The sequence below is a fragment of the Rutidosis leptorrhynchoides genome, chromosome 3 (genome assembly GCF_046630445.1).
Source record: "Rutidosis leptorrhynchoides isolate AG116_Rl617_1_P2 chromosome 3, CSIRO_AGI_Rlap_v1, whole genome shotgun sequence".
In the NCBI taxonomy this organism is placed as follows: Eukaryota; Viridiplantae; Streptophyta; class Magnoliopsida; order Asterales; family Asteraceae; genus Rutidosis; species Rutidosis leptorrhynchoides.
The window spans coordinates 242,062,487-242,134,575 of NC_092335.1; the positions used below are offsets into that span (position 1 = coordinate 242,062,487).

At 32.4% G+C, this 72,089-nt stretch overlaps 1 protein-coding gene across 1 annotated transcript; it reads right to left on the reverse strand.

Moving 5' to 3' along the window:
* Positions 1 to 50,746: 50,746 nt before the first annotated feature.
* Positions 50,747 to 54,450, reverse strand: LOC139897313 (S-adenosyl-L-methionine-dependent uroporphyrinogen III methyltransferase, chloroplastic-like). Its single transcript, XM_071880007.1, has 5 exons — positions 53,700 to 54,450; positions 52,903 to 52,980; positions 52,742 to 52,811; positions 52,380 to 52,657; positions 50,747 to 51,236 (listed from the first exon to the last, which is right to left on the reverse strand). The coding sequence occupies exons 1-5, from the start codon at positions 54,249 to 54,251 to the stop codon at positions 51,081 to 51,083; spliced, it is 1,134 nt and encodes a 377-aa protein (XP_071736108.1). The 5' UTR covers positions 54,252 to 54,450; the 3' UTR covers positions 50,747 to 51,080.
* Positions 54,451 to 72,089: the final 17,639 nt, after the last annotated feature.

Consider the following 72,089-nt stretch of genomic DNA (forward strand, 5'->3'; position numbering starts at 1 on the left):
TATTAAAAATAAATACAAGACTTAAATTAAAGCATAAAGTAAATAACGATAATGAAATTGCGAATAATAAAAGTGCGATAAAATAAACTTGCGATAATTAAAAAGTACGATAATTAAAAGTGCAATTAAATATAAAATAAAGGAAATTAAATATGAAATAAAAGAATTATGCTTATTTAAACTTCCGTAATCATGATGTTTGACGTGTTGATTTTTGTTTTATGCCCATGGGTTAATTGTCCTTTGTCCTGGATTATTTAATATGTCCGTCTGGTTTTTGTCCATAACAGTCCATCAGTCATAAATATAAAGTGCGAGTGTCCTCGTCAAATTATCCTTATACCCGAAGTTAAATATTCCAACTAATTGGGGATTTAAACTGTAACAAGATTTTAATACTTTGTTTAATAATTACACCAGGATGTCGACTGAGTGTAACCCAAGGTTTTAATATTTTGTTATCAATTATACCAAGTGTCCTTGTACATAATTTCACCCCTGTTTTAATTATTCTAGTGGTTATTAATCCATTCCCGTGTCCGGTTAAATGAACGATTATTCGTACATATAAATACCCCGCCCATCGTATCCGATTGAGTGTATATGGTAATTTATAGGGATGCCCAATTGTAAATCTTTATATTAACATTAACAAACTATCATTTAGTTAAACAAATATAAAGCCCATTAATAGCCCATAGTCTAATTTCCACAAGTGTCGTTCTTTTGTCCAAACCCCAATTATGGTACAAAGCCCAATTACCCAATTTTAGTAATTAGCCCAACATCATGATTACTTCGTTTTAAATAAGCATAATAATAACTTAGCTACGAGACATTAATGTAAAAAGGTTGAACATAACTTACAATGATTAAAAATAGCGTAGCGTTACACGGACAGAATTTCGACTTACACCCTTACAACATACCCTTATTATTAGAATTATAATTAAAATTAAAATTAAAATATAAATTATAAATATAAATATATCGTATGAATGAGGAGAAAAAAGATGATATTTTACGATCAGAATGCGCGAGCTTTATAGGGGGTTTCTGAATTTGGGGCTCCGCGACTCGCGGCCTTTTTGGCCTTCAAACTCCGCGAGTCGCGGAGTTTACTTTTACAGCTCAGAGGAGTTTGGCTCTTTGTTTACCGACGGTTTAAATATAAATATAATATATTAAATAATTATAAGAATTATTTAAATATTATATTATATTTATGTGCATAGTTGACTTGTAATTTTTAGTCCGTTGCGTCGAGCGTTGAGAGTTGACTCTGGTCCCGGTTCCGGATTTTCGAACGTCCTTGCGTACAATTTAATATCTTGTACTTTGCGTTTTGAATCTTGTACTCTTGTAATTTCGAGACGTTTCTTATCAATAATTGGAACCTCTTTGATTGTCTTTTGTACTTTTGAGCTTTTTGGTCGTTTGCGTCTTCAATTCGTCGAATCTGTCTTTTGTCTTCACCTTTTATTATTTAAACGAATATCACTTGTAAATAGAACAATTGCAACTAAAAGCTTGTCTTTCTTGAGGAATAATGCTATGAAATATATGTTCGTTTTTAGCATTATCAACAGCCCTAGTCTTATATACTGACTACCCAATTCTAGTAAAATTTTTCAAAATTTTCAATTAAATGAACTCAAAATCATGTTTATACATATTTATGAATGATAAAACTAGGTTTTAACACCGAAATTATTGTTACCTCAGAAAGGACATAAATTGAGAAACAAACCAAAATGTTAAAATTCATTTAAAATGGAATAGAGGACAATAAAAAGGAAAATAAAAGTCAAGTGTGGGAAAATTTACCAAGATATTTTAAACATATGTCATATATTTCTGTAACAAATAACTGAAAATACTTTTGCTTTGGACTAAACTAAACTGTTTTACCCGATGAAAGAAAAGAAGAGATGGATCTACACGATGAATCAATTCCATCATTAAAAGGAAGTAAAGTCTTCCGAAAAAGAAACGCGCTTCTTGATTTAGGTCAGGAAGTTGTCGTCCAGACCAGCTGTAGGTTGACAAAAAATCTAGAAAAGTCATCACTAAAATCAGCAGGAAATCCACGGACCTCAGCATAAAACAGGGTCGCCAAGTGGTCAGATTTATCCTAACCATGAGAAGGATTTATCTCGTGAAATGGGGGGGCACCGTGCAAATTAGCTGGATAAGACTAATGAATCAGATCCCCAGAAAGGATAATCTCCTTAAAGATTAAAAATCAGCTTTTAAGACTAATATTACTCAATCCTAGAGATTGACCTTAAAGATTGAGAATTACAAACTCATGAAATTCAATGATATCTAAACTCGAGCTTGAACGAGAAAATATTTTGATCAAAATTACAAACCGATTTGTTTTCTGAAAACCCATTTTCAATGCGTTCATTACCATTGAACGTAAAATCCTAGGAATTCATCTGGAATTCATTAGGTCATCTGAACCAAATCGGGTGTCAACCGTAAGAACGGTGGTTGCATAGCATGGTCAAAGACAGGACCTTGTGCCAGACCGAAAAATCATAAGGGTGAGCTTTACTATTGCTCCTACCAAGGATAGTAATTGCGTCCGACACATTATAGACCATAATTAAAAGCATGTCAGGGGACATTGCCTTAACAGTTGCTTGTTCAACACTTTCCTTTACAACTGGACGGTAGTTTACCGAAAGGTAATATACGGGACAAGTAAACTGGACGTGTTGCTTTCCTAATACAAGGTTAGCAAGTGGGTGACACAAAACCATAAGTTTTGAGCTAAAATTTTCAAATATGAAACCCACCAAACCCACAAAAATAATTTGCAAACACCGGTGAAGGGTTATTCTGGAAAACTTATCTAGGGTAAAAGCTAGATTTAATTTTCAAAAGATCAAATGTTTTCATAAAGATCCAATTTTCTTAAAGGATCTAAATTTTTATAGTCATGTGGGACTGTAAACCATATCGTTACTACCAATGGTTATACCGCCGTATAGAAATCACTGATGTACAAAGTGTGAAGAATAAAGAAGTGATTCTAGTATTTCAAGACTATATTGCTTGAGGACAAGCAACGCTTAAGTGTGGGAATATTTGATAATGCTAAAAACGAACATATATTTCATAGCATTATTCCTCAAGAAAGACAAGCTTTTAGTTGCAATTGTTCTATTTACAAGTGATATTCGTTTAAATAATAAAAGGTGAAGACAAAAGACAGATTCGACGAATTGAAGACGCAAACGACCAAGAAGCTCAAAAGTACAAAATACAATCAAAGAGGTCCCAATTATTGATAAGAAACGTCTCGAAATTACAAGAGTACAAGGTTCAAAACGCAAAGTACAAGATATTAAATTGTACGCAAGGACGTTCGAAAATCCAGAACCGGGACCAGAGTCAACTCTCAACGCTCGACGCAACGGACTAAAAATTACAAGTTAACTATGTATATAAATATAATATAATATATAATTAATTCTTAAAATTAATATATATATTATAATATATTTATAAAACGTCGGCAAATTAAAAGACAAACCTTTGTGAGCTGGAATTACGAACTCCGCGAGTTGCGGAGTATGGAGGCCAAATATGCCGCGACTGGCGGAGCAGCCAGATACGAAAATCCCTATAAAACCCAACGAATTCTGATCATTTTTATCATCCAATATATCAATCTCTCTATATCTATACGTAATATTTATATTTATATTTATATTTTAATTTTAATTTTAAATCCTAATAATAAGGGTATGTTAGCGAATGTTGTAAGGGTGTAAGTCGAAATTCTGTCCGTGTAACGCTACGCTATTTTTAATCATTGTAAGTTATGTTTATATTATTTTCATTAATGTCTCGTAGCTAAGTTATTATTATGCTTATTTAATACCGAAGTAATCATGATGTTGGGCTAATTACTAAAATTGAGTAATTAGGGCTTTGTACCATAATTGGGGTTTGGATAAAAGAACGACACTTGTGGAAATTAGACTATGGGCTATTAATGGGTTTTATATTAACTAAACAATACCTTGTTAATTTAATATACAAACTTATAATTCGACGTATTTATATATAACCACATACGCTTGACTGGGTACGGTGGGCGGGATATTTATAAATACCAATAATTATTCATTTTACCGGACACGGAACTGGATTAATAGTTAATAGACTTGTTGAAACAGGAGTGAATTACATTCAAGGGTAATTGGTGTAATTGTTAACAAAGTAGTAAAACCTTGGTTTACACGTAGTCGATAACCTGGTGTATTCATTAAACAAAGTATTAAAACCTTGTTACAATTCGAATCCCCAATTAGTTGGAATATTTGACTTCGGGAATAAGAATAATTTGACGAAGGCTTTCGCTCTTTGTATTTATGACTGATGGACTATTATGGACAAATCCGTATGGACATATTAAATAATCCAGGACAAAGAACAATTAACCCATGGGCATAAAACTAAAATCAACACGTCAAACATCATGATTACGGAAGTTTAAATAAGCATAATTCTTTTATTTCATATTTAATTTCCTTTATTTTATATTTAATTGCACTTCTAATTATCGCACTTTTATTGTTATTGTATTTAATTGCACTTTTTAATTATCGCAAGTTTATTTTATCGCACTTTTATTATTCGCAATTTCATTATCGTTATTTACTTTACGCTTTAAATTAAGTCTTTTATTTATTTAATATTTTACATTTGGTTTTAACTGCGACTAAAGTTTTAAAATCGACAAACCGGTCATTAAACGGTAAACCCCCCCCCCCTTTATAATAATAATATTACTTATATATATATTTGTATTTTTATAAAATAAAACTAATATAGCGTTAAGCTTTGTTTAAAAGATTCCCTGTGGACCGAACCGGACTTACTAAAAACTACACTACTGTACGATTAGGTACACTGCCTATAAGTGTTGTAGCAAGGTTTAAGTATATCCATTCAATAAATAAATAAATATCTTGTGTAAAATTGTATCGTATTTAATAGTATTTCCTAGTAAAATTTAAAGCTATTTTATATACACCTCGCATAACATCAATTATTTTTGTATCGCAAAAATAATAACACTAATAATAAAAATAATAAGATTAATAATAATCTTATTAATAATAATAATAATAATAATAATAATTTAAATAATACGGAGTAAAATTAAATTAAATCAGAAGTAGAAATGGTCGAGCTTTTATAGTGTGGCCTGATTTCTCCTTCCATGCGATCGCATGGTTTCATGGGCATATGGCCATGCGATCGCATGGCCAACTGTCACCAGCCTGGTTCGTTTGTTTTTATCTTTGTTGACATATTATAAATATTAATATATAATATATATAATTTATATAATTAATTATATATTATATTAAATTCACGTGCATAGTTGACTTGTAATTTTTGTTCCGATATGTCGTACGTCATCACTCGACTTATGTCCCGGTTCCGGTTTCTCGAACGCATTTTCGTACGCTTAGAAAACTTGCATTTTACATTTCGTGACTCGTACCTTTGTCAAAATATAGTCTTAAATCATCCATAAACTATACCACTGTAGCAATTCACTGTAGTAAATAGTGATTTTCAAAAACACTGTAGCATTTTGGGTACTGTAGCAATTTGAAAATGTTACTATCGTTTACTAAATAACTTGAAATTATATATATGTATATATCTTTTTAATATACATAAATCAGTTTTTAAATACACATTGGAAGTTATTTATAAATAAATTTTAATAATAAATATTTTAACTTATCATATATAATCAAATAAATATTTAAACCAATAAGTTTAATGTACGGTATCAAATAATTAATACATTGTTACCTTTTCAAGTTATAGTATATATGTATCTATTTACATATAATTGTTCGCGAATCGTCGAAAACAACCGAAGGGTATTTAAATATATAAAAGTAGTTCAAAAATTTTGAGATTCAGTTTTACAGACTTTGCTTATCGTGTCAGAAATGTTAATCATACAAAGATTAAGTTTAAATTTGGTCAGAAATTTTCGGGTCATCACATGTTGACTTTTGCATATTAGTCTCGAGCATTAGAATTGTGGTACACTATGACTTGACCTAATTTGTTAAGACAAATATTGACCAACATATATATATATATATATATATATATATATATATATATATATATATATATATATATATATATATATATATATATATATATAATAATTAATTTAGGTTCGTGAATCCGAGGCCAACCTTGCACTTGTTCAATGATGTTATATGTATTTTTACTACGAAATACAGTATGGTGAGTTTCATTTACCTTTTTACCCTTTATATTTTTGGGCTGAGAATACATGCAAAATCTTTATAAATGTTTTACGAAATAGACACAAGTAATTGAAACTACATTATATGGGTGAATGATCGAAGCCGAATATGCCCCTTTTGCTTGGTAACCTAAGAATTATTAAACCGATCTACTAATTGACGCGAATCCTAAAGATAGATCTATTGGGCCTAACGAACCCCATCCAAAGTACTGGATGCTTTAGTACTTCGAATTCATTTTTATCATGTCCGAAGGATTTCCCGGAATGATAGGGGATATTCTTATATGCATCTTGTTAATGTCGGTTACCAGGTGTTCACCATATGAATGATTTTTGTCTCTATGCATGGGACGTATATTTATGAGAACTGAAAATGAAATTCTTGTGGTCTATTAAAATGATGGAAATGAATGATTATGATAAACTAATGAACTCACCAACCTTTTGGTTGACACTTTAAAGCATGTTTATTCTCAGGTGTTAAAGAAATCTTCCGCTGTGCATTTGCTCATTTTAAAGATATTACTTGGAGTCTTTCATAGCATATTTCGAAGAACGTTGTATTCAAGTCATTGAGTTCATCAAAGATTATTATTAAGTCAATTTATAGTTGGATAGTGGATATTATGAAATGGTATGCATGCCTGTCAATTTTTGATGTAAAGAAAGTTTGTCTTTTCAAAACGAATGCAATGTTTGTAAAATGTATCATATAGAGGTCAAATACCTCGCGATGTAATCAACTATTATGAATCGTTTATAATGTATATGAACGGGTCCTTTCAGTTGGTATCAGAACGGTGGTCTTAGCGAACCAAGTCTGCATTAGTGTGTCTAACTGATAAGTCGTTATGATGTATTAATGAGTCTGGACTTCGACCGTGCCTGCATGTCAAAAGTTTTGCTTATCATTTCTAGTCGGAAATCATCTGCTTATCATCCTTAGGAAATTACCTGCTTATCATTATTAGTCTGGACATGCCTTGCTACATTAATTTCATGAGTAGTGTATAGAAAAAATTCATATCTTAGCGTATCTGCTAAATCATATCTTATCGTATCTGTTACTTTAAACTTTGTCTGATATATTCCGTAAATTCCTCCGTAATCTATGAAATCTTTTGATCTATATATATAGATATCCTATGTAAATAGAATACCACCCGATAAGCCGAAAAATCATTTTTTATATCGAAAAATCCTTTATTCAATCGTACGAAATGGAATTCATCATTAATTCAAGTTCCTCGGATTCCGAAATGGAATCCCACTCCAGCTCCGAAAGCAGTGTGACAGGAATGGATCAACCAATCAGCCATCATCTATTCTGGATGAATTGGGGATGGGTTCGTAGCTTCCTCAATCATTGGAGACAAGAAGAAGGTGATCCCTTCCATCCACCACATTGCCCTCTTGATGAAGAACCTGAAGCACTTACCGGCGAACCAATCCGAAACACCATTTTCTCTCTCATTTCCAGAGTATCTCGTCATGATTATATACTACATCAAATTCTAGATTTTATTTATCCGCTCGTCCGAACCGACAATCACCCCGGTGTAATAGAAGAAGTCAACGAATTTCGCGCCGGGTAGTGGCTTTGGAGAATATGGTGCAAAGATTACAAACACCAACAGCAGCAGCATCAGCATAACCAGTACCACCATCATCAATGCGAACAGTACCATTACCACCTCCAACCACAACCGCGTCGTAAACCTCAACTTCACAATCTGTCCCACGAGCATCAACGTCATACGCACCATAGATACTAAGGAGTACCAACAATAATATTTGACGAAGTATTAATTCATAACTTCATTGGAGAAACATTCCGTGGCGATTATGTAATCTCTAAAGTCTTAGAGATTATCTAATCTAGCCGTAACCATAAATCAGTTAAGTGAATCAAAATGATAGAAGGAAGAGTAGAAACCCTGACAATAATGGTGTGTGATTAACAAACTAAACTTGTTTTACCAACAGCATCATCAGCACCGTCAGCGTCACCAGCATCGTCAGTGCAGTCAGCATCAGAATCAACAAACACCTATAACATCACAAACTCCGTCAGTTCAAGAATCACTGTGGACATCATTACGAATCAATAACGCGTATATTGTATCAACGAGTTATGAAGAATTAACTCATTCCCTCTGAAGAAATTATATGTATATTATATATATATATATATATATATATATATATATATATATATATATTGAAATAAAAATAAATCTTTCCGTGCTAAGCTATTGTGTATGAATCTTAACTACTCGGTTAATTCATATTACAAATATGCAATAATGTACTTCCTTCGCCGCAACTTAACCATCGTTCACTACAATCTCTGTCTCAATTTAACAAATTTCAATTCATAATAAATCAAGTATATATTTGATTTTACACTTTCATCATCGATGTACCCGAAACTTTTCAGATAACATCATTCGTACTTTGCGAAGTTCACAAGAATTTAACGAAAACCAACATCACGCCTCAACAAATAACGAAGTATTGATTCATAATTTCAATATTATTGAAGAAATACTTATGTAAACTCTAAAGCCTTCAAGGGATTATTCAATTCTAGTTCCAGCCGTAAATCGAATGAGTTTAATTTAGTATTAACTCATTAAAATCTATGTTACATCTGAAGAGAATATAAACATATATATTTTCATAAAGACTGTAATAAAATTCTTTTGTACAAAATATTAATTGTGAAATTTTTTTTAATGGGTAGGTAATACCCGAGATATATATATATATATATATATATATATATATATATATATATATATATATATATATATTCACAATTAATATGTTACATTCTTCGAATTTGATTAAGCAAATTATCAACTATACTTCCTACTTTCACAATAATATACATTCTTTCATAGAAATCAAAACAACCATACTCATTCAAACTCAATTACATATTCTGATTTTGAAACCTCAGAATTTAATTCGAGATATAACCGGTACCATCACTTTTAGATTCCTACATCTTTCAAATCTATACTTTAACTTCAAAACTGTATTAGAACATCAAATGTATATTAACTATTACAATATGTGTTCAAACCCTTCAAAATTTTTTGAAGACACTTCAAATAATGAGCAATCGAGATGATGATCCAACCACATATTACCCACAGTTATGTACTTAAAAAGATCTCGAAACCAAAGTCATAATTCAATGCATATCTGTGTCAGATCCTTTGGCATTTATTAGCAAAAATAACTTTGCAATTCCTTTTCAAAGTAGCAAATTCTATCACAGCTCCAACAAGACAACTTCGATTTTTCATTCAGAGTAGCCTTATCATAATCTTGATATATATATGATTACCCTTTTGTTACCGGAGAACCTTTCATGTTCCACCACATTATCAATAAACTTATTCACAACTTCACTAATCTTTGACCTTCCGAAAAATCATTATATTTACCGAAACCCCATCATTTACTCATTCGCATCTTGTAATGAGAATTGCCATACGAATCATCGGAAATTAACAATCAGTATTTTAAAATCTCGCAGCATGTCCACGCCAACAGTTATATGTGTATATATAATGTCTATCTCCTGGACTTACATACTTGAATGTGAAGTTTCTGAAAAACACCCTAAACTGCGGAATAGTTCTCGAAATTGTTGATGAAGCAGCAAAAACTATAAAACGACCTTAACAGTAAAAAGTTTGATAATAAAGAGTAGTGTGTTGGCAGAACTCAGAAAAAGAAAAGAGTTGGAATTGGAAAACGGATTGAGCAAAGCATGAAGGAGGCTGTGGACAAATCACAAAGGCTAAACCTGCCTTTAAAGGATCCAAATGATTCAGTATCTGCTGAAATCATTATCGAATACCTTGCTCCTAACTCTAAACCTTTGCGGACAATATCCTTCATCATCCTCTGATATTAGAAATCCTAAGATATCATCATATCTTTCATTATATATATCCTCCATATTTCTGAAGATATTTTCTTAATTTTTCTTATTTGAAATCATTTACCTCTTCGCGCTATCTGTATTATATCATAAAAGAAACTATTTTAGTTTCTAAATTCTGAAACATTCAAGTTTAAAATAGGAATATTTTGAAGTAGTGTTGGGAACTGAAGCATGAATTAGTATAATATAATGACACTTGATCAACGTGATTATATTACAGTAAGTCATGCTGAGTTTCTAAATAGAACGTGATGATTCACAGATCATAACATCATCATGTGCCATGTTATACGACTCTTGTATTCTATTTAACCTCTAAAATATCAAGAAAATATTTCTTGATGATTCGGCCTTTTCCAAGGTATTCTGGTAATTTAGCAAGTCAAAATCGTGCCATCACAATTTCCTTCCTAGAACATTAACAATGTTCATTCCGAAATTCATATCTGTGAATTCTGGACCATTACAAGCGGTGCTTAATCGCAAGAAGAAGAAACGAAAGGACAAAACTCCGAAATAGAAATTGGAGTATAAATTGCAGCAAATAAAAGAGAGCATTAACTGTGAATGACAATGATTATAGAAGACAAAAGCAGAGACTTTGAAATATAAGGAAAGATATAAAGCTCAACGACAAACCAGAAATTATAAACCATATATATCGATGCATATATCAATATAAAGACACGGGAGAACTAGAAACACTATAAACCCAAGAGTATAGTAGAAGTAAATAGATTCTTCCGGCGGTAGATAAAAAAGAAGAATGACCGATATGAAAGTTAGAAGTATATCGAGAATCAGAACTGGATGGAGCATATTGATGAATACTTTAAAATATGAGTTGAGGGGGAAAGAATAGAAGGTGATAAAACATGACTAGGAACTTAAAAATCAACAGATTTAACTCACACAATGGCGGAATAAGTGAATCAAACCCTCTAGTGAATAGGTTAAGGTTTTTTTGGATTAATTTAGTCAAATCACAACTAAATCAAGTGTGATTAGATCAACACCTAGAGCTATTATTCACCACCTGGGTGATTTGGACTGAGAGAGAATCAGAGGAGCTCACCAGATCTGAGTGTGTGTAACAAATGAGAGGCTTAACCTAAAATGAAGAACATAAGACTTTATATACCCCTGCTGTTGACTCACCCGTACGATTCATCCATCACACGTACGAGTTAGCTTCATCAGCCGTACGGGTGATCAATCACTCGTGTCTTCTCATTTAGGTTGTAATTCTGACTTAGCTCAGCATCAACCGTGCATATGAGCCTATCAGCCGTACTAGTGAGGCTTCACTCGTACGTCTGACTAAGTCTAACATAGTCAAACATCGAAATCTCGTTCCTGCAGTTCCTGTAACCACATACAAACACAGATAGGATAATAACGAGCAATCATGGTGGCCTGTAAACTGTTGTACCTGCAATGGACGTGGGTAGATGTCTAGGGACTTGCATAAAATGCATCAATAGAAGGTGTGAGTTGTAAGGAAACGAAGGAGGTGAATTTATAAGAAAATCTCCGACAGAACAATTAAAATGGACGATCACATTTAAAGCGGATCCTAATTCCCTTGGTTACCGGAGAATCAAATCTTATTACGAAGATTTTCTTCAAATCCCTTGAAATCTGAAAATCAATCATATCTACGTCAAATGATAAGATGAATCTACACTTACTCATTTTACTCTTCTATGTTAGCTTCATTCGTACTCTTCATATAAATGGATTGTTTATCCAAATTATTCGCTGATGATAAAACTATAATTTTCAGCCCGTATGCATCATGAAAACATACTTATTATCATTCACGACCTTTCCACTCAAATTTTGGGACGAAATTTCTTTAACGGGTAGGTACTGTGACAACCCGGAAATTTTCGACCAAATTTAAACTTTAATCTTTATATATTCCCAACATGATAAGCAAAGTTGTAAGTTGAATTTCAAAGATTTTTTTTTTAAACTGTGTTCATACATTCATTTAAACCTTGACCAAGTTTCTATGATTCACGAACCATTATATGAACAAATCTGATTATGTGATGACCCGGAAATTTCCGACCAAATTTAAACCTAACCTTTATATGTTTCTGACACGATAAGTAGAATTTGTAATGTTGGATCTCAAAAAGTTTGGAACTACATTCATGTAATCAATTACCCTTTGACCGTGTTCGACGATTCATGAACAATTATGTGTATATAGATATGTATATATAATATATAATATTAACTTAAAACATTAACAAAGTATTAGATATATGATACTTTACATGAACATATTTGTTTCGATATATTTATCGACAGAATTAAGAGATAATATCAAATGATTGAATTATCAGATACATTATGATATGATTACGGGCCAATGTTATGAGGTCCACTGTGATTTAAGAAATCTATTCTTTTTGATAATATTCAAAAAATGGTAAAGTGATCTATAAGTAAGAACGTGGAGTGTAAATAACTTAGATGTTGGATATCGACAAGTTTAGTAACTCGACATTTTTCATTAAGATGATTTCATACGTTTATTAAACCTTTGAACTTTATCCCATGCTTCACCAACAGACAGTAATTTAAAAACTTGAAACCTATTATGAATATATATAATTCTACTTTTCTAAAATATTTTATGATATAACGATTTAAATTAATATTAAATATATTTATACGCGTATTATACGTACATAGTTTTATACTTTTACTATATTTTAACTTTACCTTTACTTTACTTTAACTTTAATAATTCACTTTAATAATTCACTTTAATAATTCATACTTTAATACTTCACTTTAATAATTCATACTTTAATAATTCACTTTAATAATTCACTTTAATAATTCAAAAATTTATTATAAATAGAATTCAATAGGTTTCATTATTTCATAAAAACTTGAAAATATATTTCTCTAAACTCTCTCAATCGAATTACATATATATATTTACTTAGTATTATTTGAAGATATTATTAGTATACATAAAATACTACGACGGAGTTATATTCAAACGATTTCAAAATAAGTTTTCAAACGGAATAGAGCTAAAGAAATTATGGGTTATAGCTATGAAGGTTATGGGTATTGTTCGAGGGTATTGCTCGTGAGGTCAACCTAACGTTTATCATTTTCGTTGCGTCTACGTACTTTCCTGCAATATTGAATCACAATATTGATACGTGAGCATTTATATCTTATCTTTTATATATTAATAGTGTATCCCTGACTAGTGCTCGAGTATATATGATTATGCATGTTTGTATGCTTAGTTTCGTCGTTAAATAGTTTATGATAAATCGAGAATTTGATACATATTCTACTGAGATAAGGTATATGATATGCATGTCGTTGAAAAGCTAAAGAAAAATTAATAACTTTTCATTTAGAAATCGTGTAGGTTCGATGAACGGATTAAAAGATATGGTCAACTGAATTATTATTAATTTTAATATTATTATTAAAACGATTATTATAATTGTTATCAGTTGATGTTATTACTAAAATTATATTTATTACTAAAAATTAATATTTTTATTGAAACTATCATTTTATTATTTTTATCATTATTATTATTATCAATATTATTTTATCAAATAAATATGCGTACAAAGATATTTTTACCACATGTAATATGTAGTGACCCGAACTTTTCCATGTTTATATATATTAATTGAGATTGATATTTACATGATTAAATGTTTCCAACATGTTAAGCAATCAAACTTGTTAAGACTTGATTAATTGAAATATGTTTCATATAGACAATTGACCACCCAAGTTGACCGGTGATTCACGAACGTTAAAACTTGTAAAAACTATATGATGACATATATGGATATATATATAGTTAACATGATACTATGATAAGTAAACATATCATTAAGTATATTAACAATGAACTACATATGTAAAAACAAGACTACTAACTTAATGATTTTTAAACGAGACATATATGTAACGATTATCGTTGTAAAGACATTTAATGTATATATATCATATTAAGAGATATTCATACATGATAATATCATGATAATATAATAATTTAAAATCTCATTTGATATTATAAACATTGGGTTAACAACATTTAACAAGATCGTTAACCTAAAGGTTTCAAAACAACACTTACATGTAACGACTAACGATGACTTAACGACTCAGTTAAAATGTATATACATGTAGTGTTTTAATATGTATTTATACACTTTTGAAAGACTTCAATACACTTATCAAAATACTTCTACTTAACAAAAATGCTTACAATTACATCCTCGTTCAGTTTCATCAACAATTCTACTCGTATGCACCCGTATTCGTACTCGTACAATACACAGCTTTTAGATGTATGTACTATTGGTATATACACTCCAATGATCAGCTCTTAGCAGCCCATGTGAGTCACCTAACACATGTGGGAACCATCATTTGGCAACTAGCATGAAATATCTCATAAAATTACAAAAATATGAGTAATCATTCATGACTTATTTACATGAAAACAAAATTACATATCCTTTATATCTAATCCATACACCAACGACAAAAAACACCTACAAACACTTTCATTCTTCAATTTTCTTCATCTAATTGATCTCTCTCAAGTTCTATCTTCAAGTTCTAAGTGTTCTTCATAAATTCCAAAAGTTCTAGTTTCATAAAATCAAGAATACTTTCAAGTTTGCTAGCTCACTTCCAATCTTGTAAGGTGATCATCCAACCTCAAGAAATCTTTGTTTCTTACAGTAGGTTATCATTCTAATACAAGGTAATAATCATATTCAAACTTTGGTTCAATTTCTATAACTATAACAATCTTATTTCAAGTGATGATCTTACTTGAACTTGTTTTCGTGTCATGATTCTGCTTCAAGAACTTCGAGCCATCCAAGGATCCATTGAAGCTAGATCCATTTTTCTCTTTTCTAGTAGGTTTATCCAAGGAACTTAAGGTAGTAATGATGTTCATAACATCATTCGATTCATACATATAAAGCTATCTTATTCGAAGGTTTAAACTTGTAATCACTAGAACATAGTTTAGTTAATTCTAAACTTGTTCGCAAACAAAAGTTAATCCTTCTAACTTGACTTTTAAAATCAACTAAACACATGTTCTATATCTATATGATATGCTAACTTAATGATTTAAAACCTGGAAACACGAAAAACACCGTAAAACCGGATTTACGCCGTCGTAGTAACACCGCGGGCTGTTTTGGGTTAGTTAATTAAAAACTATGATAAACTTTGATTTAAAAGTTGTTATTCTGAGAAAATGATTTTTATTATGAACATGAAACTATATCCAAAAATTATGGTTAAACTCAAAGTGGAAGTATGTTTTCTAAAATGGTCATCTAGACGTCGTTCTTTCGACTGAAATGACTACCTTTACAAAAATGACTTGTAACTTATTTTTCCGACTATAAACCTATACTTTTCTGTTTAGATTCATAAAATAGAGTTCAATATGAAACCATAGCAATTTGATTCACTCAAAACGGATTTAAAATGAAGAAGTTATGGGTAAAACAAGATTGGATAATTTTTCTCATTTTAGCTACGTGAAAATTGGTAACAAATCTATTCCAACCATAACTTAATCAACTTGTATTGTATATTATGTAATCTTGAGATACCATAGACACGTATACAATGTTTCGACCTATCATGTCGACACATCTATATATATTTCGGAACAACCATAGACACTCTATATGTGAATGTTGGAGTTAGCTATACAGGGTTGAGGTTGATTCCAAAATATATATAGTTTGAGTTGTGATCAATACTGAGATACGTATACACTGGGTCGTGGATTGATTCAAGATAATATTTATCGATTTATTTCTGTACATCTAACTGTGGACAACTAGTTGTAGGTTACTAACGAGGACAGCTGACTTAATAAACTTAAAACATCAAAATATATTAAAAGTGTTGTAAATATATTTTTGAACATACTTTGATATATATGTATATATTGATATAGGTTCGTGAATCAACCAGTGGCCAAGTCTTACTTCCCGACGAAGTAAAAATCTGTGAAAGTGAGTTATAGTCCCACTTTTAAAATCTAATATTTTTGGGATGAGAATACATGCAGGTTTTATAAATGATTTACAAAATAGACACAAGTACGTGAAACTACATTCTATGGTTGAATTATCGAAATCGAATATGCCCCTTTTTATTAAGTCTGGTAATCTAAGAATTAGGGAACAGACACCCTAATTGACGCGAATCCTAAAGATAGATCTATCGGGCCCAACAAGCCCCATCCAAAGTACCGGATGCTTTAGTACTTCGAAATTTATATCATATCCAAAGGGTGTCCCGGAATGATGGGGATATTCTTATATATGCATCTTGTTATTGTCGGTTACCAGGTGTTCACCATATGAATGATTTTTATCTCTATGTATGGGATGTGTATTGAAATATGAAATCTTGTGGTCTATTGTTACGATTTGATATATATAGGTTAAACCTATAACTCACCAACATTTTTGTTGACGTTTAAAGCATGTTTATTCTCAGGTGAATATTAAGAGCTTTCGCTGTTGCATACTAAAATAAGGACAAGATTTGGAGTCCATGTTTGTATGATATTGTGTAAAAACTGCATTCAAGAAACTGAATTCGATGTAACATATTTGTATTGTAAACCATTATGTAATGGTCGTGTGTAAACAGGATATTTTAGATTATCATTATTTGATAATCTACGTAAAGCTTTTTAAACCTTTATTTATGAAATAAAGGTTATGGTTTGTTTTAAAAATGAACGCAGTCTTTGAAAAACGTCTCATATAGAGGTCAAAACCTCGCAACGAAATCAATTAATATGGAACGTTTTTAATCAATAAGAACGGGACATTTCAGTTGGTATCCGAGCGTTGGTCTTAGAGAACCAAAAAATTTGCATTAGTGTGTCTTATCGAGTTTGTTAGGATGCATTAGTGAGTCTGGACTTCGACCGTGTTTTCTTTAAAAATGATTGCTTAACATTTTTGTTGGAAACTATATATTTTTAACATATGAATATTATGTGATATATTAATCTCTTAACGTGTTTGATATTATGTGATAGATGTCTACCTCTAGAACAAGTCCCATTGACTCACCTAATAATAATGAAGAGTCAAATGTAAATTGGAATGATTTGTGGACTGATTCACAAGTTCCCGAAGAGGAACCGGAAGAAGAGTCGGAACCGGAAGAAGAATCGGAACCGGAAGAAGAATCGGAACCGGATGAAGAAATAGAACCGGTGGGGGAAATAATAAAACGGTTAAGTAAAAGAAAATCCTCAACCAACCGACCAAAGTTAATTATGGTCAATGGTGTTTCCGCCAAGGAAGCAAAATATTGGGAGGATTACCAATTCTCCGATGAATCGGATTCCGACGAGAATTTCGATGATGTTATAGAAATTACCCCAACTGAATTTAAAAAGGCAAAAGAAAATAATAAGGGAAAGGGCATAAAAATAGAGAAATCTAATTCCAACCCCGATGAACTTTATATGTATCGTCAACCCCCGAAGTCCTTAAGTTGTAACAATGACCCGGGAACCTCTAAACCACCAGGTTTTTCTAAACCAATGTGGACAACGACGGCTCGTATTAGGGGAACATCATATATCCCTAGAAACTTGGCAAAACGAACCAAAACCGAAGAAGAAGAAATGAGCGAGTCGGAATAAGATAGTTGTATTCGTGTGGTGTAATATATGTAATATAGTGTTCTTATGCTTTATGATATATGTAAAAATTGCTTGTATTAATAAGTATTTTTTTTATGAAACTAACTCTTGTCTATTTTACAGTTTAAAAACACAAAATGGATAGACAACCCAATATTTTAAGAGACCTACCCGGAGACATGATTGATGAAATCTTGTCTAGAGTCGGCCAGAATTCTTCGGCACAACTATTTAAGGCGAGATCAGTTTGTAAGACATTCGAAGAACGTTCCAAGAATGTCTTGGTTTATAAGAGACTTTCGTTTGAAAGATGGGGGATATCACATTGGGAAACCCATAAGTTACGATGTGTTTACTTTGACGCATATATTGCGGGGAACCCAAATGCTATTTTACGCAACGGGTTAAGAAATTATTTTGACTCAATATATCCGAATATTGGATTTCGTGATTTAGAAAAAGCGGCTAACATGCAACATAAAGAAGCATGTTATGCTTACGGATTAGTAATGTTCGCTTCTCACCAAAGTGAGAACAAGAACATCGGGCTACAACTATTAAACAAAACGTTTCCACAAGTGACGAAGTCGGTAATTGGGGTAAGAAATGAGGTTTTTAGATTATTACGGGACTGTTGGACATTACGTAACCCTCGTCCCTTTGATGACGTTACAACACGCTGTCTTATCAACGGCCATAACGGTTATGTTGCACAAGACCAAGGATGGGAAGTAGTCCTAGTAAAACCAGAATGCATGACTTGTTTCTGGACGTATGAATTACGTGTCTTTATTGCCTTTGCCGAACGACTTGTGTACTAGCTAGAATTGTCTTCACAACTATCTTGTATCAAAGTTATTGTGTGCTATATTTCATGCTTTATGTAAAATAAGCGGTATTGTAAGTTTGTAAAATATTGTATAAAAGTTTGAACGCGAAATATTATTACAATCAGTTTTTCATATAGAATTGTAGTAGTTGAATTGTATATTAGCTACTAAGTATGAACTTAACGGGTAGGTACTACCCGAATTTAAACTTATAAAACGCTAATATGAAGAAAAAGCTTTTATAAATGAGTTCATATTATGCTACGAAATACTATTAACTACTCTTAATATTCTGTATGATTAACTTGTTCCATTTAACTATTTTGAAGGAAATGGCACCGACTACTCGACACACCGTGAATATGAATGAAGAGGAATTCCGTACTTTTCTAGCTTCAAACATAGCCGCAGTACAGGCTGCGCTACATACCAACAATAACCTTGGATCTAGCAGTACAGGAAATCGTGTAGGATGCACCTACAAAGAATTCACTGCCTGCAAACCTTTGGAATTTGATGGAACCGAAGGACCGATCGGATTGAAACGGTGGACCGAGAAGGTTGAATCGGTGTTTGCCATAAGTAAGTGTACTGAAGAGGACAAAGTGAAGTACGCTACGCATACCTTCACAGGTTCTGCGTTAACATGGTGGAATACCTATCTAGAGCAAGTGGGACAAGATGATGCGTACGCACTACCGTGGTCAGCATTCAAGCACTTGATGAACGAGAAGTACCGTCCCAGAACCGAGGTCAATAAGCTCAAGACAGAACTTAGAGGGTTACGAACCCAAGGATTTGATATTACCACGTACGAAAGACGATTCACAGAATTGTGCCTATTGTGTCCGGGAGCATTCGAAGATGAGGAAGAGAAGATCGACGCGTTTGTGAAAGGATTACCGGAAAGAATCCAAGAAGATATAAGTTCACACGAGCCTGCCTCCATACAACAGGCATGTAGAATGGCTCACAAACTAGTGAACCAGATTGAAGAAAGAAGTAAAGAACAGACTGCTGAAGAGGCCAATGTGAAGCAAGTCAAAAGAAAGTGGGAGGAAAACGGTGATAAGAATCACCAATACAACAACAACAGCAATTACAACAATAATCGCAACAATTATCCCAACAATCGCAACATCAATCGCAACTACAACAAACGGCCCAACAACAACAACAACAACAACAGCAACTACAACAATCATCCCAACAACAATAATAACCGCAACAACAACAACAATCAGAAGCAGCTATGCCAAAGGTGTGAAAAGAATCACTTGGGGTTCTGCACCAAATTTTGCAACAAGTGTAAAAGAAATGGTCATAGCGCGGCGAAGTGTGAGGTCTACGGACCAGGGGTTAATAGAACGAAAGGAACAAATGGTGTCGGAATGAGTAATGGCGGAGCAAGTAGTGTCGGAGCAAGTTATGCCAATGTAGTTTGTTATAAATGTGGAAAACCAGGCCACATTATTAGAAATTGCCCGAACCAGGAGAACACGAATGGACAAGGCCGTGGAAGAGTTTTCAATATTAATGCGGTAGAGGCACAGGAAGACCCGGAGCTTGTTACGGGTACGTTTCTTATTGACAATAAATCTGCTTACGTTTTATTTGATTCGGGTGCGGATAGAAGCTATATGAGTAGAGATTTTTGTGCTAAATTAAGTTGTCCATTGACACCTTTGGATAGTAAATTTTTACTCGAATTAGCAAATGGTAAATTAATTTCAGCAGATAATATATGTCGGAATCGAGAAATTAAACTGGTTAGCGAAACATTTAAGATTGATTTGATACCAGTAGAGTTACGGAGTTTTGATGTGATAATCGGTATGGACTGGTTGAAAGAAGTGAAAGCGGAGATCGTTTGTTACAAAAATGCAATTCGCATTATACGAGAAAAAGGAAAACCCTTAATGGTGTACGGAGAAAAGGGCAACACGAAGCTACATCTTATTAGTAATTTGAAGGCACAAAAACTAATAAGAAAAGGTTGCTATGCTGTTCTAGCACACGTCGAGAAAGTACAAACTGAAGAAAAGAGCATCAATGATGTTCCCATTGCAAAAGAATTTCCCGATGTATTTCCGAAAGAATTACCGGGATTACCCCCACATCGATCCGTTGAATTTCAAATAGATCTTGTACCAGGAGCTGCACCAATAGCTCGTGCTCCTTACAGACTCGCACCCAGCGAGATGAAAGAACTGCAAAGCCAATTACAAGAACTTTTAGAGCGTGGTTTCATTAGACCAAGCACATCACCGTGGGGAGCTCCTGTTTTGTTTGTCAAGAAGAAAGATGGTACATTCAGGTTGTGTATCGACTACCGAGAGTTGAACAAACTTACCATCAAGAACCGCTACCCACTACCGAGAATCGACGACTTATTTGATCAACTACAAGGCTCGTCTGTTTATTCAAAGATTGACTTACGTTCCGGGTATCATCAAATGCGGGTGAAAGAAGATGATATTCCAAAGACTGCTTTCAGAACACGTTACGATCATTACGAGTTTATGGTCATGCCGTTTGGTTTAACTAATGCACCAGCTGTGTTCATGGACCTTATGAACCGAGTGTGTGGACCATACCTTGACAAGTTTGTCATTGTTTTCATTGATGACATACTTATTTACTCAAAGAATGACCAAGAACACGGTGAACATTTGAGAAAGGTGTTAGAAGTATTGAGGAAGGAAGAATTGTATGCTAAGTTTTCAAAGTGTGCATTTTGGTTGGAAGAAGTTCAATTCCTCGGTCACATAGTGAACAAAGAAGGTATTAAGGTGGATCCGGCAAAGATAGAAACTGTTGAAAAGTGGGAAACCCCGAAAACTCCGAAACACATACGCCAGTTTTTAGGACTAGCTGGTTACTACAGAAGGTTCATCCAAGACTTTTCCAGAATAGCAAAACCCTTGACTGCATTAACGTATAAAGGGAAGAAATTTGAATGGAATGATGAACAAGAGAAAGCGTTTCAGTTATTGAAGAAAAAGCTAACTACGGCACCTATATTGTCATTGCCTGAAGGGAATGATGATTTTGTGATTTATTGTGATGCATCAAAGCAAGGTCTCGGTTGTGTATTAATGCAACGAACGAAGGTGATTGCTTATGCGTCTAGACAATTGAAGATTCACGAACAAAATTATACGACGCATGATTTGGAATTTGGCGCGGTTGTTTTTGCATTAAAGACTTGGAGGCACTACTTATATGGGGTCAAAAGTATTATATATACCGACCACAAAAGTCTTCAACACATATTTAATCAGAAACAACTGAATATGAGGCAGCGTAGGTGGATTGAATTATTGAATGATTATGACTTTGAGATTCGTTACCACCCGGGGAAGGCAAATGTGGTAGCCGATGCCTTGAGCAGGAAGGACAGAGAACCCATTCGAGTAAAATCTATGAATATAATGATTCATAATAACATTACTACTCAAATAAAGGAGGCGCAACAAGGAGTTTTAAAAGAGGGAAATTTAAAGGATGAAATACCCAAAGGATCGGAGAAGCATCTTAATATTCGGGAAGACGGAACCCGGTATAGGGCTGAAAGGATTTGGGTACCAAAATTTGGAGATATGAGAGAAATGGTACTTAGAGAAGCTCATAAAACCAGATACTCAATACATCCTGGAACGGGGAAGATGTACAAGGATCTCAAGAAACATTTTTGGTGGCCGGGTATGAAAGCCGATGTTGCTAAATACGTAGGAGAATGTTTGACGTGTTCTAAGGTCAAAGCTGAGCATCAGAAACCATCAGGTCTACTTCAACAACCCGAAATCCCGGAATGGAAATGGGAAAACATTACCATGGATTTCATCACTAAATTGCCAAGGACTGCAAGTGGTTTTGATACTATTTGGATAATAGTTGATCGTCTCACCAAATCAGCACACTTCCTACCAATAAGAGAAGATGACAAGATGGAGAAGTTAGCACGACTGTATTTGAAGGAAGTCATCTCCAGACATGGAATACCAATCTCTATTATCTCTGATAGGGATGGCAGATTTATTTCAAGATTCTGGCAGACATTACAGCAAGCATTAGGAACTCGTCTAGACATGAGTACTACCTATCATCCACAAACTGATGGGCAGAGCGAAAGGACGATACAAACGCTTGAAGACATGCTACGAGCATGTGTTATTGATTTCGGAAACAGTTGGGATCGACATCTACCGTTAGCAGAATTTTCCTACAACAACAGCTACCATTCAAGCATTGAGATGGCGCCGTTTGAAGCACTTTATGGTAGAAAGTGCAGGTCTCCGATTTGTTGGAGTGAAGTGGGGGATAGACAGATTACGGGTCCGGAGATTATACAAGAAACTACCGAGAAGATCATCCAAATTCAACAACGGTTGAAAACCGCCCAAAGTCGATAAAAGAGCTACGCTGACATTAAAAGAAAAGATATAGAATTTGAAATTGGAGAAATGGTCATGCTTAAAGTTGCACCTTGGAAAGGCGTTGTTCGATTTGGTAAACGAGGGAAATTAAATCCAAGGTATATTGGACCATTCAAGATTATTGATCGTGTCGGACCAGTAGCTTACCGACTAGAGTTACCTCAACAACTCGCGGCTGTACATAACACTTTCCACGTCTCGAATTTAAAGAAATGTTTTGCTAAAGAAGATCTCACTATTCCGTTAGATGAAATCCAAATCAACGAAAAACTTCAATTCATCGAAGAACCCGTCGAAATAATGGATCGTGAGGTTAAAAGACTTAAGCAAAACAAGATACCAATTGTTAAGGTTCGATGGAATGCTCGTAGAGGACCCGAGTTCACCTGGGAGCGTGAAGATCAGATGAAGAAGAAATACCCGCATCTATTTCCAGAAGATTCGTCAACACCTTCAACAGCTTAAAATTTCGGGACGAAATTTATTTAACGGGTAGGTACTGTAGTGACCCGAACTTTTCCATGTTTATATATATTAATTGAGATTGATATTTACATGATTAAATGTTTCCAACATGTTAAGCAATCAAACTTGTTAAGACTTGATTAATTGAAATATGTTTCATATAGACAATTGACCACCCAAGTTGACCGGTGATTCACGAACGTTAAAACTTGTAAAAACTATATGATGACATATATATGGATATATATATAGTTAACATGATACTATGATAAGTAAACATATCATTAAGTATATTAACAATGAACTACATATGTAAAAACAAGACTACTAACTTAATGATTTTTAAACGAGACATATATGTAACGATTATCGTTGTAAAGACATTTAATGTATATATCATATTAAGAGATATTCATACATGATAATATCATGATAATATAATAATTTAAAATCTCATTTGATATTATAAACATTGGGTTAACAACATTTAACAAGATCGTTAACCTAAAGGTTTCAAAACAACACTTACATGTAACGACTAACGATGACTTAACGACTCAGTTAAAATGTATATACATGTAGTGTTTTAATATGTATTTATACACTTTTGAAAGACTTCAATACACTTATCAAAATACTTCTACTTAACAAAAATGCTTACAATTACATCCTCGTTCAGTTTCATCAATAATTCTACTCGTATGCACCCGTATTCGTACTCGTACAATACACAGCTTTTAGATGTATGTACTATTGGTATATACACTCCAATGATCAGCTCTTAGCAGCCCATGTGAGTCACCTAACACATGTGGGAACCATCATTTGGCAACTAGCATGAAATATCTCATAAAATTACAAAAATATGAGTAATCATTCATGACTTATTTACATGAAAACAAAATTACATATCCTTTATATCTAATCCATACACCAACGACCAAAAATACCTACAAACACTTTCATTCTTCAATTTTCTTCATCTAATTGATCTCTCTCAAGTTCTATCTTCAAGTTCTAAGTGTTCTTCATAAATTCCAAAAGTTCTAGTTTCATAAAATCAAGAATACTTTCAAGTTTGCTAGCTCACTTCCAATCTTGTAAGGTGATCATCCAACCTCAAGAAATCTTTGTTTCTTACAGTAGGTTATCATTCTAATACAAGGTAATAATCATATTCAAACTTTGGTTCAATTTCTATAACTATAACAATCTTATTTCAAGTGATGATCTTACTTGAACTTGTTTTCGTGTCATGATTCTGCTTCAAGAACTTCGAGCCATCCAAGGATCCATTGAAGCTAGATCCATTTTTCTCTTTTCCAGTAGGTTTATCCAAGGAACTTAAGGTAGTAATGATGTTCATAACATCATTCGATTCATACATATAAAGCTATCTTATTCGAAGGTTTAAACTTGTAATCACTAGAACATAGTTTAGTTAATTCTAAACTTGTTCGCAAACAAAAGTTAATCCTTATAACTTGACTTTTAAAATCAACTAAACACATGTTCTATATCTATATGATATGCTAACTTAATGATTTAAAACCTGGAAACACGAAAAACACCGTAAAACCGGATTTACGCCGTCGTAGTAACACCGCGGACTGTTTTGGGTTAGTTAATTAAAAACTATGATAAACTTTGATTTAAAAGTTGTTATTCTGAGAAAATGATTTTTATTATGAACATGAAACTATATCCAAAAATTATAGTTAAACTCAAAGTGGAAGTATGTTTTCTAAAATGGTCATCTAGACGTCGTTCTTTCGACTGAAATGACTACCTTTACAAAAACGACTTGTAACTTATTTTTCGACTATAAACCTATACTTTTCTGTTTAGATTCATAAAATAGAGTTCAATATGAAACCATAGCAATTTGATTCACTCAAAACGGATTTAAAATGAAGAAGTTATGGGTAAAACAAGATTGGATAATTTTTCTCATTTTAGCTACGTGAAAATTGGTAACAAATCTATTCCAACCATAACTTAATCAACTTGTATTGTATATTATGTAATCTTGAGATACCATAGACACGTATACAATGTTTCGACCTATCATGTCGACACATCTATATATATTTCGGAACAACCATAGACACTCTATATGTGAATGTTGGAGTTAGCTATACAGGGTTGAGGTTGATTCCAAAATATATATAGTTTGAGTTGTGATCAATACTGAGATACGTATACACTGGGTCGTGAATTGGAAAACGGATTGAGCAAAGCATGAAGGAGGCTGTGGACAAATCACAAAGGCTAAACCTGCCTTTAAAGGATCCAAATGATTCAGTATCTGCTGAAATCATTATCGAATACCTTGCTCCTAACTCTAAACCTTTGCGGACAATATCCTTCATCATCCTCTGATATTAGAAATCCTAAGATATCATCATATCTTTCATTATATATATCCTCCATATTTCTGAAGATATTTTCTTAATTTTTCTTATTTGAAATCATTTACCTCTTCGCGCTATCTGTATTATATCATAAAAGAAACTATTTTAGTTTCTAAATTCTGAAACATTCAAGTTTAAAATAGGAATATTTTGAAGTAGTGTTGGGAACTGAAGCATGAATTAGTATAATATAATGACACTTGATCAACGTGATTATATTACAGTAAGTCATGCTGAGTTTCTAAATAGAACGTGATGATTCACAGATCATAACATCATCATGTGCCATGTTATACGACTCTTGTATTCTATTTAACCTCTAAAATATCAAGAAAATATTTCTTGATGATTCGGCCTTTTCCAAGGTATTCTGGTAATTTAGCAAGTCAAAATCGTGCCATCACAATTTCCTTCCTAGAACATTAACAATGTTCATTCCGAAATTCATATCTGTGAATTCTGGACCATTACAAGCGGTGCTTAATCGCAAGAAGAAGAAACGAAAGGACAAAACTCCGAAATAGAAATTGGAGTATAAATTACAGCAAATAAAAGAGAGCATTAACTGTGAATGACAATGATTATAGAAGACAAAAGCAGAGACTTTGAAATATAAGGAAAGATATAAAGCTCAACGACAAACCAGAAATTATAAACCATATATATCGATGCATATATCAATATAAAGACACGGGAGAACTAGAAACACTATAAACCCAAGAGTATAGTAGAAGTAAATAGATTCTTCCGGCGGTAGATAAAAAAGAAGAATGACCTATATGAAAGTTAGAAGTATATCGAGAATCAGAACTGGATGGAGCATATTGATGAATACTTTAAAATATGAGTTGAGGGGGAAAGAATAGAAGGTGATAAAACATGACTAGGAACTTAAAAATCAACAGATTTAACTCACACAATGGCGGAATAAGTGAATCAAACCCTCTAGTGAATAGGTTAAGCTTTTTTTGGATTAATTTAGTCAAATCACAACTAAATCAAGTGTGATTAGATCAACACCTAGAGCTATTATTCACCACCTGGGTGATTTGGACTGAGAGAGAATCAGAGGAGCTCACCAGATCTGAGTGTGTGTAACAAATGAGAGGCTTAACCTAAAATGAAGAACATAAGACTTTATATACCCCTGCTGTTGACTCACCCGTACGATTCATCCATCACACGTACGAGTTAGCTTCATCAGCCGTACGGGTGATCAATCACTCGTGTCTTCTCATTTAGGTTGTAATTCTGACTTAGCTCAGCATCAACCGTGCATATGAGCCTATCAGCCGTACTAGTGAGGCTTCACTCGTACGTCTGACTAAGTCTAACATAGTCAAACATCGAAATCTCGTTCCTGCAGTTCCTGTAACCACATACAAACACAGATAGGATAATAACGAGCAATCATGGTGGCCTGTAAACTGTTGTACCTGCAATGGACGTGGGTAGATGTATAGGGACTTGCATAAAATGCATCAATAGAAGGTGTGAGTTGTAAGGAAACGAAGGAGGTGAATTTATAAGAAAATCTCCGACAGAACAATTAAAATGGACGATCACATTTAAAGCGGATCCTAATTCCCTTGGTTACCGGAGAATCAAATCTTATTACGAAGATTTTCTTCAAATCCCTTGAAATCTGGAAATCAATCATATCTACGTCAAATGATAAGATGAATCTACACTTACTCATTTTACTCTTCTATGTTAGCTTCATTCGTACTCTTCATATAAATGGATTGTTTATCCAAATTATTCGCTGATGATAAAACTATAATTTTCAGCCCGTATGCATCATGAAAACATACTTATTATCATTCACGACCTTTCCACTCAAATTTTGGGACGAAATTTCTTTAACGGGTAGGTACTGTGACAACCCGGAAATTTTCGACCAAATTTAAACTTTAATCTTTATATATTCCCAACATGATAAGCAAAGTTGTAAGTTGAATTTCAAAGATTTTTTTTTAAACTGTGTTCATACATTCATTTAAACCTTGACCAAGTTTCTATGATTCACGAACCATTATATGAACAAATCTGATTATGTGATGACCCGGAAATTTCCGACCAAATTTAAACCTAACCTTTATATGTTTCTGACACGATAAGTAGAATTTGTAATGTTGGATCTCAAAAAGTTTTGAACTACATTCATGTAATCAATTACCCTTTGACCGTGTTCGACGATTCATGAACAATTATGTGTATATAGATATGTATATATAATATATAATATTAACTGAAAACATTAACAAAGTATTAGATATATGATACTTTACATGAACATATTTGTTTCGATATATTTATCGACAGAATTAAGAGATAATATCAAATGATTGAATTATCAGATACATTATGATATGATTACGGGCCAATGTTATGAGGTCCACTGTGATTTAAGAAATCTATTCTTTTTGATAATATTCGAAAAATGGTAAAGTGATCTATAAGTAAGAACGTGGAGTGTAAATAACTTAGATGTTGGATATCGACAAGTTTAGTAACTCGACATTTTTCATTAAGATGATTTCATACGTTTATTAAACCTTTGAACTTTATCCCATGCTTCACCAACAGACAGTAATTTAAAAACTTGAAACCTATTATGAATATATATAATTCTACTTTTCTAAAATATTTTATGATATAACGATTTAAATTAATATTAAATATATTTATACGCGTATTATACGTACATAGTTTTATACTTTTACTATATTTTAACTTTACCTTTACTTTACTTTAACTTTAATAATTCACTTTAATAATTCACTTTAATAATTCACTTTAATAATTCATACTTTAATACTTCACTTTAATAATTCATACTTTAATAATTCACTTTAATAATTCACTTTAATAATTCAAAAATTTATTATAAATAGAATTCAATAGGTTTCATTATTTCATAAAAACTTGAAAATATATTTCTCTAAACTCTCTCAATCGAATTACATATATATATTTACTTAGTATTATTTGAAGATATTATTAGTATACATAAAATACTACGACGGAGTTATATTCAAACGATTTCAAAATAAGTTTTCAAACGGAATAGAGCTAAAGAAATTATGGGTTATAGCTATGAAGGTTATGGGTATTGTTCGAGGGTATTGCTCGTGAGGTCAACCTAACGTTTATCATTTTCGTTGCGTCTACGTACTTTCCTGCAATATTGAATCACAATATTGATACGTGAGCATTTATATCTTATCTTTTATATATTAATAGTGTATCCCTGACTAGTGCTCGAGTATATATGATTATGCATGTTTGTATGCTTAGTTTCGTCGTTAAATAGTTTATGATAAATCGAGAATTTGATACATATTCTACTGAGATAAGGTATATGATATGCATGTCGTTGAAAAGCTAAAGAAAAATTAATAACTTTTCATTTAGAAATCGTGTAGGTTCGATGAACGGATTAAAAGATATGGTCAACTGAATTATTATTAATTTTAATATTATTATTAAAACGATTATTATAATTGTTATCAGTTGATGTTATTACTAAAATTATATTTATTACTAAAAATTAATATTTTTATTGAAACTATCATTTTATTATTTTTATCATTATTATTATTATCAATATTATTTTATCAAATAAATATGCGTACAAAGATATTTTTACCACATGTAATATGTAGTGACCCGAACTTTTCCATGTTTATATATATTAATTGAGATTGATATTTACATGATTAAATGTTTCCAACATGTTAAGCAATCAAACTTGTTAAGACTTGATTAATTGAAATATGTTTCATATAGACAATTGACCACCCAAGTTGACCGGTGATTCACGAACGTTAAAACTTGTAAAAACTATATGATGACATATATATGGATATATATATAGTTAACATGATACTATGATAAGTAAACATATCATTAAGTATATTAACAATGAACTACATATGTAAAAACAAGACTACTAACTTAATGATTTTTAAACGAGACATATATGTAACGATTATCGTTGTAAAGACATTTAATGTATATATATCATATTAAGAGATATTCATACATGATAATATCATGATAATATAATAATTTAAAATCTCATTTGATATTATAAACATTGGGTTAACAACATTTAACAAGATCGTTAACCTAAAGGTTTCAAAACAACACTTACATGTAACGACTAACGATGACTTAACGACTCAGTTAAAATGTATATACATGTAGTGTTTTAATATGTATTTATACACTTTTGAAAGACTTCAATACACTTATCAAAATACTTCTACTTAACAAAAATGCTTACAATTACATCCTCGTTCAGTTTCATCAACAATTCTACTCGTATGCACCCGTATTCGTACTCATACAATACACAGCTTTTAGATGTATGTACTATTGGTATATACACTCCAATGATCAGCTCTTAGCAGCCCATTTGAGTCACCTAACACATTTGGGAACCATCATTTGGCAACTAGCATGAAATATCTCATAAAATTACAAAAATATGAGTAATCATTCATGACTTATTTACATGAAAACAAAATTACATATCCTTTATATCTAATCCATACACCAACGACCAAAAACACCTACAAACACTTTCATTCTTCAATTTTCTTCATCTAATTGATCTCTCTCAAGTTCTATCTTCAAGTTCTAAGTGTTCTTCATAAATTCCAAAAGTTCTAGTTTCATAAAATCAAGAATACTTTCAAGTTTGCTAGCTCACTTCCAATCTTGTAAGGTGATCATCCAACCTCAAGAAATCTTTGTTTCTTACAGTAGGTTATCATTCTAATACAAGGTAATAATCATATTCAAGCTTTGGTTCAATTTCTATAACTATAACAATCTTATTTCAAGTGATGATCTTACTTGAACTTGTTTTCGTGTCATGATTCTGCTTCAAGAACTTCGAGCCATCCAAGGATCCATTGAAGCTAGATCCATTTTTCTCTTTTCCAGTAGGTTTATCCAAGGAACTTAAGGTAGTAATGATGTTCATAACATCATTCGATTCATACATATAAAGCTATCTTATTCGAAGGTTTAAACTTGTAATCACTAGAACATAGTTTAGTTAATTCTAAACTTGTTCGCAAACAAAAGTTAATCCTTCTAACTTGACTTTTAAAATCAACTAAACACATGTTCTATATCTATATGATATGCTAACTTAATGATTTAAAACCTGGAAACACGAAAAACACCGTAAAACCGGATTTACGCCGTCGTAGTAACACCGCGGGCTGTTTTGGGTTAGTTAATTAAAAACTATGATAAACTTTGATTTAAAAGTTGTTATTCTGAGAAAATGATTTTTATTATGAACATGAAACTATATCCAAAAATTATGGTTAAACTCAAAGTGGAAGTATGTTTTCTAAAATGGTCATCTAGACGTCGTTCTTTCGACTGAAATGACTACCTTTACAAAAACGACTTGTAACTTATTTTTCCGACTATAAACCTATACTTTTCTGTTTAGATTCATAAAATAGAGTTCAATATGAAACCATAGCAATTTGATTCACTCAAAACGGATTTAAAATGAAGAAGTTATGGGTAAAACAAGATTGGATAATTTTTCTCATTTTAGCTACGTGAAAATTGGTAACAAATCTATTCCAACCATAACTTAATCAACTTGTATTGTATATTATGTAATCTTGAGATACCATAGACACGTATACAATGTTTCGACCTATCATGTCGACACATCTATATATATTTCGGAACAACCATAGACACTCTATATGTGAATGTTGGAGTTAGCTATACAGGGTTGAGGTTGATTCCAAAATATATATAGTTTGAGTTGTGATCAATACTGAGATACGTATACACTGGGTCGTGGATTGATTCAAGATAATATTTATCGATTTATTTCTGTACATCTAACTGTGGACAACTAGTTGTAGGTTACTAACGAGGACAGCTGACTTAATAAACTTAAAACATCAAAATATATTAAAAGTGTTGTAAATATATTTTTGAACATACTTTGATATATATGTATATATTGTTATAGGTTCGTGAATCAACCAGTGGCCAAGTCTTACTTCCCGACGAAGTAAAAATCTGTGAAAGTGAGTTATAGTCCCACTTTTAAAATCTAATATTTTTGGGATGAGAATACATGCAGGTTTTATAAATGATTTACAAAATAGACACAAGTACGTGAAACTACATTCTATGGTTGAATTATCGAAATCGAATATGCCCCTTTTTATTAAGTCTGGTAATCTAAGAATTAGGGAACAGACACCCTAATTGACGCGAATCCTAAAGATAGATCTATTGGGCCTAACAAACCCCATCCAAAGTACCGGATGCTTTAGTACTTCGAAATTTATATCATATCCGAAGGGTGTCCCGGAATGATGGGGATATTCTTATATATGCATCTTGTTATTGTCGGTTACCAGGTGTTCACCATATGAATGATTTTTATCTCTATGTATGGGATGTGTATTGAAATATGAAATCTTGTGGTCTATTGTTACGATTTGATATATATAGGTTAAACCTATAACTCACCAACATTTTTGTTGACGTTTAAAGCATGTTTATTCTCAGGTGAATATTAAGAGCTTCCGCTGTTGCATACTAAAATAAGGACAAGATTTGGAGTCCATGTTTGTATGATATTGTGTAAAAACTGCATTCAAGAAACTGAATTCGATGTAACATATTTGTATTGTAAACCATTATGTAATGGTCGTGTGTAAACAGGATATTTTAGATTATCATTATTTGATAATCTACGTAAAGCTTTTTAAACCTTTATTTATGAAATAAAGGTTATGGTTTGTTTTAAAAATGAATGCAGTCTTTGAAAAACGTCTCATATAGAGGTCAATACCTCGCAACGAAATCAATTAATATGGAACGTTTTTAATCAATAAGAACGGGACATTTCATAATATAATTACATTAATAATACATACCACTATATTTTTATGATATTAAGTGAATTTTATAAATTTTATTAGTTGAGATATATAAAAGTATATTTTTATCATATATGAATTTAAATATAAATTTTTATTTATTAATAAATGACTTGTATTATTTAGTATAATAAGATCTGATAAATATATTTAAATATATAAAACGACTATATATAAGTTATATAATAAACATGTATAGATTTTGGAAGTCGTTTTGGGTCAAGTTGAATTTTGTTGACTTTTGCATGTCGGTCTCGAGCATTAGGATTGTGATACACTACGACTTGACCTAAATTGTTAGACAGATATTGACCAACATATAAATATATATACTTAATATAGGTTCGTGAATCCGAGACAAACCCTGCACTTGTTCAGTGCCGTCATATACATAATTGCTACGAAATACAGTATTGTGAGTTTCATTACTCCCTTTTTATATACATTTTTGGGCTGAGAATACATGCACTGTTTTATAACTGTTTTATGAAATGGACACAAGTACTAAAAACATATTCTACATTGAGTTGTACCACTTTGCATATTTTTCCCTAATAGCTTGGTAACTACCATTTACATGCGGTATTGTAAACGCGAATCCTGTTGATAGATCTATCGGGCCTGAAAACCCCAACCGGACTGGACGACCAGTATTCAACGGTTGCACAGTACTTCATTTCAGTGACTACACTTGGTACAGTGTAGTGAGATTTCATAATAAAGGGAATATGTGACGTTGATTAAATGTTAAGTATGGTTACCAAGTGCTCAACCACTTAGAATATTTTTATTAAAACGTTTATGTATATGAAATCTTGTGGTCTATTACTATTACGGAAATGATTGATTATGATAAACTAATGAACTCACCAACCTTTTGGTTGACACTTTAAAGCATGTTTATTCTCAGGTATTAAAGAAATCTTCCGCTGTGCATTAGCTCATTTTAAGGATATTACTTGGAGTCATTCATGACATACTTTGAAAGACGTTGCATTCGAGTCGTTGAGTTCATCAAGATTAATATTAAGTCAATTATAGTTGAATGTAATATGAAATGGTATGCATGCCGTCAATTTTATATGTAAAGAAAGTTTGTCTTTTAAAAACGAATGCAATGTTTGTAAAACGTATCATATAGAGGTCAAATATCTCGCGATGTAATCAACTATTGTGAATCGTTTATAATGTATATGAACGGGTCCTTTCAGTTGGTATCAGAGCGGTGGTCTTAGCGAACTAGGTCTTGCATTAGTGTGTCTAACTGATAGTTGTTAAGATGCATTAGTGAGTCTGGACTTCGACCGTGTCTACATGTCAAAACGTTTGCTTATCAATTCTAGTCGGAAATCATCTACTTATCATCTTTAAGAAATTACCTGCTTATCATCTTAAGTCTAGACGCGTTTTTCTGCATTTATTGCATAATAGTGTATAGACGGATTCTTATCTTAGCACATCTATTACTGTGAACTTTGACTGACATCTTTTCAAAGATTCTCCGTAATTTACGAAATTTTGGTATTATATATACATATGCAAATTATGTAATTGAAGAATACCAAATCTAAATTCTACAATCTATTTCATACCAAAAATTCTTTCCCTGATCCTACGAGATGGATCTCTCAACCAGTTCGAATTCCTCAAATTTCGACAGCTATTTCGATATGGATATCTACCTGAGCTCCGAAAGTAGCATCACCGAAATGGATCAACCAATTTCCCATCATCTATTTTGGATGAATTGGGGATGGGTCCGTAGTCAACTCAACCATTGGAGACAAGAAGAAGGTGATCCCTTCCATCCACCACATTGCCCTCTTGGCGATGAACCTGAAGCACTTACCGGTGAACCTGTTCGAGACACCATTTTCTCACTCATTGCTAGAGTATCTCGTCATGATTATATACTATCCCATATTGCTAATCTTATTCATCCGCTCGTTCCAACCGCCAATCATCCCGGTGTACTAGCAGAAATTAACGAACTTCGCGCCCGAGTAGTGGCTTTGGAACACATGGTGCAAGGATTACAAACACCATCAGCAGCACCAGCGGCATAACCAATACTGCCAGTAACATCCACATCGCAAGCCTCAATACCACAAGCTTCAGCAGCATCACCAGCAGTTACCGTCAGTATCATCAGTATCAACAATATTGTCAGCACCACCATCACCATCAGTACTGTCAGCATCATCAGCACTAGCAGCACTTATAACATCACAAGTTCCATCAGTTCAAGAATCGCCGTGGACGTCATCATTGATCAACAACGAGTATTTTGTATCAACGAGTTATGAAGTATTAACTCATTCTTCTGAAGAAATTATATATATATATATATATATATATATATATATATATATATATATATATATATATATATATATATATATATATATATATATATATATATGAATGCTGAAACTATAAAAATCTTTCGTACTAAGCTATTGAATATGAATTGAAAAAGGGTAGATACTACTCAGTTAAATTCATATTACTAATATGCTATGATGTACATCCTTCGTTAACAACCTAACCATCGTAACTACAATCTTTGATTCAATTAAATGAATTCGGTTTCATAATAAACCAAGTGTATCATTCAATAACATGTTTGATTTTACACTTTCATCTTCAATGTACTCGAAACTTACTGGAAAACAACATTCGTATCTTGTGAAGTTAGCAAGAGTTCTATGAGCATCAGCATAATTCACTAAGGAAATATCTATAAGAATAAATATTGAAGTATTGATTACATTAGCGAAATACTCCGCGAAGATTATGTAATCTCTAATGTTTTAGAGATTATTCTTTACTAATCCAAGCCGAAAATCAAATGAGCTTAATATGATATTAACTCATTAAATTTGTATTACATCTGAAGAAAATATACATACATATATTTTCATAAAGACTGTAATGAAAAATTCTTGTTCAAAATATTATTTGTGACATTTTTTTTAACGGGTAGGTAATACCCGAGAGATATATAAATGCACAATTAATATATTACATTCTTCGATTCTAATTCATTAAATCATCAACTATACTCCCTATTTTCACAACAGTATACCTTCTTTTATAAGAAATCAAAACAACCATACTCATTCAAATTCAATCACCTATTCTGGTTTTTGAAATCTCAAAATGCAACTCGAGATATAAGCAAAATCATCACTCTTAGATCCTTACATTTTTTCAAAGCTATACTTTGACTTCAAAACTGTGATAGAACATCACTTTTAATTGTAACAATCAAAAGGATACGAGAATCAATCGAGATTTATGATGAATTTATCCTTTGGATATTGACAATGACAAGCTACATTTAAAATGCTTCGAAATTTCAGAAGACACTTCAAATAAGGAACAATCGAGATGATGATCCAATCACACATTACCCGAAGTCTTGTACCTGAAAAACTCTCGATCCCAAAGTCATAGTTTAACACGTACCCGCCTTGAATTCTTTAGCATTTATTAGCAAAAACAACCTTATGATTCTTTTCAAAGTAGCCAGTTTTGTCACAGCTCCAACAAGTCAACTTCGACTTTTCAGTAAAACTAATTTTATTATAACTTCGATAGATACGCTGCCCTTTCACCATCGTTACTGGGGAACCTTTCATATCTCACCACATTAGCAGTAAACTTATCAACAACTTTATTAACCTTCGACTTAAACCTCTCCGAAAAGTCACTATACTTATTCATTGAAACTCCATCTCTTACTCATCCGCATTTTGCAACAAGAATTGCCATACCAATTACTGAAAATCAGCAATCAGTATTTTGAAATCTCGCAGCGTTTCTACTTCAATAGTTATATATACATATAACGTCTAACTCCTAAACTTACACACTTCGAATTTGAAGTATCTGAAAAACATCTCAAACTGTGAATTAGTTCTCGAAATGCTAATGAAGCAGCAGAAACTGTAAACGACTTTAACAGTCAAAAGTTTGATGACAAAGAATAATGTGTTGGTAAAGCCCAGAAAAAGAGAAGAGTTGGTACTGAACAATGGATTGAGCAGACCGTGAAGGAGACCAAGGACAAATACAAGGACCAAAGTTTGTATTTAAAGAATCTTAATGATTCTGTTTCTGACAAAGTCATTAACGAATACCTTACTCCTGACTCTAAACCTTTGCGGACCTTATTCTTCATCATCATCTTATCTTAAATATTATAAGATATCTTCGTATCTCTCATTATACATATTCTCCATATTCCTGGAGATATTTTCACAACTATTCTTATCTGAGATCATTTATCTCTCCATAATATCTGCAACATAAAAGAAACTGTGTTGGTTTCTAAATTATGAAAAAAAAAAATTCAAATATGAATGTTTTGAAGTAGTGTTGGGAACTGAAGCATGAGTTAGTATAATATAATGACACTTGATCAACGTGATTATATTACAGTAATTCATGCTGAGTTTCTAATGGAACGTGATGATTCACAGAACATACTGTCATTATGTGCCATTTACACAACTCTTACATTCTACCAAATCTCCAAACATATTAAGAACATATCTTCTTGATAGTTCTATCTTTCCGGATATTCTGGTAATTTGCCAAATCAAGATCGTACCATTACGATTTCCTTCTTAGAACATTAACTATGTTCATCCAAAACTTCATACCTACTAATTCTAGACCATTATTCGCTTGACTTAAAGCCGGGAAGAGACAACAAAAGTATGAAACTCCGAAATGTAAGGGAGAATATAAAGTCCAATAACAACACATAAATTACAAACCGTGTATATCAATGTTTATCGCAACATAAAGACACGGGAGAATTAAAAACACTATAACCCCAAGGGCGAAGTAGAAGAAAACAGATTCCTCTGGTGGAAGTTGGAAAAGGAGAATGATTGTTGCGATAGTAAGGATAAGGACAAGGATTAGAACTGGATTAAGCATTTTCGCAATCTTTTGAAATTGGAATTGAGTATAGAAGTGGTAAAAACTAATGGAATGGAAAAGGTAAATATATAAGGGAAATATCAGACGTAGTAATCGGGACAGATCATCGCATTTAATTAAAGAGATCCTAATTTCCTTAAATCTCGAAGAAACAGATCTTATAGATTTCCAAGATTTTTTTTTTTTGAATCCCTTGAATTCCGGAATTCAACCATGACTACGTCAAAAATTATGACGAAACTTATTTTACTCATTCCACTATTTTGTGATAGCTTCACTCATACGCTTCGAGTAATCGGATCATTTTATCCATATTACTCTATGGTAATAAAATCCTATCTATCAACACATATCCGTCATGAAAACATTTTTATAGTTAGCCATGACGACCTCGATCAAATTTCGGGACGAAATTTCTTTAACGGGTAGGTACTGTGACGACCCAGAAATTTCCGATCAAATTTAAACCTAACCTTTATATGTTTCCGACACGATAAGCAGAATTTGTAATGTTGAATCTCAAAAAGTTTGGAACTACATTCATGTAATCAATTACCCTTTGACCGTGTTCGACGATTCATGAACAATTATGTGTATATAGATATGTATATATAATATATAATATTAACTGAAAACATTAAAAAAGTATTAGATATATGATACTTTACATGAACGTATTTGTTTCGATATATTTATCGACAGAATTAAGAGATAATATCAAATGATTGAATTATCAGATACATTATGATATGATTACGGGCCAATGTTATGAGGTCCACTGTGATTTAAGAAATCTATTCTTTTTGACAATATTCGAAAAATGGTAAAGTGATCTATAAGTAAGAACGTGGAGTGTAAATAACTTAGATGTTGGATATCGACAAGTTAAGTAACTGGAAATTTTTCATTAAGATGATTTCATACGTTTATTAAACCTTCGGACTTTATCCCATGCTTCACCAACAGACAGTAATTTAAAAACTTGAAACCTATTATGAATATATATAATTCTACTTTTCTAAAATGTTTTATGATATAACGATTTAAATTAATATTAAATATATTTATACGCGTATTATACGTACATAGTTTTATACTTTTACTATACTTTAATTTTACCTTTACTTTACTTTTACTTTATTTTTACTTTACTTTAACTTTAATAATTCACTTTAATAATTTACTTTAATAATTCATACTTTAATACTTCACTTTAATAATTCATACTTTAATAATTCACTTAAATAATTCATACTTTAATAATTCATACTTTAATAATTCACTTTAATAATTCAAAAATCTATTATAAATAGAATTTAATAGGTTTCATTATTTCATAGAAACTTGAAAATATATTTCTCTAAACTCTCTCAATCGAATTACATATATATATTTACTTAGTATTATTTCAAGATATTATTAGTATACATAAAATACTACGACAGAGTTATATTCAGACGATTTCAAAATAAGTTTTCAAACGGAATAGAGCTAAGGAAATTATGGGTTATAGCTATGGAGGTTATGGGTATTGTTCGAGGGTATTGCTCGTGAGGTCAACCTAACGTTTATCATTTTTGTTGCGTCTACGTACTTTCCTGCAATATTGAATCACAATATTGATACGTGAGCATTTATATCTTATCTTTTTATATATTAATAGTGTATCCCTGACTAGTGCTCGAGTATATATGATTATGCATGTTTGTATGCTTAGTTTCGTCGTTAAATAGTTTATGATAAATCACGAATTTGATACATATGCTACTGAAATAAGGTATATGATATGCATGTCATTGAAAAGCTAAAGAAAAATTAATAACTTTTCATTTAGAAATCGTATGGGTTCGATGAACGGATTAAAAGATATGGTCAACTGAATTATTATTAATTTTAATATTATTATTAAAACGATTATTATAATTGTTATCAGTTGATGTTATTACTAAAATTATCTTTATTACTAAAAATTAATATTTTTATTGAAACTATCATTTTATTATTTTTATCATTATTATTATTATCAATATTATTTTATCAAATAAATATGCGTACAAAGATATTTTTACCACATGTAATATAATTACATTAATAATACATACCACTATATTTTTATGATATTAAGTGAATTTTATAAATTTTTATTACTTGAGATATATAAAAGTATATTTTTATCATATATGAATTTAAATATAAATTTTTATTTATTAATAAATGACTTGTATTATTTAGTATAATAAGATCTGATAAATATATTTAAATATATAAAACGACTATATATAAGTTATATAATAAACATGTATAGATTTTGGAAGTCGTTTTGGGTCAAGTTGAATTTTGTTGACTTTTGCATGTCGGTCTCGAGCATTAGGATTGTGATACACTACGACTTGACCTAAATTGTTAGACAGATATTAACCAACATATAAATATATATACTTAATATAGGTTCGTGAATCCGAGACAAACCCTGCACTTGTTCAGTGCCGTCATATACATAATTGCTACGAAATACAGTATTGTGAGTTTCATTACTCCCTTTTTATATACATTTTTGGGCTGAGAATACATGCACTGTTTTATAACTGTTTTATGAAATGGACACAAGTACTAAAAACATATTCTACGTTGAGTTGTACCACTTTGCATATTTTTCCCTAATAGCTTGGTAACTACCATTTACATGCGGTATTGTAAACGCGAATCCTGTTGATAGATCTATCGGGCCTGACAACCCCAACCGGACTGGACGACCAGTATTCAACGGTTGCACAGTACTTCGTTTCAGTGACTACACTTGGTACAGTGTAGTGAGATTTCATAATAAAGGGAATATGCGACGTTGATTAAATGTTAAGTATGGTTACCAAGTGCTCAACCACTTAGAATATTTTTATTAAAACGTTTATGTATATGAAATCTTGTGGTCTATTACTATTACGGAAATGATTGATTATGATAAACTAATGAACTCACCAACCTTTTGGTTGACACTTTAAAGCATGTTTATTCTCAGGTATTAAAGAAATCTTCCGCTGTGCATTAGCTCATTTTAAGGATATTACTTGGAGTCATTCATGACATACTTTGAAAGACGTTGCATTCGAGTCGTTGAGTTCATCAAGATTAATATTAAGTCAATTATAGTTGGATGTAATATGAAATGGTATGCATGCCGTCAATTTTAGATGTAAAGAAAGTTTGTCTTTTAAAAACGAATGCAACGTTTGTAAAACGTATCATATAGAGGTCAAATACCTCGTGATGTAATCAACTATTGTGAATCTTTTATAATGTATATGAACGGGTCCTTTCAGATTATATATGTATATGTGTATATATTATAACTTGAAAATCTTAACAAGTATTAGACGTATAATACTTTACATGAACGTTGTTGTTTTAAAATATATTTAAAATAATTATCGACGGAATTAAAAGATAATATTAAATGATTGAATTATTAGATACATTGAATTACGATTACGAGTCTCTGTTAAGAGGTCCACTTTGAATTAGAAAACCTTTTCTTTTTAACGGTATCCGGAATATTTGGTAAAAGTGATTTACAAAAGTGTCATTAACGAGAGTTAGTCAAAAGTTAGTAATCATTTCTATTTAAATTTCAAAAGTGTACTTTACTTTGATTAACTAGTGTCCCTTGATAAATCAACCATTTAGTTTTTCATATTAAAAACATTGTTTGTTAGAATAACTACTAATATTTAAAAAAAGAGTTAAATTATATAAAACGAACTTTGAAATATAATTGGTTTTGAAAGACTAAATATTATATCATTAGATAAATATTTCGAACATATATATTATGTACAAATTTACAATTATATATATATATATATATATATATATATATATATATATATATATATATATATATATATATATATATATATATATATATATTAACTTAGTCATAAAATGTCCTGATTTAAAATAAAATATTTTGACAAACAACGAGCCACTGATTTATAGAAGCAAATGACCACAACGCTCAATTTTATAAAGTTACATTTTTATAAGGTAATTTATTGATGAGTAAGTTAATTTATTTATAAGGGTACACGTCGCGTAACGTAAAAGGCTAGTTTTCTAATCATACGAAAGTGCGCTCGAAAAACCGAAAGTGGTACATGAGTCGAGTGACAACGTACGAGTCATTTTTGTAAAAATTATATTTTTATCATTAACGTAAATATAATATAATATTTAATTAATTCTAAAGATTTAATATATATATATATAAATATAAAATATAAGTATCAATTTTTTTGTTGGTATGCAATAATGTAAATGAGGTGGTTAGGTGGGAGATATCCTTTAAAACGCTCGATATCTGGTTCATTTTTCTCACACATTCGATCTTTCTTCTTTATATACTCTGTATTATAATTATATTATTATTGTTATTATTAATATTATTAATATTAATCTTATTATTATTAGTACTAGTATTATTAGGAGCGATATTACTAGTATTGTACATAAAATATTACGAAAAGGCCAGGAGAGCGTGATTTTCAAAACGGGTTTTTTTTCCGAAAGGGATAGGGCTAAGAAAATTATGGGTTATAGCTTTGGAGGTTATGAGTAATGTTCGGGGGTATGCTCGTGAGGTCAATCTAGTGTTTATCATCTCCGTTGCGCCTACGTACTTTCCTACAATATTGAATCTCAATATTGATACGTGAGCACTCATAACTTATCTTTTATATATTAATAGTGTATCCCTGACTAGTGCTCGAGTATATAGGATCATGCATGCTTGTATTTTTGATATTGTCATTAGATAGGTTATGTTGAATTCTAAATTAGATACATATGCTACTGAGATAAGGTATATGATATGCATGTCGTTGAAAAGCTAGCGAAAAATTAAGAACTTTTCATTTAGAACTCGAATAGTTTCGATGAACAGATTAGAAGTTATAGCCAACTGAATTTTTGTATTATTGTTAAAATGATTATTATTACTATCGTCGTTATTATCAACGTTATAATTACTATCAAATCATTATTATTATTATTATTATTATTATTATTATTATTATTATTATTATTATTATTATTATTATTATTATTATTATTATTAATAAAAGGTATTATCATTAAAAATTATTATTTTTATTATTATTACTATCGTTATTATCGTTAAGGTTATAATTAGTATTATTATTTATCATTAAAATTGTTATTAGTATTATCATCAGTATTATTATAATTATTATTTTTAGTATCATTATCATTAAAACTAATATTAGTACCATCTAATTAACATGATTAATATTATTATCATAAATGTGATAAAAAAAAAGAGTACTAAAAGCTATTAAACAAATCGATTAGGATATAATGAGTATGAGTATCATGATGAAATTTAAAATATCGTAAGATATTGATTTAAGATAAAATTATCGTTTTCATTATTTTTTATCACTATTATTATTACTAAAAGTATCATTAGTATTAAAACTATCATTTTTAACAAAAATTATTATTTTAATAGAAATGTCATTGTTATTATAAAATATAATTATTATTATCATTTTAAATAGAATTATTATTTTTAAGTTAATATTAAAAAGTATCGTAAATATTAAAGTTATCATAATTAGAATTATCGTTTTATCTTAATGTCATCTTAGTAATTATAAATATTGATATTTTTATAATAATTATTATTATTACAAAATAATACAACTTTTACTTACTATTATTATAAATATTATTTTATCAAATAAATATGTGATACAAACATATTTTACTGCATGTAATAAATTACTTTAATAATACCTATCATATTATCTTTATGATATTAAATGAACTCTACAAATTTTATTACTTAATATATATATAAGTATATTTTATTATATAAATTTTAATATAAAATTTTATTTATTAATAAATGAATTATATTATTTACTCTAATAAATCTTTTTAAAATATTTAAAAATATAAAACAACGATATTTAAACTATATAATAATCATGTATAAATTTTGGAAATCATTTTTAGTCAAAATGACTTTTGTTGACTTTTGCATATTAGTCTCGAGCATTAGAATTGTGGTACACTATAACTTGACCTAATTTGTTAAGACAAATATTGACCAACATATATATATATATATATATATATATATATATATATATATATATATATATATATATATATATATATATATATATATATATATATATATATATATATATATATATATATATATATATATATATATATATAAAATTAATTAATTTAGGTTCGTGAATCCGAGGCCAACCTTGCACTTGTTCAATGATGTTATATGTATTTTTACTACGAAATACAGTATGATGAGTTTCATTTGCCTTTTTACCCTTTATATTTTTGGGCTGAGAATACATGCGAAATCTTTATAAATGTTTTACGAAATAGACACAAGTAATTGAAACTACATTATATGGGTGAATGATCGAAGCCGAATATTCCCCTTTTGCTTGGTAACCTAAGAATTAGTAAACCGATCTACTAATTGACGCGAATCCTAAAGATAGATCTATTGGGCCTAACGAACCCCATCCAAAGTTCCGGATGCTTTAGTACTTCGAATTCGTTTTTATCATGTCTGAAGGATTTCCCGAAATGATAGGGATATTCTTATATGCATCTTGTTAATGTCGGTTACCAGGTGTTCACCATATGAATGATTTTTGTCTCTATGCATGGGACGTATATTTATGAGAACTGGAAATGAAATTCTTGTGGTCTATTAAAATGATGGAAACGAATGATTATGATAAACTAATGAACTCACCAACCTTTTGGTTGACACTTTAAAGCATGTTTATTCTCAGGTATTAAAGAAATCTTTCGCTGTGCATTTGCTCATTTTAAAGATATTACTTGGAGTCTTTCATAGCATATTTCGAAGAACGTTGTATTCAAGTCATTGAGCTCATCAAATATTATTATTAAGTCAATTTATAGTTGGATAGTGGATATTATGAAATGGTATGCATGCCTGTCAATTTTCGATGTAAAGAAAGTTTGTCTTTTAAAAACGAATGCAATGTTTGTAAAATGTATCATATAGAGGTCAAATACCTCGCGATGTAATCAACTATTGTGAATCGTTTATAATGTATATGAACAGGTCCTTTCAGCAAACCCAACAACACCTACACTCCCGGGCCAATCCAACCCTTTGGCCAATCACAAAGTTCAGCCCAACCCGCTCATACAGAATCTTCTCCATCTAGCTCCACAAATAATATGCCACTTCAATCTCACTCACCCATCGGCCCATTCGGCACCATCAGCCCAACACTCTACAACTAATTTCTCACCACCATCCACTCCAAACTCACAACATGCATCACCTGTTACTCCTACTTCCATCACTGCTACCCCAAACACAACTCCCGAGCTCACTCCTCCACCTCCTCCACGCACAATGACTACTCGTGCCATGGACGGAATTCACAAACCAAAAACCCCGTTTAATCTACACGCCACTATGACCCCATCTCCAATTCCTCGTAACCCTCGTGAGGCTCTTAATGATCCTCACTGGAAGCGTGCCATGACGGATGAGTTTCGTGCTCTTATTAAAAATGGGACTTGGGAACTTGTACCTAGTACTAATAATATGCATATTATACGGTCTATGTAGATATTTAAACATAAATTATGCTCTGACGGTTCTTTTGAGCGATACAAAGCTCGTTTGGTTGGTGATGGCAGGTCTCAACAGGTTGGAATAGATTGCACAGAGACATTTAGTCCCGTGGTTAAACCTGCTACCATTCGCGTGGTTCTCAGCTTAGCATTATCTAACTCTTGGGATATACGGCAACTAGATGTTAAAAATGCTTTTTTACATGGCAATCTAAATGAGACAGTTTTTATGTATCAACCAATGGGATTTCGAGATCCAACACATCCCGATTATGTGTGCCATTTAAATAAATCCCTCTACGGTCTCAAACAAGCACCTCGAGCATGGTACCAACGCTTTGCCGATTTCGTTGCTACTCTTGGTTTTACTCACAGCAAATGTGATCACTCCCTTTTCATCTATAAAAGTGGACATGACACAGCTTATTTACTTTTGTATGTCGACGATATTATCTTGACCACATCCTCGGATCACTTGCGACAAACAATTATGCACCACTTATCCCACGAATTTGCAATGAAGGATTTAGGTAGATTGAGCTATTTCTTGGGTGTTTCTGTTCAACACACTCCGAATGGATTGTTTCCGAGTCAGTCTAAATATGCACGCGAAATTATAGAACGAGCGGGTATGACATCTTGCAAACCCTCTAAAACACCGGTCGATACCAAGTCCAAACAGGGTTCAAAACAAGGGCAACCGTATCATGATCCATCCTATTTTCGTAGCCTTGCAGGAGCACTACAATACTTAACTTTCACTCGCCCAGACATTTCTTATGCGGTGCAGCAAATCTGCCTTCACATGCATGCACCATACGACACTCACATGCTCGCCCTCAAACGCATAATTCGTTATATTCAAGGCACATAGCATCATGGGCTTCATATGTTTCGTTCCACCACTACACACTTAGTCTCTTACACGGATGCCGATTGGGCTGGCTGTCCGGACACCCGGAGATCCACATCCGGTTACTGTGTCTACCTGGGTGATAACCTCATCTCTTGGTCTTCAAAACGTCAACCAACTTTATCTCGTTCAAGCGCTGAAGCCGAATATCGTGGGATTGCAAATGTTGTGTCTGAATCATGTTGGCTGCGCAACTTACTTCTTGAACTACATCGACCAATTCAAAAAGCCACCATTGTTTATTGTGATAATGTAAGTGCACTTTTCTTGTCCAGCAATCCCATTCAGCATCAAAGGACGAAACATATTGAGTTAGATATACACTTTGTTCGGGAAAAAGTTGCACGTGGTCAAGTTCGAGTCTTGCATGTACCTTCACGACATCAGGTTGCAGATATATTCACAAAAGGCCTCCCTCTAGTTTTGTTTGATGAATTTCGGGACAGTCTTAACGTCCGCCTACCTCTCGTTTCGACTGCGGGGGACTATTAGCTGTATCTTATCTATAAAAGATTATGATAGGATTTGTAAAGATTGTAATACTATATTATTAGATGTATCATATGTATAAAAGATTATGATAGGATTTGTAAAGATTGTAATCCCTGAAAATCAGGGTGTTAGTTAGGCTTCATGGTGTATAATTATATACATACGAGAGTGTTCAATGAAAAGCAAGCAATTTTACCTTCTATTAATTGGCATTTGTTCATTCATGTTTTGTAGGTGTGCTCCCAATGTTGTTGGCGACTGAGCAATCGCTCTGGCACAACAAGGTGAGGCATTTCTCAAGTAATTATTATTAGTTTGTCCGTCTCTTGAAAGTTTCATTACACAAGTGACAGTTTGGGCAGTTTGGTGGGTTCCGGCTTACTGATTAGGCTCCCATTATAGATTCGAATTCGTTACGCAGTACTATATATTGAAATGGATAGGTGACTTGAACAACTTTTGTAGTACTTAATGAATGTATATATAAATACCGTGTTAGTTATGATATTTTAATTATGCTTATTGATCCGGCCGGCTCTTCTTATAGGTGCGAAATTCTTAGTACATATTGGATGTTTAGGTGGTTTGAACCACTATGCATGCAGTGGCGGAACATAGTTATAACCAAAGGGGTATCCGCTCCACCTGAATTTAACGAAAAAAAGTTACACTAAAAAAAAAAATTTATATCAAAAAATAAGATTTTTTAGTGTTTACCCCTGCTGACAATTATAAATTTATTAAATTTTTACACCCGCCTCATCTATATTCGAGTTCAAGTTCCACCACTGTCACTATGTTAGACGTCATTACGGTTACAAACTATACGTACACCACTTCCATATTTGCTATGCATTGAATGCTAGAATACTGCAACAAATTTAAACTAACAACGATTTATGATGTTATATCATGTTAGTAACAAAAGCTTCGAAGTAGATACGACTATAGTGCATAACCCAAATGGCATCCATACGAGAGGCTTGAAGGTTAATCATACTATTTGTAACATAATTAAAGATGATAGTCTAATTTAATGTTAACACTGTTAGGCTATAAGATACACAGTTATATAGATCTTATGAAGTTTCTAACACATCTTAGATTGGAGCTCAGAAATCGATCATGTGCAACTCACCAGTCAAAATAATTAGTAGAACTATCTTAGGTAAACCAAATTATAAAATATGCTTGTATCTAGTGACGATTCCAGGATTATAACTCAATGGGGTCCCGAATTTTTTTTTCGGTACCAAGTATATTCGAATGTTATTTTATTGGTGGTTCACCTTAAAAATACTATGAATTCGACAAATATATCGGGTTCGAGTAGTTAAATTTAGTAGTGTCCTATACATTTTAAAAGAAAAACTATAAATCTGAAAATGTTATGGGGTCCTTCATTTAAATTTAGCGGTGTCCTATACAATTTAAAGAATATTTTCTACTAGTAATTTTCTACTAAAAATTTTCAAACTAGTGGTGTCCCGTGACCCCACTGGTATATACATAAACTCGCCACTGCTTGTATCTAATTATTTGTTGTCTCTATACATGAAGGGGTTAAAGTCCTCTAAAATGTTTTAGTTGGGATCTTATATGGTCCAATGGGTGCTTAAACTTATTTTAAGTGTGACTTTTTATTAAACATCCTTTTATGATCATTTATATTTGGTTTCTTTAGACTTAATTGTGTGACAACTTGTAATTAGCAGATAATGATTAATACTTTTATTTGCATGTAATGTAGGGCCACAAAAGGACACAAGGGGTTTGCAGAAGTTTTGTTGATGCATAAACATTTGTGTATTGTAATTTCTTACGACATATATTTTATTATAATAATGCTAATATATTTTTATTATAAAGTTTTTATATTAAAGAGCCCGCAAATTTGCAGGTATTAAACTAGTTTATTTATATTTTCTAACAATAATTAGTTTATAAGTCGCGAAAAGGATTAAAACATAATTTAATATTGCTTCAAGACGTGTTTCAGTTTGAAGGAAAATAATTGCAATTGGTGTCGACATGTCCAAGATCGGCTTCAAATTTGATGAATGTTTCGACAAAAAAATTGGGGATGGCAGCAGAGTATCATTCTGGGACGACAAGTGGGTAGGCAACATCAGTTTAAAGCTTATGTTTCCTCGACTTTATAGGCTTGAAACAAACCAGTCTGTTACTGTCGAGGAGCGTATGCAGATTATCAACAATTCACGGGTTTTTCAATGGGGTTGGGCTAGACAACTTAGTGGTCGATTGATTGGGGAACAAGAACAACTGATTTCAGTATTATAGACAGCTTCGGGGTTTGATTCTGATGAGGATAGCTGGAGTTTTACGCTTGATGGTTCGGGTATATATACGTGCAAAAAGGTAGGGGCTAAATTGGACACTCTTTTTCTTTCGAGCAACAGTCCAGGAACAGAAACTTTGCGCAACAACTTGGTACCACAAAAGGTCGGTATTTTCGTGTGGAGGGTATTGAAAGGTAGAATAGCGGCATTAGTTGAACTTGATAAGCGTGGTATTGAACTTGGCTCATTATTATGCCCATTGTGTAATAATGAAATCGAAACAATCGATCACGCCTTATTCAAGAGCAAATCGGCAATGGATGTTTGGATGGGCATTCACAAATGGTGGAACATAAATAGGCCAACATCTCATGGCTTCGAATGGCTCTTCGAATGGCTCTCAACACAGGGGGTTACGGGAATATTTCGGGGGATAGCAAACGAATTTGGCAAGCAATCATTTGAACAACATGCTACATCATTTGGAAAAATAGAAACCAAAAAGTTTTTCGAAATGATTCTTGGGCACCTCCAAAGGTTATAAGCGAAATACAAGTCAAGACGTTCGAATGGATTTCAAATAGATCGAGACTCATTGGCAAGGATTGGCATAGATGGTTACTTAATCCGTCAAACCTTGGTGATCCGAGAACGAATAATATTGATCCGGGCTAAACTTTGGATCGTTATTTCATGCTTGGTTGTAACACCATTGTAGATATAATCGTGTATGCATATGTAAATAGTCGTGTCCTTGTATGTAGGCTTTTCGCCTTCAACGCATGTACATATCGTTGTTTATATTAATAATATTGGCTTTTCAAAAAAAAAAAGATGGATTGTTAAAATATGTTTAAAGCTACATATGAAGTTGAAAATTAACGATTATAATGTGGCAATGTTACATTATATAAAACTGAAAACTCAAATTACCAATGCAATTCATATGAATTATTCATGTAAAATAAAACTTATAGGGACCGTTTAAAATTTTACTGTTGTTAAAAAGGTTGAACCAGGACTGAAATTGTATGAAGCAAAACATTTAGCAACACAAACCAAATCAGCACAACACAACAAATATGTATACCGTATACGCATACATACTTATTTTATATGTATACTTATTTTGAAATCTAATTCATTCTTGCAAATGTAAGACTGGTTATAGTTCGGATGGATTCTAGAGCATATGTAAATATAGCAGCACAGTTAAATATCCGTACAACTGATAGGAGTACAAGAAAAATTTGAAAAGAATTATATTCAAGTCAAACAATCAACCAGGCAGCATTCGTTGCAAATTTATTCATTTTTATAACCTCGGCCAAAATTCCGAAATACAATTAGTTGATTACCAAACCGACCCGTATGGGTAAACACAACAAATTTATTCACTTTGACCTGTTATGTATCCACCTCTCTAACCCACAACCCACCAATTTAGGTGCCATTTTACAATAAATAGGCTACAATCAGAATCAATGCAAGGAAAAAATCGCAAAACCAAAAACTGGAAGTAATAATTTTAGCTCAAAATTGTACTCACATTTTCTTTCTCCTAAAATTTATCTCACAAAACCCTGTTCAGTTATGATGATCGAATCTCAACTCAACTGTCATTGCACAATCTGGTTTTCATACATGCGGAATTAGGCATGAAGTTTCTTGGGAACAAGATTGCGGCGGCCATAACGGTGAGAGAGCTACGACTTTTCCGATGAAGATCAGAGTTGGTGATACAAATTCTTGTAATGTGATTTTATCTGCAAGATCTTTCAGCTCTGCTAATACCTGCAAAAATATATATAATACTCCGTAAATAATTAATGAGTATTTATTACTTGAAATTTGACAATTTGAGAAAGTTTACAGATAGGTCTAGACAAATGATTTAGGTGCAGCACAGATCAAGTCTAGTTACCGAACACAGTTTTTGTAGAAAATTTATTAGAATGATCCATCGTGTTAAAGATGATTTTATAAACTCCATCTTCTCAATAACAGTCTAAAACAACAACAATGTTACCCAATTCCGCGCTCGCGAGGTATGGTTCTCAGTAACAGTCTACCTTCGTAACATTGAGTTGTAGCTCAGATGGTAGTGGCCTGCCTCTCTTAGCGAGAGGTCAGGAGTTCGACTCCGCTAGGCTGCAACATTGCACTCAATGTTATCCCCGACCTGAAGTATCCACCCAGGTCGCCTTTCGCTTAGTGCGGGGGCAGCGGGGAGGGGGGTTTTTACCAGCCATGCCCTCAGATTGGTCCGGGTTTCCTCCAGGGCAGTAGTTGGGGGCGGGTTATACAACTACGGGAGATGAACGCGTAAGTGGTTAAGTCCCCTGGGTGATCCCAAACTGATGTAAAAAAAAAAAAAAGAATATCAATCTACCTTTTTATAATATGCGTAGGAGGTTTTATGCATCAAGGCACTTTAGGCAAATTTCAACCCAAATGACCCGATCCAGTTTCAACTTACTTCTGTTTTTTTTTTTTAAAAATTAATTAATTTCGAACATTACTACCAAGGTTGCAAAAATTGCTATTCGGGGGAGTACTTGGTCCGGACTTTTTAGAGAGTAATCGGCAACTCGGGGAATGTTGACTAAGTTTGACTTTGACTAATTTTGTCCGATTTTCCAATTAGTCCCGAGTTTTGGCTTAGCAATCCCAAGTAATCCCCATTGACTGAGGTTTGACCGAGTTTTGACCGACTACTCGGCCCGAACTTTTGACTGACTACTCGGCGAGTTTTTCCGAGTTCTGCAACCCTAGTTACTACATTAGAGATGTAGCAAAAATCATATCAACCTAAGATTAAGCAAATTGGTTGAACCTTATCACCTTTAGAAACAACTTGAGTATTATGATTAAATGAGCCACTTGTGACGAACCTCACAAATTTAATTAATTCTATATATACGAAGATATACTTACAATGCGTTGTTGGGGTGTGGTACCACGCTCGACTGCGGCTGCAGGTGTATCGGGTGGTAAACCATGTTGGATGAGCTTAAAAACGAGTGAAGGAAGTGTAGATAATCCCATGTAAACAACCAACGTTGAATCTGGATCACCTGCATTTTCTGCAACAAAAATTGGATCTGTTCCTCCTTTTCTGGAGTGACCCGTTAGAAACCGAACACTGTTTGCTACCCCCCTGTGTGTCAGTGGAACACCCAATTCTGCTGCTATTCCAGATGCAGCAGTTATCCCTACAAATATAAGTTCAAGACTATAAATTAAAATGTCTAATATGCCCTTCCCCAACAACGACTGATAATTGATAATTTATTTACCCGGAATAACCTTCACCTTGATGCCATGTTGTTGGAGATAATCCATCTCCTCACCACCTCTTCCAAACACCTACACAGACCAAATTCCATTTCACATATTAACGACCATATAACGGCCATATATATTTCTAAAAAACAATAGCTATTTACGTTGAACTCACCAATGGATCCCCTCCCTTAAGCCTTACAACGTTTGCCCCAACTTCAGCAAAACTTAAAAGTAACTCATGAATCTCCTCCTGCATACATACATACATACATAACCACAATATTGTTCAAAACGGCTCCCATTTTTGTAAAACAAACAAGCAAATACATGGTACTCTAATAAATGTGGTACATTAGACTAATCAAGTTTGTCTTCTTGTAGTACTGAGACTTAAGAGTGGTATATGGTCAATTTTTGGTAAATATGATTAGTTTGTAAGGAGTGTAATATTCTGTATATTACACAACTATAGCTCATTTTTACTTCTACTTGTCCAATTAGCTACATTCCAGTTACAGCACTGAAAAACAAATAAAGTTCCACAGCATAAATTGTTCAATACTAGTATGAAATTTACCTACTTCAATCTATAATTTTAAATTGAAGAGTCACTAACTTTATTTTCAACAAAAAGTTCAGCTCCAATTTTGCAACCAAATGCACAAATGTAAGTAACCCAACATATTTCCTTAAATCTTGAAATATTTCCAATAGCAGAATAATACTTGTGTTCATGCATAGCCCAAAACTAAGTAACCCCATTACAAAAAACTACAAATTTGTAGATATATATAGTAGAAAGATACTTGTGTTCATAAATAAAAACTCCATTTTAAGCACAACCCATATCCCTAAAGTAACAAATTTTCAAACTTCCAAACCCCCTTACAATCTTTTTCAAAAATAACCTATAAATCAACAATATAAATAAATAAATAAATAGAACAAAGCAAAACAAAAAACACAAACCTGGGTTCTGCTATGGTACCCAGCAGTCTTGCCAACATAAAGTAGTCTAGCATCAGGGTTAACCAACTCCAACACATCATTAGACACCAATCTATCATACAACAACAAATCAGCTTTTTGAATCACTTTCAAAGCCTTTAATGTCAACAAATCCGGGTCACCCGGACCCGTACCCACCAAATACACATTTCCAACACCCCCTTTTTCACTCTCACCGTTCCCATCTTTCTCTCTTTTCTCCCTCAAAACCTGTAGCAAATTCTTCAATTCTGGGACCTGAATCGCAATTTCATAATCTCTGGTTGAAAAGTTTGAATCTTTATCAGATGGGTAGTTTTTATCTAGCTGATTCTTGAATACCCAGTTGTCTCTTTGGTATCTTTCAACTGAATGCTTTTCAGTAAAAGGTGAGTAAGAGCAAGAACATGAAGATGGTGATGGTTTTGTCAAATGTATGAAAGTTGAGGGATGCGATTTGTAAATTTGTGGTTTATTAAGCTGGGTTGTTGTTGTTTGTGAAGATGATGATGGGAGTTTAGTTATGAGAGCCATTGTGGTTAACAGAAATTAAAAAGATCTGGCTTATACATGCACTGATTGATTAATGACTATACATACATTACATATGCGTTGTATGTATATATAAATGTCGCATATATAAATGTGTGATGCAAAATGAGAGAATTTGTGATTGAATTGTAATTGAAGTGTGAAGCTTTTGAGAAAGATGAGAAGGCAAAGGGGAAAAGGAAGTAGCTTTTGGTAGTGCGAGAGAGGCGGCTGTTTGTTAAATTAAAAACAAAATTAAATTAAAAAAATTTAAAAAAATGAGTGGGTTTTTGTGACAACGTATTTGGACGGGAAATAAGGGAGTATTAACCAAACATTTTTATTTCTTTCTCGATTTCAATTCAACTAATTAAGGAGTAGCGCGATGTGTTTATGTTCTTACATTAACGTCCATTTCACTGTTCAAAATATACCTTGAAATTGACTAACAGTGTATAAGGTAGAGGTCCTCGTCATCTTGATTCAAGTCAACCGAATATTTTCAACTACTTCCTCAACAATCAGTTTACGTCTCTTATTTCGCGTACCAATTACAACCGGATCCGAATGTCTGATTATAAATATAGTATAAATATAGGATTTTAAGATATAAAATGAGAAGATATGTAGTTGTGAAGTGTATGTAAAATATAGATGCATATACGTACGAACAAAATGAAATTAGGGAAAATAAAAAAAATAAAAAAAAACCATTTTCAAACGGCTGAAAATTTAAAAATAGTGCACAACGGCTAGTTTTTCCACCGTCCACGTATCGACACTGGAAACCGACGTCGAGATTGATGCCGGTCCGGTCAACGTCGATTTTGGGCGACGCCCGAAAAAAGACGACAGACAACAGATGCTCTAAATTTTGGTGACAAATAAATATTCATTCATATATTACAAAGTATTAGAATTAGATTAAGTAGTCCGATATAATGGTAAAACATAAACGTAATGAGTCACTCTCATTCTACCAAACATTTGATGATGTAAACGCTAAACTTCACCGAGCGTAACGCTTGATAGTCAAATTCAGTAGCAACAACACATCTTTGTCTGATTGTCTCCAAATAATCTATAAAGTTGTCTATATATTTTTAATTTAATTTTGAGTCACCAAATACTCTAATCCATGCCATCGTATTCACCTTGAAGATCCTTCCTTTATATATAGAACCACAAACGACCGAGATTAGATATCAGGCCACGAGTTGCCTCCTAATTGAATGATTCGGCAATAAATACTAAATTGTTCAACATTCAAGTTTTAGTTTATTACTGACTCCTGAATAACAAATGATGTTGAACTGTCCAGCAATATATTATGGCTGAACCCAGTGGCGATTTGATAATGCTAAAAACGAACATATATTTCATAGCATTATTCCTCAAGAAAGACAAGCTTTTAGTTGCAATTGTTCTATTTACAAGTGATATTCGTTTAAATAATAAAAGGTGAAGACAAAAGACAGATTCGACGAATTGAAGATGCAAACGACCAAAAAGCTCAAAAGTACAAAAGACAATCAAAAAGGTTCCAATTATTGATAAGAAACGTCTCGAAATTACAAGAGTACAAGATTCAAAATGCAAAATACAAAATATAAAATTGTACGCAAGGACGTTCGAAAATCCGGAACCGGGACCAGAGTCAACTCTCAACGCTCGACGCAACGGACTAAAAATTACAAGTCTACTATGCACAAGAATATAATATAATATATAAATAATTATATTAATTATTTATATTTTATATTTATATATAAAATTCGTCGGCAAGAAAGACTCCAAAAGATGTGAGCTGTAATTTCAATCTCCGCGACTCGCGGAGTTTGAAGGCCAAAAGGGCCGCGAGTCGCGGAGCCCCAATTTCAGAAACTTCCTATAAAAGCAAACGAATTCTGATCGAAAAAACCACCAAATATATCCATCTCTCTATCTATATCGTATATATTTATATTTATATTTTAATTTTAATTTTAATTTTAATTATAATTCTAATAATAAGGGTATGTTAGCGAATATTGTAAGGGTGTAAGTCGAAATTATGTCCGTGTAACGCTACGCTATTTTTAAATCATTGTAAGTTATGTTCAACCTTTTTACATTAATGTCTCGTAGCTAAGTTATTATTATGCTTATTTAAAACGAAGTGATCATGATGTTGGGCTAACTACTAAAATTGGGTAATTGGGCTTTGTACCATAATTGGGGTTTGGACAAAAGAACGACACTTGTGGAAATTAGACTATGGGCTATTAATGGGCTTTATATTTGTTTAACTAAATGAAAGTTTGTTAATGTTAATATAAAGATTTACAATTGGGCGTCCCTATAAATTACCATATACACTCTATCGGACACGATGGGCGGGGTAATTATATGTACGAATAATCGTTCATTTAACCGGACACGGGAATGGATTAATAGCCACTAGAATAATTAAAACAGGGGTGAAATTACATTCAAGGGTAATTGGTGTAATTGTTAACAAAGTAGTAAAACCTTGGTTTACACGCAGTCGATAACCTGGTGTATTCATTAAACAAAGTATTAAAACCTTGTTACAATTCGAATCCCCAATTAGTTGGAATATTTAACTTCGGGTATAATAATAATTTGACGAGGACACTCGCACTTTATATTTATGACTGATGGACTGTTATGGACAAAAACCAGACGGACATATTAAATAATCCAGGACAAAGGACAATTAACCCATGAGCATAAAACTAAAATCAACACGTCAAACATCATGATTACGAAAGTTTAAATAAGCATAATTCTTTTATTTCATATTTAATTTCCTTTATTTTATATTTAATTGCACTTCTAATTATCGCACTTTTATTTATTGTTATTTAATCGCACTTTTAATTATCGTACTTTTTAATTATCGCAATTTTATTTTATCGCACTTTTATTATTCGAAATTTCATTATCGTTATTTACTTTACGCTTTAAATTAAGTCTTTTATTTATTTAATATTTTACATTAGGTTTTAACTGCGACTAAAGTTTTAAAATCGACAAACCGGTCATTAAACGGTAAAAACCCCCCTTTATAATAATAATATTACTTATATATATATTTGTATTTTTATAAAAGTAAACTAATATAGCGTTGAACTTTGTTTAAAGATTTCCCTGTGGAACGAACCGGACTTACTAAAAACTACACTACTGTACGATTAGGTACGCTGCCTATAAGTGTTGTAGCAAGGTTTAAGTATATCCATTCTATAAATAAATAAATATCTTGTGTAAAATTGTATCGTATTTAATAGTTTTTCCTAGTAAAATATAAACTATTTTATATACACCTCGCATAACATCAAGTATTTTTGGCGCCGCTGCCGGGGAACTATCTCTTAAAAGCCGGAAGCGCAACGCTAATATATAAAATAAAAAAAAAGATTTTTTGTTTACTTCTATTAAAAATTCGTTTTTGTAAAAATACGTTTTAATTATTCAAAAATATAAAAAGAAAAACAAAAATATAAGTATTTTTAAGATTTTGTTAAATATTTAAGTTTTATAAGTTTCTTTATTTTTAGTTTAGTTTATAAAAATATAAGTTTTATTAACTATCTTTTATTTATAGAAAAAATTAAAAACAGAAAATAAAAAAAAAATAAATAAAGAAAAAACGCGTCGAATTTAAAGCTGTCATCTGAATTTTTGAACCCCGCGACTCGCGGGGTTTTCTTCATTAAATACCGCGACTCGCGGAGCCTTTCTGACAGGCGACAAGGAAGCCCTAATTCAGCATTAATTACGGGTATTAATTAATTATTATTATTATTTAACCCTAATTATTATTATTATTATTATTAGTTTTATTTTAAGATTTACTTTTTATTTAATTTGTTTTATTTAGTTAAATTAGTTTAATTAAATTGTAAAATTAATAGTTTTATTAAATAAATAATATAAAAATAATATTTTTATAAAAATTGTACTTTTTACAACTTTTTGTATATTTTTATATTTTGTCCCTTTTTAATCGTTGTAGCATAACTTTTGTATTTTTAGCTCATATTTAATTTTAAACTTAGTTTTTGCTATAGTTATTTTTACTCCTAGATTTTTAGGCTTTGCCGTAGAATTCCTTAAGTGCTTTTTCTTTAGACTAAGATTTAGGTGCTTTAGAATTTTGCGACGCCTTTTTAAGTTTTAGTTTCTTTTTAAGTTATTTCCATCTGGGATTCAGTTTTTCCTGTAAGCTTTAATATTTTTAGACGACTTTTACTATGTATCAATTATCATTCCAATTAGTAATTTCAATTTGCGATTATAATTTTAAGTTAGTTGTAGTAATAAGGTTAGGTTATTCAAGTATTTTTAAGTTTTTATAAGTTTATTTTTTTTTTTTCGTCACCTTTTATTTTTCAACCATTTTTTTTCTTTTTCTACCTTTTGCGACGAACTCTTTTTCTCTCTTATTTCTCGCCATTCTAGTTTTTAGGACTTAGAATTTTTTCTACTTCTTATCTAAATTTCTTAAAATTACGAAAATTTATTTTAAGTGGTTAAATTAATAGACATCAAAATTTTCTGGTTCGTAGTAATAGTTGGATTTGTACGTGGACCGGGTTATTGGAGCCAAACAGTCCTCAATTATATTGAGACCAAACGAATCCTGCCCCTCTGCTGCATCTTTTGGCTATTCGAAACGTGGGCAAAATCAGAAAAGTCTATAGGTTGGATAACTTATTATAATTTTTCTTTCCTTTTAAAAACTAATAGGATATTCAGTGAATGCACCGAGCAAGACGTTCACCACCTTTTGTACGTTCACCACCTGTAACTAGATCAAGACATTTAGCAAATATAACCGCCGTTGATTTTTCTTTAGAATCGTCATCCAGTCGACCAAGTACTTCAGTTCAAATTTCCGATAATCCATTTTTTGAACCCGACCTCACAATTGAGAATCCGGAGAATATTCAGGAACGGTTCGTAGATCCTGAACCACTAAACTTTCCTCCGGAGCCACCAATCATTCAAACAGAGATTGTTGAGGAACGAACCATTAAATCAGAATCATCTAGTGATACCGATTCAACAAATTCAATTATGGAGAATCTGGAACCTTTAAGTATGGAAGACCGAATGAGAGCTAAACGCACTGGCCAAGGTCACGCAATTACTCATCCAGACATTAATGCGCCAGATTATGAAATCAAAGGACAAATTCTACACATGGTGACTAATCAATGCCAATTTAGTGGTGCGCCGAAGGAAGATCCAAATGAACATCTACGTACCTTTAATAGGATCTGCACACTATTTAAAATCCGAGAAGTGGAGGATGAACAGATATATCTCATGTTATTTCCCTGGACTTTAAAGGGAGAAGCCAAAGATTGGTTGGAATCATTACCTGAAGGGGCGATTGATACATGGGATGTTTTAATTGACAAATTTCTTAAACAATTCTTTCCTGCATCTAAAGCCGTAAGACTTCAAGCAGAAATTGTTACGTTCACACAGAAACCAAATGAAACTCTATATGAGGCGTGGACAAGATATGGAAAGTTGTTAAGAGGATGTCCGCAACATGGTTTAGACACCTGTCAAATAGTACAAATATTCTACCAAGGATGCGACATCACTACAAGGAAAGACATAGATATAGCAGCTGGTGGTTCTATTATGAAGAAAACCGAAACTGATGCTTACAAAATTATTGATAACACTGCTTCCCACTCACATGAGTGGCACCAAGAAAAAGATATCGTTAGATCATCTAAAGCAGCTAGAGCCGATTCTAGCCATGACTTAGATTCCATTTCCGCAAAGATAGATGCTGTGGAAAGACGAATGGAAAAGATGACTAAGGATATTCACTCAATACGAATTAGTTGTGAGCAGTGTGGAGGACCACATTTGACAAAAGATTGTCTCAGTATTGAATTAACAATGGAACAAAGAGAGAATATTTCATACATAAACCAAAGGCCTGGAAATAATTATCAGAATAATTATCAACCGCCAAGACCGATTTACAATCAAAACCAGAATTATAACCGAAATATTCCATACAACAACCAACAAGGTCCTAGCAATCAACAAGTATCCAATAATACTTACAATCAGCAAAGACCTAATTTTCAAAACAAACCACCACAACAAACCGATGATAAAAAGCCGAATTTAGAAGATATGATGACGAAGCTAGTTGAAACTCAAACGCAGTTTTTCACATCTCAAAAACAAACTAATGAACAAAATGCTCAAGCATTTAGAAATCAACAAGCTTCTATTCAAAATCTGGAACAAGAAGTGAGTAACCTAGCAAGGTTAATAGGTGAAAGAAAACCAGGAAGTCTACCTAGTGATACAAATGCTAACCCCCGGAATGAAACAGCTAAAGCCATTACCACAAGAAGTGGTACAACACTTAAACCACCTGAAATACCTGTAACTTCTGATGAAACTATTCCTACTCCACAAGAACCACAACCTGATCAAGATAAGGAAAAAGAACCGGTAGTTGAAAAGGTTAATGAAAATAACACAGTTAAGGATAAACCTTATGTTAAACCATACCAACCACCACTTCCTTACCCGAGTAAAATGAAGAAAGAAAAACTTGAAGCCGAGCAATCCAAATTCTTGGATATGTTTAAACAGATAAATGTAAATCTTCCTTTCATTGATGTGATTTCAGGAATGCCAAGATATGCTAAATTCTTGAAAGATCTAATCTCAAATAGAAAGAAAATGGAAGAACTCTCGGCTGTTACTATGAATGCTAATTGTTCAGCAGTGCTGTTAAATAAGAAACCAGAAAAACTATCTGATCCAGGAAGTTTCACAATTCCATGTTTTCTGGGTAGTCTTAGTTCAATAGAAGCATTGGCAGACTTAGGTGCTAGTATAAATCTAATGCCGTATTCACTATACGCTAAACTAGACCTTGGAGAATTGAAACCAACCAGAATAAGCATACAACTAGCCGATAGATCAATAAAATATCCTAGAGGGATAATGGAGAACATGCTAGTTAAAGTTGGTAATTTAGTATTTCCAGTAGATTTTGTTGTTTTGGACATGGAAGAAGATTCTCAAGTTCCTCTCATATTAGGAAGACCATTCTTAAACACGGCTAAAGCAATGATAGACGTGTTCGGTAAGAAACTGACCCTAAGTATAGAGGATGAGAGTGGTACCTTTTCAGTTGATAGAGCAATGCAACAACCACAATCTGCAGATGATACATGTTATTATATTCAAACTATAGATGCACATGCAGAATTATTAGAAGAATTTTCAGAATTACAAGGAACAGGAGAATGTTCTTTAGGAGAAGGTAATGAACCAATTGATGAAGCTGAAATGTTAGCTACACTTATAGCTAATGGATATGAACCAACAACAGAAGAAATTCAAATGCTAAAAGAAGAAGACAGATATCGATATAAATCATCGATAGAAGAACCTCCGAAATTAGAGTTAAAGCCACTTCCAAACCATTTGGAATACGCTTATTTACATGGTGAATCTAAATTACCTGTAATAATATCGTCTTCTCTTACTGAAAATGAAAAATCACAACTCATTTCTGTGTTAAAAGCTCATAAACCAGCCATTGCATGGAAGATTCATGATATTAAAGGAATAAGTCCTTCGTATTGCACACATAAAATTCTTATGGAAGAAGGTCATAAAACGTATGTGCAACACCAACGAAGACTAAATCCTAATATGCAAGATGTAGTTAAGAAAGAGATTATTAAACTGCTATATGCAGGTTTGATATATCCAATTTCTGATAGTCCATGGGTAAGCCCAGTTCAATGCGTACCTAAGAAGGGTGGCATGACTGTCATTACAAATGAGAAAAATGAGCTTATTCCTACTAGGACTGTAACAGGATGGCGTGTATGTATTGATTATAGAAAATTAAATGACGCCACCAGAAAAGATCACTTTCCCTTACCTTTCATAGATCAAATGTTGGAAAGATTAGCCGGAAATAGTTACTATTGTTTTCTAGATGGATTTTCCGGATATTTTCAAATTCCAATAGCACCCGAAGATCAAGAGAAAACCACATTTACGTGCCCTTATGGTACTTTTGCTTACAAACGCATGCCATTTGGACTTTGCAACGCCCCTGCAACCTTTCAAAGGTGTATGATGGCGATTTTTCACGACATGATAGAAGAATGCATGGAAGTATTCATGGATGACTTTTCAGTCTTCGGTGATACATTTAAATCATGTCTAGTTAATCTGGAACGAATGCTAATTAGATGCGAACAATCAAATCTAGTACTTAATTGGGAGAAATGCCATTTCATGGTTAAAGAAGGCATCGTTCTTGGACATAAAATTTCAAAAGAAGGAATTGAAGTGGATAGAGCTAAAGTAGATGTAATTGCTAAACTTCCACATCCCACCAATGTTAGAGGAGTTAGGAGTTTTCTAGGGCATGCCGGTTTTTACCGACGTTTCATAAAAGATTTTTTTAAAATTGCCACTCCTATGAATAAACTCCTAGAAAAGGATGCTCCATTCATCTTTTTAGATGAGTGTATCAAATCTTTTAATATTCTTAAAGAAAAACTCACTAATGCACCGATCATGATAACACCAAATTGGAATCTACCATTTGAACTAATGTGCGATGCAAGTGATTTTGCAATGGGAGCCGTTTTAGGACAAAGGATTGAAAAACGATTTCAACCTATATATTATGCTAGTAAGACATTACAAGGAGCACAAACAAACTATACAACTACTGAAAAAGAACTCCTTGCTATTGTCTTTGCTTTTGACAAATTTTGATCATATCTCGTTCTAGCAAAAACGGTGGTCTATACCGACCATTCTGCTCTTAGATACCTATTTTCAAAACAAGATGCTAAACCAAGATTAATCCGTTGGATCTTACTCTTACAAGAGTTTGATATTGAAATCCGAGATAAAAGAGGAGCAGAAAATCTCGCCGCTGATCATCTTTCTCGTCTTGAAAATCCTGAGTTAGAAGTTCTAAATGAATCGGCCATACAAGACAACTTTCCTGATGAATATCTATTGAAGATAGATTATAAAGAAATCCCATGGTTTGCAGACTATGCAAACTACTTAGTTTGTGGATTCCGTGAAAAAGGATTATCGTACCAAAGACGAAAGAAATTCTTCAGTGATATAAAACACTATTTTTGGGAAGATCCACATCTGTTTAAAAGTTGTCCCGATGGAATAATACGCCGATGTGTATTTGGATATGAAGCTAGTAAAATTTTAAACCATTGTCACACAGGACCAACAGGAGGGCATTATGGGCCTCAACTAACAGCAATAAAAGTTTATGAAGCTGGATTCTATTGGCCTACAATTTACAAAGACGCACACCTTCTTTGAAAATCCTGTGATGCATGTCAAAGGGCCGGAAAAATAAGTCAACGTGATGAAATGCCACAAAATGTCATCCAAGTATGTGAAGTATTTGACATTTGTGGTATTGACTTTATGGGTCCATTTCCAAAATCTCATAATAATCTATATATACTCGTAGCCATTGATTATGTATCTAAATGGGCGGAAGCACAAGCTCTCCCAACTAACGATGCACGAGTTGTAGTCAACTTTTTAAAACGTCTTTTTGCAAGGTTTGGAACACCGAAAGCTTTAATAAGTGATCGGGGTACTCATTTCTGTAATAATCAACTTGAGAAAGTTCTTAAAAGATATGGAGTAACTCATAAAATCTCCACCGCATATCATCCACAAACAAGTGGACAAGTTGAAAATACCAACCGAGCTTTAAAACGTATTCTAGAGAAAACCGTAGGATCAAATCCGAAGGAATGGTCCATTAAATTGGAGGATGCACTCTGGGCTTTTAGAACAGCCTACAAAACTCCAATTGGAACCACACCTTTTAGACTTGTTTATGGAAAAGCATGTCATCTTCCAGTAGAAATTGAACACAAAGCATTTTGGGCTTTGAAGACATGTAATCTTGATTTACATGAAGTCGGACGTCTACGATTAAGTCAACTAAACGAATTAGAAGAATTAAGACATGAAGCATACGAAAATTCGTTAATCTATAAAGAAAGAACGAAGAAATGGCATGATAAAAGAATCAGAAGTTCAAAAGAATTTAAAGAAGGAGACAGAGTTCTTCTTTTCAATTCACGATTCAAGCTATTTCCTGGAAAATTAAAATCAAGATGGTCTGGACCATTCATAGTCAAAAGAGTTTTCCCATACGGAACGATAGAATTAATAAATTCAAATGGGATTGAATTTAAAGTTAATGGTCACAGAGTTAAACATTACATACATGGTCCGATGGAAGTCGACAACGAAGTTAATCACAATTTCAACACCATAGCTAACTAAGTGTGGGGAGAACCAAGTCTTTAAAGGATAATATATATTTCTGTTAGAGTTAGATTGTCTGTTTTCGTGTAGTTCTCGAAAATGGAACCCGAATGGTCTTTCCCTAGCAGACCCTAAAGAACTAGTCTTCTCCCCCCATTCTGAATTTTTTTTTTAGGTTTTTACGAAATGAAGACTGCCTGTAAACTAAACCGTGGTCTAATGCTACACGCTTTGATCACTAAACGTAATAATGACATACTCCCGAGTGAAATAGTATCAGTAATCAGAGAAAGAATGGACGGAGTTAGAAAAGAATCCAGATGCGAAGATAATAAGTTACAATTTGGTAAAGGAAAATCAAAATCCGCAGCGAAAAGAAGAGCACGACACCTAGAAAGATGTCACAAATGCGGAAAATGGTCACATGGAGGTAAATGTTCCAATAATCAAACCTATTCAAATACCGAATTTGTTACTTTATGCAGAGACGGACCGTTCATATGTTTAGAAGAAAAGATACTGAATGCTCGAGGTTACGCCTATGTAGCCATGGAAAACCAATTAAACCGACTATCTTATGAATGGGATAGATCATATAACTAAGAAATCTATTTCACAGGTATGTCTGTACAGTTTTTATTTTTATTTTTTTTAACCTTTTGATAATAAACGCTAATTTGTTCGCTAAAAAGTATTAAATTGGTATTGAATAAAATTAGGTTTGGCGACCGAAATTATTGATATCATTCAAAAATTTATTACATCACTGCGAAATTTAACGTTTATTCTTAAGGTATAAATATCTTTAAACAATCAAACCAAAATATTTCAAAAATTCGTCATGAGTTAAATTAGGTCTTGGAACCGAAATTACTTTACCGAAAAGAGAGGCGCATATTTTTGATAATATTTGATTGATTAAAGTGGGATAAAAAGACAAAAAGATTTTTAAATTTAGTTTTACCATGTTTTTAAAATTAATATTTAAATCTTAAATTAATATTGTAAATTTTGTAAAAACAATATATTTAAAATTGTAAATATTTGAAAAATTAATATAAGTTTGATATGAATTTATGAATTTTTAAATTAAGTTTGGTGTGAATTTTTAAAATATAAATTTTTAATTTTATGCATTTTAAATTTTAAGTTTGGTGTGAATTTTTAATAATAATTTTGAATTTTATATTTAAGTTGTGTGAATTTAAAAACAAAAATTTACTTTATCTCATTAAGTTAAGAATATGATTTTTAAAATTCGTCGTAAGTTGAAGACTAGGTTTTTAAACCGAAATTGCTTTACCCGAGGGAGGGACGAGAACTTTTATTATCATTATTTTTAATCTTATTGATTTAAAGTATGCCAAAAACATTAAAAAACCCAAAAATCTTAGCTTTTAAAACAATCGCTACAAAAAGACAAATTTTAAAATTTTGTCGAAGGACGGACTAGGACATCGATCCGAAACGACCTCGTCCTAAATAACAAGGGAAACAAAATTTTAAAATTAATTACTTAATTGTTTTAATAAGTTAATGATTATAAAAAAAAAAAAAAAAAAAATATACCAAACTCCGCGAGTCGTGGAGTTTGGAGGGTTAATCCCCGCGACTCGCGGAGGAGCCGGATTACAGAAAAAAAAATAAGAGCTGCAAACTGATCAGTTTCATACTCCTCAACCCAAAAATACAGCTCGAAAAACTGCACCCGAAAAACACGAAAAAACCCCCCCAAAATCACAATTTTTAACCGTTAATCACCAAATCTTTTGCTAAAATCATGTTGAGAAGGATGCTATCTAAGAATTACTCAAGAAAAACGGTAAATTTCTACACCTAAACACCATTTAATCCGAAATTTGATGTTCTTGAGCTATTTTTTCCCCAATTTGATTTTGATGCTTTTTAGTGTAATTAAGCTTAAATTGTTTATGTATTATGCTTGTATAACCTAGATTGATGCTGTTTAACATGATTAGAAGCCTTAAACTTCAAATTTTGAGTAATCTAGGGTTTGTGTTGTTGAGCAAATTTGGGGCTTTTTGATATAAACAGGTTATGGCCGATTTTTGTCATGAATTGTTGCTAAATTGAGTAGTGTAACATGTCTAGGTAGTTAAATGATCCAAACTTTGAGCCTAAACATGATTTTGAGAATTAAAGTGGACTTTTTCAAGTCTAAAATTCATGAACTTGATTGCTAGTAATGATTGCTAGTAATGATTATTTTGACATGTTATTTGAGTTGAATGCTTATGAACTTGGCGAAAATTTTCGTATATGCTTATTTGAAAAAGTGTAGATTTGATAAAAATGTGAAAATAAGCTTAAGTTTGATATAAATTGATAATGTCTTTGTAATTATTTTGATTGATGATTTTGCTGACACTAATGCATATTTGGATGCACAAAAATTGTGTTTGATGTGTTTTGCAGAATGAAAGGGGTGAATCTTCATCCCAAGTCCGCAATGCTCCTGCTGAGAATTTGGAACAACAGGAGGTGGATAACTACTACAAGCAGGATATACCTCATCCAGTCATGACCTTTTCTGATATGCACTTGGAAGAGTTGCACCCGAACCTGAGATTTGACAGACTTTGGATAGATTATCCAAAATATCAACGGGGTTTGCATACTCTTCATTCTAAGGTTGTTGAGGTACCAAGGGTCATAGAATGGGGACCCTTAGAAGCTGTAGAATTGACCGGGCCAATTAGGGAATTACTTGTACAGAGGTATGGTAATTCTTCTTTTAATGACTGGATATGTTTATTCACCATACGTAGACCTGTATATAAAGTATGGTGTGAAGAATTGTTATGTAGTATAGAGTTGAATGATCGGGTAGCTAGTTTAACCGATCGTTCTTTTATTAGATTTTTGTTAGGCGGTTCGATGCGCCACATGTCTTTACTGGACATGGCTCAGGCTTTACGTATATATACGCCTGAGGAGTTAGCGTCTGCCGATTGTAGAGGATTGATACTAAACGGTAGAAAGATAGATGAAAATTTTGATACACACGGTGTGTGGAGTCAAATGACAAGCCATCACCGTTTCAAAGGGGGAAATTACTCTTATTTAGATATAGATAGAGCCGAATTAAGAGTAATACATAGGTTTTTAGCTAATTCGATTACACAAAGGGGTAAGAACAAGGAAAAAGTAAATGAACAAGATTTGTTTTACCATATGTGTATTCGAGACCCACAAAGCGTTGTAAGTATACCATATTGTGTGGGTTATTATTTATCAGCTATGGTTCGGGGGATGCGACCACATAGCATAATAGGAGGTGGAATTTTTATTACTTTGATTGGTGAATATCTCGGTGTGGATATAAGTCGGGAGGGATTATTACTAGAAGAGCCGGAACCCCGCGATACTATAGGTTTAAATTGAAATGTCCCGTTCTTATTGATTAAAAACGTTCCATATTAATTGATTTCGTTGCGAGGTTTTGACCTCTATATGAGACGTTTTTCAAAGACTGCATTCATTTTTAAAACAAACCATAACCTTTATTTCATAAATAAAGGTTTAAAAAGCTTTACGTAGATTATCAAATAATGATAATCTAAAATATCCTGTTTACACACGACCATTACATAATGGTTTACAATACAAATATGTTACATCGAATTCAGTTTCTTGAATGCAGTTTTTACACAATATCATACAAACATGGACTCCAAATCTTGTCCTTATTTTAGTATGCAACAGCGGAAGCTCTTAATATTCACCTGAGAATAAACATGCTTTAAACGTCAACAAAAATGTTGTTGAGTTATAGGTTTAACCTATATATATCAAATCGTAACAATAGACCACAAGATTTCATATTTCAATACACATCCCATACATAGAGATAAAAATCATTCATATGGTGAACACCTGGTAACCGACAATAACAAGATGCATATATAAGAATATCCCCATCATTCCGGGACACCCTTCGGATATGATATAAATTTCGAAGTACTAAAGCATCCGGTACTTTGGATGGGGTTTGTTAGGCCCAATAGATCTATCTTTAGGATTCGCGTCAATTAGGGTGTCTGTTCCCTAATTCTTAGATTACCAGACTTAATAAAAAGGGGCATACTCGATTTCGATAATTCAACCATAGAATGTAGTTTCACGTACTTGTGTCTATTTTGTAAATCATTTATAAAACCTGCATGTATTCTCATCCCAAAAATATTAGATTTTAAAAGTGGGACTATAACTCACTTTCACAGATTTTTACTTCGTCGGGAAGTAAAACTTGGCCACTGGTTGATTCACGAACCTATAACAATATATACATATATATCAAAGTATGTTCAAAATATATTTACAACACTTTTAATATATTTTGATGTTTTAAGTTTATTAAGTCAGCTGTCCTCGTTAGTACCCTACAACTAGTTGTCCACAGTTAGATGTACAGAAATAAATCGATAAATATTATCTTGAATCAATCCACGACCCAGTGTATACGTATCTCAGTATTGATCACAACTCAAACTATATATATTTTGGAATCAACCTCAACCCTGTATAGCTAACTCCAACATTCACATATAGAGTGTCTATGGTTGTTCCGAAATATATATAGATGTGTCGACATGATAGGTCGAAACATTGTATACGTGTCTATGGTATCTCAAGATTACATAATATACAATACAAGTTGATTAAGTTATGGTTGGAATAGATTTGTTACAAATTTTCACGTAGCTAAAATGAGAAAAATTATCCAATCTTGTTTTACCCATAACTTCTTCATTTTAAATCCGTTTTGAGTGAATCAAATTGCTATGGTTTCATATTGAACTCTATTTTATGAATCTAAACAGAAAAAGTATAGGTTTATAGTCGGAAAAATAAGTTACAAGTCGTTTTTGTAAAGGTAGTCATTTCAGTCGAAAGAACGACGTCTAGATGACCATTTTAGAAAACATACTTCCACTTTGAGTTTAACCATAATTTTTGGATATAGTTTCATGTTCATAATAAAAATCATTTTCTCAGAATAACAACTTTTAAATCAAAGTTTATCATAGTTTTTAATTAACTAACCCAAAACCGCCCGCGGTGTTACTACGACGGCGTAAATCCGGTTTTACGGTGTTTTTCGTGTCTCCAGGTTTTAAATCATTAAGTTAGCATATCATATAGATATAGAACATGTGTTTAGTTGATTTTAAAAGTCAAGTTAGAAGGATTAACTTTTGTTTGCGAACAAGTTTAGAATTAACTAAACTATGTTCTAGTGATTACAAGTTTAAACCTTCGAATAAGATAGCTTTATATGTATGAATTGAATGATGTTATGAACATCATTACTACCTTAAGTTCCTTGGATAAACCTACTGGAAAAGTGAAAAATGGATCTAGCTTCAACGGATCCTTGGATGGCTCGAAGTTCTTGAAGCAGAATCATGACACGAAAACAAGTTCAAGTAAGATCATCACTTGAAATAAGATTGTTATAGTTATAGAAATTGAACCAAAGTTTGAATATGATTATTACCTTGTATTAGAATGATAACCTACTGTAAGAAACAAAGATTTCTTGAGGTTGGATGATCACCTTACAAGATTGGAAGTGAGCTAGCAAACTTGAAAGTATTCTTGATTTTATGTAACTAGAACTTGTAGAATATATGAAGAACACTTAGAACTTGAAGATAGAACTTGAGAGAGATCAATTAGATGAAGAAAATTGAAGAATGAAAGTGTTTGTAGGTGTTTTTGGTCATTGGTGTATGGATTAGATATAAAGGATATGTAATTTTATTTTCATGTAAATAAGTCATGAATGATTACTCATATTTTTGTAATTTTATGAGATATTTCATGCTAGTTGCCAAATGATGGTTCCCACATGTGTTAGGTGACTCACATGGGCTGCTAAGAGCTGATCATTGGAGTGTATATACCAATAGTACATACATCTAAAAGCTGTGTATTGTACGAGTACGAATACGGGTGCATACGAGTAGAATTGTTGATGAAACTGAACGAGGATGTAATTGTAAGCATTTTTGTTAAGTAGAAGTATTTTGATAAGTGTATTGAAGTCTTTCAAAAGTGTATAAATACATATTAAAACACTACATGTATATACATTTTAACTGAGTCGTTAAGTCATCGTTAGTCGTTACATGTAAGTGTTGTTTTGAAACTTTTAGGTTAACGATCTTGTTAAATGTTGTTAACCCAATGTTTATAATATCAAATGAGATTTTAAATTATTATATTATCATGATATTATCATGTATGAATATCTCTTAATATGATATATATACATTAAATTTCTTTACAACGATAATCGTTACATATATGTCTCGTTTAAAAATCATTAAGTTAGTAGTCTTGTTTTTACATATGTAGTTAATTGTTAATATACTTAATGATATGTTTACTTATCATAGTATCATGTTAACTGTATATATATCCATATATATGTCATCATATAGTTTTTACGAGTTTTAACGTTCGTGAATCACCGGTCAACTTGGGTGGTCAATTGTCTATATGAAACATATTTCAATTAATCAAGTCTTAACAAGTTTGATTGCTTAATATGTTGGAAACATTTAATCATGTAAATATCAATCTCAATTAATATATATAAACATGGAAAAGTTCGGGTCACTACATGTAGCGACCCGACCAAATCATGTTTGACGGCGCCGTCTACTTAGGTCCCGTTACGTGGTCATAAGTCTTTAAGACAAAGTTTGACCAAAATATGTCGCCTTCATTTCAAAATAAAGATTGTTCCCAAAGTTTACAAGAATTGTTCAACCAATAGTTAAGTTACAACGTTATAATACGAATGAAATCTAGGCGACACGGTTTAAAGTAAAGTCAAAAGACGCTCCATGAAATGCACATATACTCGACATCCAATGCAAGTATCAAATAATGAGCGGAAGCATGTATCATGTATCGTTCAAGGACCTGAGAAAAACATAGAAATCCGTCAACGAAAACGTTGGTGAAATCATAGGTTTAAGTAAGTAAGTACAAGTGAACCACAAGATTTGCATCAATGAAATAATAGTAATACATTCCAAAAGTTTGTTTCACGAGCACCCAATTATCAAAGCTTAACATTCCTTCCATTGTATACCCCATCACTTAGTGCTAGAACAAACACTGATTCTCGAAAATATATTTCATCCGTAGACGGTAGCGAACCGTCAAAGATGAGGGTTGTCAACCCATATGGCCATATAACATAAGTTCTCGCTTACACCCGGCAAGTGTAACTAATGATAATCGAATTGAGGATTTTTGTTCTAAACTCGTATGTAGAATGTTTGTTTTCCCGTTCTTGTGTTCACTTAGTTCAAAAGAATCGTTTATGTTTTCTCATCCCAATATAAGTTCAAAAAGAGTAAAAGTGGGACTATGATCTCACCTTGAGTGCAAGAGTTAATAAAGTACTTCAACAAGTAGACGCGTGCAAAGACAAAGCTAGTCTTGACC

Excerpts from the sequence above, each read along its gene's own strand:
- LOC139897313 (XM_071880007.1), bottom strand. The coding sequence starts at position 54,251 with ATGGCTCTCATAACTAAACTCCCATCATCATCTTCACAAACAACAACA. Across the intron at positions 52,658-52,741 it reads CAAGGTGAAGGTTATTCCGG|GGATAACTGCTGCATCTGGA; the intron begins GTAAATAAATTA and ends TTATATTTGTAG. Across the intron at positions 51,237-52,379 it reads CCACACCCCAACAACGCATT|GTATTAGCAGAGCTGAAAGA; the intron begins GTAAGTATATCT and ends ATATTTTTGCAG.